The sequence below is a fragment of the Hibiscus syriacus genome, unplaced genomic scaffold (assembly GCF_006381635.1).
Source record: "Hibiscus syriacus cultivar Baekdansim isolate YM2019G1 unplaced genomic scaffold, ASM638163v2 tig00110683_pilon, whole genome shotgun sequence".
Classification (NCBI taxonomy): Eukaryota; Viridiplantae; Streptophyta; class Magnoliopsida; order Malvales; family Malvaceae; genus Hibiscus; species Hibiscus syriacus.
In genome coordinates, this window is record NW_024062823.1 from 3,118,236 (window position 1) to 3,190,324 (window position 72,089).

The window sequence follows — 72,089 nt, forward strand, 5'->3', positions numbered from 1 at the left end:
ATAAATGGTGTAGTTTACCCAAATAAAAAATCACAACATTTTAAATTTACTTTGCTCTTCTAACTCATTAGAATGATATCACATTAATTATTTGTGATAACATGAAACTCTTCACAGAATTTGAATTCATTCACATGATCATATTTATTAATATAATTTAAATTTAGTAATATTTAAAAAAAAATAAAGATAAAACGAAATTTTAAAAGAATTAATATTTTGGATGTTATGAGTGTGATATAACAATCCTCTGGTGCAAATAATTTTTAAATATGTTTATTTTATTTAGTTTTAAACGCATGTATTCGGAATTATCTTTTTCAAATATTGTTAATGATATGCATTTGATTTCGAATATAAAATATGTTGATCCAATTTTTTTTAAGAAGACAATATTAAATTTTGCCGCTGCCACAAAGAGAAAAATAACATGTCTCTTTATTGTTAATAGGATGCAACAGGATACAATATCAAAACACCATTCAACCAATTTATCACTCTAGATAAGTCAGCATATTCTCTTGGATTACAATTCAAACAATCAAACCTAAAGCTTAAAGGAATTCAAAATAACGTACCACACCATACAACACAATCTTACAATCTATTAATCTCACCCCGATTATTAAACAAATGACAGCACAATTTACCATATAATGCCTTCTTTCCCTGTAGAAGAAGAAGAAAATATCAAAAGGAACAAAAGTCAATTTTTTTAAAATATTCAATTGTAAACAAAACATTAAAGATTTAGAATAAAAAATATACAGATTTGTTTTGGAAAGGAAAAACTCAAATATTAAGAAGAAAAATTGAAGTTGCAGCAGCTATGAATCATGTTTAGTTAAGACAACATGTGGGAAAACAGATGATTACCTTTTGCATGGATCAAATCCAAAAACATAACCCGTCTCCTCCCTGAAAAGTTTTTAAAAAAGAAAGAGGAAATAAAGAAACCAAACTCAGATTCTTGATTTCAGACTTACAAAATTGAGTGATCTTAAGATTTATGTGCAATGCATTTATCTAGAATGAGAATTTGTCTAAGCTCATAGGACCTTGCCGGAATAATTATGTGCTTCAAATTAGGATCTAATCTAAATGTGCAAAGCATATAGCTGTGAATTAATATAAAAGGATTGAGCATTTCGTATAACATAGATTTAGATATTACCTCTGAGCTAGTGGTATATCGCCGTTTGTATATCCTGGAATAAAACGAAATATTTTGGACTTTATCGGAATCTTGTCCTCCTTGCACCACTTTATCATGGAATTCCTTTGGCATATTTATAGTCTCCACTTCTTGGAGGGTTGTGTTGCGTAAGACGGCTATCGGATAGAGTAAAATCGCAACTGATAATTTGAGAAATAATAATGAAGATAAAGAAGACACAAAATTTACGTGGAAAATATAGGGTAAAAACCACGGGCAACGGTAGAAGAATTTCACTATGAGAAAATAGGAATTACAACTTCTCTCGATCTAACAAGGAGAAAACAATGGAAATTCTCTCTTGATAAAAAAAGGAGAAAACAACTCTCAATAAAACTCTCTAAATTCTCTAGTATTGGGAGAAAGCTAGAATGATTTGTGATGATTTTGAAGCTAAATGAGTTAGGGTATTTATAGTTGAAGCTTAAGGACTAATCTTATAAATACCCTAAAGTTCAGTGACTAATTGCATAGTTTTACCATCCACATTTTCAACATATTTGGTGGATTTGTTTTCAATCCTACTTTCGGTTGATTATTTTAATTCCACCTTTCGGTGGATTTAATTTTCAACAATCTCTCACTTGAAGATTTGATTGGAGCAATCATATCTTCACACCATTCTTTCTACCTTGTACCATCATGTTGCTTACGTTTCTGACAGGCCACAAGAGGATCGATACCAAGTAAATTTATCAACATCGATCACCTTCGTCATGAAATCTGCTATGTTGTCTTTGGTATGGATCTTCTGCATATCTACCGTCCATTCTTCTACCTTTTCACGAATGAAATGGTACTGAACTTGTATATGTTTTGTCCTTGAATGAAATGTTGGATTCCTTGCTAGATGCAAGGCGCTTTGACTGTCACAAAACAGAAAGACATACTCTTGATTATGCCCAAGCTCCTCCAATAACATCTTCAACCAAATTGCTTCTTTATTGGCTTGTGTAGCTGCTACATATTCTGCCTCTGTTGTGGATGTAGCCACAACTGACAGCAATTTTAAAACCCAGCTTACAGCTCCACCAGCAATTTTGAACACATATCCTGTAGTAGATTTGCTTTTATCCAAATCCCCTGCATAGTCAGAATCAACATACCCATTGATAAGTAAATTTGATCCTTCGTAACATAATGCAACATTTGAGGCCCCTTTGATGTATCTCAATATCCTCTTTACTGTATTCCAATGCTCTTTGAATGGATTCTCCATGTACCGACTAATCACTCCCACTGCTTGTGCAATGTCTGGTCTTGTACATATCATAGCGAACATTAAACTTTCCACTACCGATGCATACGGTACTCGAGACATCTCCATTCTCTCTTCTTCACTGCTAGGACTCATATTGGAGGATAATTTGAAGTTAATAGGAAGAGGGATAAAAATTGGCTTACAATCTTGCATGTTGAATTGTGACAAGATCTTCTTCAAGTAATTCTTTTGTGAAAGCCAAATCTTCCTATTACTTCTGTCTCGGTGAATTTGCATCCCTAGAATATTGTTTGCTGATCCCAAGTCTTTCATTTCAAATTCCCTAGCCAGTTGTGCCTTCAATTCTTCAATATGACTTTGTTGGGTCCTACAACCAACATGTCATCCACATACAACAACAATATAACAAAATCGTTATCACTAGACATCTTGAAATAAGCACAAGGGTCTGCATTAAGTCTGTTGTATCCAAGACACATAATGAAGGAATCAAATCTCTTATATCAATACATCGGCGCCTGCTTTAGACTGTACTGAGATTTGTTCAACCTGCAAACCAAGTTCTTCTTTTCGTTTTCTTCAAAATCTTCAGGCTGAAGCATGTAAATCTCTTCTTCAAGATTTCCATGAAGAAAAGCTATTTTAACATCTAGATGCTCTAGATGTAAGTTCAATGTAGCACACATTGCCAAGACTACTCGAACTGTTGTTAGTCGAACCACATGAGAAAAGATTTCATTGAAATCAATACCTTCTTTTTTAGCATATCCTTTGACCACCAGTATTGCACGATATCTCTCCACTTGATCGTCACCATTTCGCTTGATTTTGAAGACCCATTTGTTACCAATTGGCTTCCTTCCTTGTGGTATTGGCACAAGGTCCCATGTATTATTTTTATGAAGGGCTTCAATTTCTTCTTGCGTCGCCATCATCCACAGTGAAGCATCTGAGCTGTTTATTACCTCCTAGTATGTTGATGGCTCACTATCCTCTGTTAAAATGCAGTATGCAATATTACCTTCTATAATATAATTTGATTTCCAATTGTGACGTCTTCTCACACGATCTAATTGACGAGTTGTTGGAGCTTCAGAACTCTCTGGTTCTTGTTCATCATGTGTTGGTTCTGCTTCAGAAGAATCTCCTTGTTCAACCTTCTTTTCCACATGTATTTGTGTAGTCTCTGACTTTTTAGTGCTATCATCATCTTCTTTTCTTTATAGCTTATCTTCTACAAAGATAACATCTCTGCTGATGATCACTTTACGGACAGTGGGATCCCACAAGCGATACCCCTTTACACTATCAGCATACCTCAAGAATTTGCATTTCCTAGATTTTGGATCCAGCTTTGAAATTTCTTGGGAGTTGTACATCACGTACACAATACTTCCAAATACATGGAGGTTTGAATAATCAGCTGGTTTACCAGTCCACATCTCCATTGGTGTCTTCAGCTCTATTGCAGTTGATGGAGCTTGATTCACCAAATAACAGGCGGTATTGACTACTTCTGCCCATAATGATTTTTCTAGACCTGCATCCCTCAACATTTCTCTTGTTATTTCTAACAAGGTTCTGTTAATCCGCTCTACCACTCCATTTTGTTGAGGAGTGTTCGCCACTGTGAACTGTCTTTTGATACATTTTTCCTGCAAAAGTCATCAAATTCTTCATTTGTGTATTCTCCACCATTATCTATTCTGAAACACTTGATCTTATTTCCAGAATCAAGTTCCACCCGCGCTTTGAAGTTTTTGAAAGTTGAAAACACATCTGACTTCTTCTTAATAGGGTACACCCAACATCTCCTAGAGTAGTCATCAATAAATGAGACAAAATATTTTGCTCCACCTAGGGATGTAACTGGTGCTTGCCATACGTCAGAGTGAACCAATTCTAGAACACTTTTGCCTCTAGAATTTGATGTGTTGAATTTCAACCGGTGCTGCTTACTTGTTATACAATGCTCACACAAAGTAAGTGATACATTTGTTAAGCCTAGAAGTAGCTTTTGCTCTATAAAGACTTTCATTCATTGTTCTGACATGTGTGCAAGTTTCTGATGTCTTAGCATTGCATAATCTGAACTACATGAGGCAACAAAGGCTTCTGCTTCTTGCAAAGTCTCTTTCTTTAGCATGTACAAGTTTGATGCTATCTTTTCGCCTTTCATTACGACAAGCGCTCCATGGAACATCTTCATGATTCCTTTTCGTGTTTCAATCTTGCTTGCATTATTATCCAACAATCCGTAGGATAATAAAATTTTCTTCAGGCCTTTCACGTGATGCACATCTTGAACAACTTTAATTGTTCCATCATACATCTTCAATTTGATAGTTCCCACACCAATGATCTCTAAGGCATGATCATTGCAACTATACACAGATCCTCCTAAGACAGGTTCATAATGATGGAACCATTCTCTTCTTGAGGTCATGTGATATGTTGCTGCCAAATCAATGAGCCATATATCTGTAAATCTTTTTCTACCTTCCACGGTGGTTGACGCTTCACAGCATAGAACATCTCCATCATCTGAAGTGTTTACGGTATTGCCTTGTGGATTGGATTTTTTATTTAGACTCCAACAATCCTTCTTCAAGTTACCCTTCTTTCCACAGTTGTAACACTTTAAATTCTTCTTGCTTCTCGACTTCGATCTACCATGATTGTGATTGCAGCTTTGGCCATGTTCTGTTGATCTCCCTCTCATCGTTGTCAATGTTTCTGCTTGTTGCAGATTTACTTGTCTGTCTTCCTTGTTCTTGCACCAATTTTCTTCTTGTAGAACAGCAGCTGCAACATCATCGTAGACTAGACTGGTGACATTATTGTTTGTCAAGTTGATGATGAGTTGATCATACGAATCAAGTAGACTTTGAAGTAGAAGTTCAACACGCTATTGTTCTCCTATTATATATCTTAAGGATGTAAGCTGAGAAAATAACGTGTTCAGTGTGTTTAAGTGTTCCGTCACTGAAGTAGATTCTGACATACAGAGAGTGTACAATTTCCTCTTAAGGAAAATTTTATTGTGCAACGATGTGGCCTCGTACAATTTGGTGAGATGATCCCATATCTCATTAGTTGCCTTCTTCTCCTTGATGCTTGACAATAATTTATCTGCTAATGCTAGATGAAAGTTTTCCATAACATTCTCGTCCATTTCGATCCATTTGTTGTCATCTGTGAAATCTACCGGCCTTTCACTGATAGGTGTTAGACAACCGTTTTTCCTCAGGATAGCCTTTATCTTTAATTTCCACAATGAGAAATTTCTCCCATTGAATTTTTCAATATCAAATTTCGTTGTCATAGCTTCTATTGCGGATAGCTCCCACTATTTCACTATCGTGAATGGTTCTCTGGAACCTTCAAAGAATGGGTAATATCTTCTTACTTTCTTATATTGGAGGATCCACCTTTTGGTGGCAACCACAAAGACAATAAGCATATATTACACACTCAAATCCGGCTCGGATACCAATTGTTGCAGAGGACGACTATCGGATAGAGCAAAATCGCAACTGATAATTTGAGAAAATAATAATGAAGATAAAGAAGACACAAAATTTACATGGAAACCCCCTAAATAATATAGGGTAAAAACCATGGGTAACGGTAGAAGAATTTCACTATGAGAAAATAGGAATTACAACTTCTCTCGATCTAACAAGGAGAAAACAATGACAATTCTCTCTTGATAAAAAAAGAGAAAACAACTCTCAAGAAAACTCTCTAAATTCTCTAGTATTGGGAGAAAGCTAGAATGATTTGGGATAATTTTGAAGCTAAATGGGTTAGGGTATTTATAGTTGAAGCTTAAGGATTAATCTTGTAAATACCCTAAAGTCCAATGACTAATTGCATAGTTTTACCATCCACACTTTCAACATATTTGGTGGATTTGTTTTCAATCCTACTTTCGGTGGATTTATATTCAACAGGTTGTAATGAACTTCAATTCATCAAGAAGCATCTCTAACGTTTGACAGTATTCAATCTCCAATCATTGAAGACAAGGCATGGCTCCTTTATCAACCTTCCACTGCTCCAGCTTCGGAAGACCATAAAGCCTCAAAGACTCCAGTTTAGGAAAACCTTGTGCATAGCAACATTTGCTTTCCAATGAAAGAATTAGAAGTGAACTCAAGAAACCTTAAGTTAGGCAGCTTCTCTAGTGTTGGCATTGGATCTCTCTGAAGCTTGCAACTTGCCAAGTATATGTAAGCGAGATTTGAAGACAAGTGCTCTGGCAACCTACTTATCTTCGCATCTATTATCAACTTACAAATGCTACCGCAGCTTGAGAGGAGGTGTGTCAAATGCCTTGGATCTATTCTCCTACTAAAAATTGTCAAGGTGTGAAGATATTTACTTCGGATTATGGGTGGATTCTTGTCCAACTCCTCCTCGTTAAAATCTTCAATCTTGAAAGGCCCTTGAATCACAAACTGTCTAAGCTTTGTCATGTTGCTAAGATCCTTCAGATAACAATTCTTGGTGTTGAAGTTCACTAATGTGAGGAGCTTTCTCAAAGTATCAAACTTCAACTTTGTTTTGTCATCACATTCTTCGGGGGAGATATAGATGTCTCAGTTCCTTCATCCTCCGTATCACGTCAGGTACGTGGATAATATCATCTTCATTCATTTGTAAATCCAAGGTTTGCAAGCGTCTTAAGTTCCCCAGAGATGATGGCAATTTTGTACTTGTAAATTCTAGCCCTTGTAGACTCAGAAATCTTAAATGAATGAGATTCTCAATATCACCGATTAACTTGCATTCCGCAGATGCCCGCTCTCCTTTCATAGTTTAGAACACTGAGCAATTTCAAATTGATGAAGATATGTACCCAAAATCCCCTAGCTTTTAGAAAACGAATATATGTAGCCAAAATATCCCAACAATGCAGCCAGCCGAATGGACCTTTTATACAGGCTGAAGGTGTTTCTACCTCAAATAACTCTTTTAGATGCCTTGTATTAAAGAAGGAAAGTGATCGAAGATTTGGACATCTTATGTAATGTGTCCCAAAAAACTGGTGCATAGAAACTCTACGTACCTTTCGAATCGTGGATAACGAGCATGCATTTGACTCATCTACAATGAAGATGAAGTTCTCTTCTTTTGCCTTTGACAAGCAAAGATTTCTCATTTCATCGTGTAACTGAAAAGTAATGATCTTTAAGGTTGCAGGGTCTATTTCTCGTGGTTCTATCATGTATCTTTCTGCAAGCTCTATTAAATAACTTTCGGCCACATTTTCTTCTATTTCTGCTTCTTGCTTTAGTGGAACAATTCCTTCAGCAACCAATAACTGAATCAATCTCTGTGCGTTTATCTCATAATCCTCTGGAAAATGGCTTAAGTACAAGAAACATGATTTTGAATGAGGATTCAAATCATCATAACTTAATGCCAATACATCCTCCAGTCTTATCTCTTTGTCGTCCCTCAAGAATGCTTTCACGTTTGCTGATACCTCTTTCCATCCAATTAATGCATTCTTACTTTTAGTCAAAATTCCTCCCAACGCAATGATGGCTAACGGTAGCTTTGGGCAATATTGAACCATCTCCTTCCCTAAATCATCGTATTGATCTGTAAAGAGAACGAGAATATTGAGATATTATGTATACGTCTGCGTATGTTTTCATCACATGAAAAATTTTAATTAATTGAATATCGCCGCGTCCGCCTAATCAATTAAAAACACAAATTAGCTAACCTTTATTCTCATATGTAATGGGGTAAGGGGAGGTAGGATAATAGGCTGCCCCCAACACCAGGCTGAGAGCAGCTTCCGTGGGAGACCCCCAAATTATGAATTGCCCACCGTGGGACTCAATCCCACGACCTCAAAGTTAAGAACCTTGTGCTCTACCAACTGAGCTGGATAGGCAATCATATGTGATAAAAACACAAATTGAAATTAATTGGATCTAGATGGACTAAATAATCTTAATTTTTTTAAAAACTTAAGCACATTTTTCTTTAATTTTGAACCTAATTATTTTTTTAATAATAATCTAGCTGTTTAATGTTCTAAGTATATATATATATATAATTTAATAGTCTACGGTTATTAAAAGATAATATTTGTTTATAATCTTTTTTAGGCATGGGCAACATACACTACAGACGCTTTACAGATGTAGCTGGTTGTACATGAGACTTCTAAGGAGAACAACACTCATTTTTACCATTAAAATTGCTAAATGAATTCTAACTACATTTATTCAAATATAAATTATATAATATTATATATATTTTGAGTATTTATGTTTTTTATATCGATATATTTTTTTACTTTTTAGTATAAAAGTTGAAATGAATAGATTTGATAATTATATAACTACTAATAAGCAAATATAAAAAAAATAATGTAGAGATATACTTATGATTAAAAAAATAACATACAATTTTTAAATGAAATTTCAAAGCAGAGGAATCATATTGCCAAATTTGATAAACCTATATGCTTATTATAATATTATCCCATCCTAATTGTGGGAACATGTCATTAGGTTGAATATTCCCTGGTCTGAGGCATATTTAATACAAATAAATTGAAGGTTGTGCTATATGTATGTGTCTCATCTGGCCGTTACTCATTCAAAGGTTGTGTGTTTTACTTTTTTTTTCCTATGTCAAAGTTAGGGACTGAAATGAAAACTTTGAAGGTTTGGTGACCAAAGAAAAATCCTTAAATAATTGACTTAATTGACAAATAAATATTTAAACTATATTTCTTATTTGCTTTGTACTTAAAGTTACTTTTTTGTCAAAGTAGACACCTAAAGCTTATTCGGTTATGTTTTGTCAAAGTAGACACCTAAAGCTTATTCGGTTATGTTTTGTCAAAGTAGACACCTAAAGCTTATTCGGTTATTTTTTTGTCAAAGTAGTACTTAAAACTTATTCAGTTACTATTTAAGGTTTATAAAGGTTTATAAAGTTTCATTTTGTTATCATTTTAAAATCATTTTCGTTAAAAAAATTGTCAATCGATGATTGTTTGACATGTAATATTAATTTTTTTATTAATATTAATTTTCTATAAATAAGACAATGAACATTAGTTTAAGCAACTCAATTTGGTTCAGACAACAGTGTAATCTCACCGAAGGTAACGAACAAGTGATGAATGGGTAAAAATCAGACGAGGAGCAGTAGTTCAAGCAACTCAATTTGGTTTAGACAACAGTGTATTCTCACCGAAGGCAACGAACAAGCGATGATTGGGTAAAACATAATCTCGTGTGACGGGATTAGAAGCTAAGTGTTGTGATTATTGTGTTTCAAGCAGCAATGTGCAATGACAAGGAGACGATCGACAGCAAGTGTCCCGGCCCGTAACCACCTGATACTCGTAAAATCGGGTATCGAGTACACGGTTATCATTTTTTATTTTTAAATTTATTTTTTTTAAAAAAAATTAATCACATAAAAACACATAAAATTTAAAAAATCATAATACATATTCCATTAAAAAAATTTAATTTAAGGTTAGTTTTATGGATAAATATTTAGCTATATATATATATATATAGTAAAATTTGTATAAAAAATTATAAATATTAAAATTGAAAGTGAGTTTTTCCTTGGAAACTCATATTAATAAAAATATTTTTGAAAAAAATTAAAATTTAAAAACAGATAATACAAATCTAGAAAGAATTTAAGGATTTAAATTTAGTTTTAAGGTAAAAATATTAAAGAATCCAAAATAGAAATATAATTTAAAATCAATATATATTAAAATTATAGGGTCAAGTCGAGTATCCGGTTATAAAAAATATATTGGCTCAGACCCTGCCCAGCTATTCGAGAAAAATCATGGGTCGGGTACCAAGCCAGGCCGAGTAATTTTTTTTAAAAAATATTACCCAATTTTTTAATGTCTGGTTTGGCAAGTCAGCAGGTTGGGTCAGTCGGATCGGGTAATTTCGAACACCCCTAGTAAAATCTGACAACAAATGGGGTGATTGGTTATTGTTGATTCGATAGTAGGATATAAGATTTAGATGTTTAGGGTTTGAGGAAATAAAAAATTTGAGTAATTTAGCGATTTTGGGTTAGAAAATTAATGATATTTATTTTGTTCTTTTGACAAATTCTAAATCTAATTCTAATCCTACTTAGATGGGAAGGGAAGGGGAGCTCTAGGGAGTGGAGGGGTAGTGCTTCCTAGTAAAATCTGACAACAAAAGGGGTGATTGGTGGTGGGTGTTTCGATAGTAGGATATGAGATTTAGATATTTAGAATTTGAGGATTTAGAAATTTTGATTAATTTAGGGATTTTGGGTTAGAAAATTAATGATATTTGTTTTGGTTTTTTGACAAATTCTAAATCTAATTATAATCCTACCTAGATGGGAGGGGAAGGGGGGAGACTTTAGAGAAAGGAAGGGGAGTGCTTCTAGGGGTCTAAACCCCATAATCTAAGAAAATATGATGAAACAAAGATAATTAGCTTAGATAACCGACCTATAAGATAACGACATGCATAATGATCGTCCAATAAAATACCATGGGCAGAAGAGGAGAAAATTCTCTAATGTCAAGAGAAGAAGAATATAAGAAGTGTCCTTAAAAATCTACTCAAAACAGATTTTCTATATAAAATGAAAAAAATAAAGTTTCTACTTTAAATCAAACTAGTTTTTTTTATTTTTCCTAATTAATTTAATTAATTATATCATTTTGAATTCTAGTCAAACTCTAGCAATACCAAATGTGTTTGCTCTGATATTTGTTTTTTCTGAAATAAAACTAAAATAAATTAAAACATGTTATGTGTCATTGCATAGGTAATGAATTTGTTTTATTTATTGTTAACGGTCAGACACCTTAAATGATAACAGAATAAACGTTAGACATATACTTGACAAAAAAAAATTAAACAACCAAAGACAACATTAGAATAATTTAAACATTTATTTTTCAGTTAAACCTAACTAATTAGATAACTATCGGTAGAATTTATTCAATTAAAAGCACAGTTAAAATTTTCTTGTTTCAGAAAACGAAGATTAGAAAGTTGATGTATAGTTAATAATTTTGTTGTTGCTAATTTGATTTAAAATATTACCTTGAAAGTCTGTGGGAGGAAATGTAATATTTCGAAATAATGTCAAGCTTTCATCATATGTTAGACGCGGCAACTCGTAGAGGTAACTTCTTCCATCTGCATCTGAAACAATGTTTTTATTTCTGGAGGTGAGCAATATTTTACTCTTGCTATTCCTTTGAACTGAAAATGCAGGTTTTAGACTGTTCCAATCTTCGGCATTCCAGATGTCATCAAGTATCACCAAACATCTGATTTGCTCCAAGAACTTGAACAGCTTCTCCGCTAATTCGTCATTACTCTTCCTCTTTCTTCGATGGAAGTAAGTTTGGATAAAATCTCTTCCCAAACTTCTCTTTTTTTGCACACTTGAGAAACATACAAAAACGCCAAGTGTTCGAAAAGACCAGTGACCTCCTTGTGCTTTTTTATTTTCTTGGCAAGAGTTGTCTTCCCCAGACCACCCGTTCCACATATGCAAACAACCCTGCTGCATTCACTTCCCTCGTCCACAAGAATTGCAACCAATTTCTCGACATCATCAAGTCCGACAGTGTTTTTATCCTTAATTTGAGGATAAGGCCGCCTTTTCTCCTGCTTTTCGGACGAAGAACTTTGTCCTTCTCCTCTTCCCCCTGATACCTTTGGTCGATATGCATTCAATCGTCGTACCAAGTCATTTCTTTTTGCTATGATTTTATCTATCTCCGACCTGGTTTGGTGGAGCATCCATAACTCCTGCAAGATGCAGGCAGATCTTTTGATACAATTAGTAAAACCGGGTTTCCTTTTGGACCCAATCTCGAGAACAAAAGTCTCCACAACATCCTCAGCGTCATCAGCTAGATCTCTGATTTCAGCTGCTTGAAGAGGATTCGACCCATCTTCATTGGTTAAGAAATTCTGCATCCATGTGAGGTCAGCTAGCAAACGATCAACTTTCTCCTCCACGCTCCGTAGGTAGTCTGCTTCTTCGGCTAGCAGCTTGCCGAATGTTGTCACTGCAGACACCACAGCTGACCAAGCCATAAAAGTGATCTCTTTTCCTGTGCTCAGAAATTTCTGTAAAATGTTTCTGGGAAAGTATATTGCGTCGGGTGTGAAAAGAAGGAAGACAAACAACCAGTCTTATATAATTGAGAGAAAAAAAAGACTTCGAGAGAGGATTTTAAATATCACTTTTTAGAAAATAAAACGCCTTTTCCAAAAGTCTTCATCACCGCTCTTATTTAATTGAAAACTAGGCGAAGACCAAACAATTATTTTTGTCAGAAGAATTAATAGGTAATAAAGGCCAGACTTTTATTTTAATTTAATTAAAAATTAGTATATGATTGTATTTGTATTATTAGACCAATTAATTGTTGGTAATAAAATTCATGTTTTAATTAAGGGGAAAGAAAGATTAACAAAAACACGATGCGGTGAACAAGCATAGTTAGATTACTTAAGAGTGTTAATTGAGTTCAGCAGTTCGCGAGTATCTTAAGTTCTACTAGCTAAAATTTTAATAAATATTTAATTTAAATTGGTTTAAATAAAGTTTAAATTTATTTGATAAGTTTGTGAACAGTTAGTTTTTTAAGATTAATTATATATTATCAATTTTTTTCAAAAATAATTGATATATTTTATGGATTATTATTTTGGTTATAATATGTTTTTAATTAATCACTAGTATTTGATCTATTGATCGACTAATTCATATCAAGTATTATAGAGATGAGGGCGACCCTCCCAACCCAATTTGCTCCATTCGCAAACGCAAAGATTCGAACCCCTAACATTGCTTAAGGAATCTAGTGTCTCATCGTATTAGACTGAGTGTTGGTTTATTTAATTTGATATAATTGTTAATTATTATTTTGGAGTTTAGACTTTAAAATTATTTGAGACACTATTTTTTATTTTTTATTAAATTTATTTATTTATGCTTATGTCACCCTTTATATAGTATTATTAAATTTTAGAAAATAGTATTGAAAAATAAGATAAAATTCTACCGAGATGAATGAGTTACGAGTTTTTTTTAATGAGCACCAGACAAATAAAACTCAGTTGAGTTTAATAAACAATGAGTTAAATCAAACATAAATAGAATAATTTTTGTGTTAAAATAAATATTATTTAATTTATGATTTATTTACTCGATAAACATCCTACAATTTTCTTTTTTAAAATGATTATTAAAATTTTAGTCGTCCATATTTTTTTGTTTATATATTATATAATTTTGAAACTATATATGATATATAGTTTTTAAAATATTTTTGAAAACATATATATATTATATAGTTTTTAAAACATTTTGAATATATATATAATATATAGTTTTTAAAACATTTTGAAAACATTTATATATTATATAGTTTTTAAAATGTTTTTGAAAATAAATGTAATATATAGTTTTTGAAAAAACATTTTGAAAATATATATAATATATAATTTTTAAAACATTTTTGAAAATTATATAATTTTTAAAAAACATTTTTGAAAATTATATAGTTTTTTAAAAATATTTTTGAATTTATATGTAATATATAGTTTTTAAAAGAAACAGTTTTAAAAATGTATATTATATAGTTTTTATATTTATTTATTATTATTATTATTATTATTATTTATTACTATTATTTTTTTATTATTACTTTTTTTTAGGTCCAAATGGGTCAACTGTCTAATAGTCCAAATCTGGTCCAGCTTTGGGCATGATTCAGCCCGTTGGAGTTTAGGGTTTGGAAACCCTAAAACATGCTCAATTATCTCGCAACAAGGGAGTCAAAGGGTCATTGGCGAAACGGCCGGCCGAAATCCTGAACTGACCTATCCCGGGATGGTCGATCAACCACGAACAAGAACATGATATCCAGGATTGACCCCCAAAATGGCCGGAAACAGCCCTCATCGGGGCTATATAAATACACTGCCAACGTCAAGCAAAGGGAGGGTCACCGACCATCAACAGTAAACCAAGAACACTGCCAGAAAAACACACGGCCACACCAAACAGAACCCACAGGCACGACCAAAATAAAATACCCACAAGTAAACCGAGAACAATCGGACAAAACCCAAAGGGCCAACAAACCAACAACCAATTATCAACGAGAGCCATGGCAAACACACAAAACAGTCGAAATACACAACATCCACACAGAAACACAAAGCAAAAAACCATAACAAAAAAATAGAAGGCAACCAAGAGGAGCGAAGCCTCAAAACCAGAGGACCATCGGGAGACGAAGAGCCGTCGAAGAAGGTAAAAAAACCGAAAGGTTTTTTCTTAAGATCTACAGCGGTAGAGGTGGAGTTTGAGTTTTTTGGCCTCGGATCGGAGTTCACAAGGGAGAGAGAGGGCGGCGGAACGGCGGCGAGGCCACCGGACGGTAACCGGATTTCAGTCGAGGCATGAGAGGTTGAGAGAGTTCTCAACTCTCTCTCTCTCTCTTCAGATTTCGAAATGAAGGAAATGAAAATGGGTAGGCCACTTTGGCCTTTGAGGTATATATTTATATTAACTACAAAATGGCGTCGTTTTAATGGGGATTTTGTGGGCATTTTTTCACGTGGTTAAATTACGTACTGGGGGTTTCCGTGTTTTATATGTTCATGCTTTGGTTACCTACTGTGTTTTAATTACATTGTACTTCACGCATCGCATTTATTAATTTTACGTTTTGGTCCTTATTTCTCATTTTTAGCTAATTCTTAAATTTAGCATGTATGTTTATTCTGTTTTATTTTGGTCCTTTAATCTTTTATTTTTACTATTTGGATCCTTTGCACTTTTAATTATCCATTTATTTATTTTATGTATATATTTTTTATTTTCTCTTAATTTTAATTTTTTTCTTTCCACATTTTATATATTTTTATTTTTTTTTTATTTTCTTTTGGGCTGAATATATTTTTTCTCCTTTTTAACATTTTTTTATTTTCTTAATTATTTATTTATTTATTACTTTTTTTAATCTAACCACATTCTTGATTTTTTTTTCTTTTCGAATGTGAGTAATTCAAATAATCTTTTTTAAAATTTCAATTTAAATTTTTAATTTTCGCGATTAGGAAAACTGAAAAATTAATTGGTGTCAAAAGGGTAATACAAGGGTGCTAATCCTTCATTGATTGTAACCGACTCCCGAACCCGACACGTTTCTGGTACAACGCAGATCAGGTAAGATGTTGTCTGACCCACCTAAATTCGTTTTAAAATGGTCGATGGCAACTCTAACCCAATCAATTTAAGTCGAAGCCCAATTTTAGACCCAACCCAAAATCAAATCCGACCGAAATAATAGATAAATAAATTATAATATTAGAAAACGACTCCCCGGTGGATGGAAGGACACCGTATAACTTCTGAAAACATTTAATATATTGCTTCGGGTGTGAAAGCTAGGAAGACGAATAGGCAACCTTATTTAATTGAGAAGGGGAAGACTTTTGGCGATGAAATTTTATATAATAAAACAGATGATTTTTTAATAGAATTTTTTAATTAATTGATGGTGTGAAAAATATTTTATAGATACAATTATTAGGATTTAAAATCTTTTAGGTTAATAATATTTTTTATTACTAAGGTCATTTAATGAGTCTTATATAATAGATATTATATATATATTTTTATCCTCTAAAATTTTACAAATTTATCTTTTTTTCAAAATTTTATAAATTCATCTCCCAATATAAATTTTTATATGAATCCCTAATTACAACCAAGGGTCGGCTTTAATCAACGAGAGGAAAATAAGTAATTAATTTGAGGTCAGACTTTAATTGAGAAGAAATTTCTTTTAACAACCAAGGACTGGCTCTTTTCATTTGCGCTTATTTAATAAAGAATCCGTGTCGTTTATATTACGAGGAATGTAACTGAGAAAAGTTTTCTATTTTCATTCTTTTAACATTAAGTTTTTAAAATTTTCTATTTTAAATTAAAAATAATGTTTTTATTATTAAAAAATAAAAAAATATAATAGTGGGCACCTAAAAGTATAACTGAGAAAATGTTATGATAAATTTTTAACGAAAAATTTTTTATGCACTAAATCATTTTTTGAGGTAAGGTTTAGATATTTATTTTTGTATTAAGATTTTTTATTATTATAGTTTGTGAATAGGTACACATTACAAAATCCAAATCAAGTCCAATGCCCAAAACCCAACAGTCAAGGCCCAAACATGGAAGATCCCACGTGATACAATGATGGAGAAACCCTAAAACCTAAGTTCCAAAGCCGTCCAGCGTCATCCATTAGATTTGATACAAATTCCATATGTAATATCCAAAATTTTGGTTAGTGACCAAAACTCAAAATTTTAAAGTTTAGTAGATAAAGTATAAATTTGAGAAAAGTTTAGGGACCAAAGTGGTCATTTTCCCAAAAATATTTATTCCAAAAATAAATAGTTCACCTTAAAGAATGACTTTTAAGTGAGAATTAGATTCTTAATTCAGAATTTGTGTTAAAAGCTATAAAGTGTTAAAGGTTGGTAAAATTTCGGTTAATCTGATCGAACAAGAATTTTGATAAATTTTGAAGGATGATAAATTAAGCTTAGATATATTATTTTTCACATTTTAAAATGATGAAAAATAATATAGATCATTGGATTTGAGAATTAATTTCCAAGTTCATTATGGACCGTTGGATGAAAATGGCTAGATCAGAATTTTTGAAAATGTGCATGGGTAAAGTTGTAAAGGGCAAAATAATTTGTTCATATTTTACTTTGAGAATATGATAATTAATATGTGGCAAGTTATGGTTTTAATTATCAAGATTCATTAAGGGTGAAATTGTCATCTCCTATTAAATGAATTTTAAATTCATTTAAGCATAATAAATGACAAATTAACATGAAATTAACTAGAAATTTCATGAAAACTTGGTCTTCTTCATCCTTTGTAGTCGTGAGCCATAAACCATAGGTAAGCAGAATTTTGTTTTTCATTTTTGAGCAATTTCCTTTGGTTTTTGGATTAAAACATGAAATAGAAACTTGATCTATTCGAAGAGCTCTATCATTTGGTACCAATTATGCATGTTAATCTTGCTTGAATGCTTAGTTCCCGAATTTGTTATATGAAGAAGATGTTAGGGTTTTATGAATTAATGATGGATTTTGAGGCTATTGATGTTGAAGAATCATTTTCAATCTTGTTTGATGATTAAAACACCTAGAAATGCTTCTATTGAATTTGGCCTAACCCTAGGGGTTTGAAGAAATTATGATTTCGTTAAATTATGTTAGGAGTTTGATTTTAAAAGCCTTGAAATATTGTTTAGAGGTGGAATTCATGCTTGAATCAAGTGAAAATTATCAAACCTTAAGCCCTATAACTTATGACCCTAAGGAATTATTGGGGAAAAATTGTGAAAAATTTCCCTATGCATAAAAATGATGTTTGGAAGGTTCTACAAGCCTTAGAAATTTTTTGGGACCGTAATATAATTTTATGAAAGTTAAGGGCCCTATTCGATAATTATGGAAAGTGATGAAATTAATGTGTAATTGTTTAATAGTTGTTGTATCGTACTGGAATTTAATGTTAGAGTGTTGAATTCCATGTTAGAATGTGAAATTGGACTATTTTGGAAAGTTGGCAAAATTTGAGCACCAAATTACAAATATAGGAAAGTTAATGACTTAAGTGGAATTGATGTAATTGTTGAGGTATTGGGCTGAAAACTAAATGCTGGAAATTTAATTAAGTTGAGTGAGATTTGAATTGAAGAAAAAAAAAGCAAGGGACCATTTTAATATAAAAGAAATGTTAAGATGAATTCTAAAAGAATATATAAATAGTAGTAGTACTTTGGTATTATTATGAGCATACAATGTTAGTAAGAATACTAACATGTATTTTATATTTGTATGTGTTGTATATTGATGCTTGTGTAGATTGTGATCAAACTCGTGATGTAAGCAAATCTAAAAGCAATGAAAAAGTACAAGAGTAAGCAGATATCGATAGTAAGGTTTAATAGTGAGGCATACCATGTGAGTACATTGTTTTTATTATAAATGTATATAATGTGAGGAAGACTTGCGATGAGTCAACCTCGAGTGATTTTGAAAAGATATGTTTTGAATCGTATTATGGTATATTTTCATAAAGTTTTATGAAAATGGTTTTATGAATAGTTTTAGGTTATGAACTGCCCTAAAACAAATGTATGTGTTTTACAATATTTTAACATATGTTGATGTTCCTGGATAAATGTTTAATATGTAATTTGGATATAAAAGCCTGTTATATGTACATTGAGAGTCATAGGTATACTTGACATACCTTGAGTAGAGTGGTTATAGATAGATCTTGTTTAGTGCATTATTGTATTCCTGTATTAGTACATTTGTGTACTCTTGGAACTATGTGTATGAAGTCATGGTGTTCATAATGTTTAGACGTTGTGAATCGCCATCCTGGTTTATCAGTATAGTGTTGTTTTGTACTACAATACCTATACTCCTGCTGAGCACTTAAGTGCATGTTATATACACTCATTGTGGTTTACGTATCATGCATTCTCAATCGTCATACATTGGAATGTTAATGGATTTTTAGTATTCAGATTGACTATTATACTCTTTTGATTTTATTAAGTTGATTAATATTTTATCTCACCTTGTTTTGTTATAATGCCTCACTAAGTGAATATTTAGCGTGTGATTGTTTCACACGTAGGTCATAGCACATTAAGAGTGAGGAGTGCAACTGATATCATCTGTAAAGGGTCGTCTCATCAGTAACAATATGACATCTCTAAATGTTCTTTTGATATTACTAGTTGGCATGTACTTATTTATGTTAGGATGCTATAGTCTATAGTATTATGTATATATGTGAACTTAAACTACTATATGATAGGCATAAATTGTATTTTATATGTTAGTAGTTAAATTATGTTTTATATATTTTTTATTATATCATATTATTTAAAGAAACAAAATTTTACTAGTTTTTCGATATGAAAAATGTTTTAAAAAGTATGTGACATCTCTTACTTGTGTTCGGGGTTGTATACGGGAAAGAGGTGTTACATTTACTAGTATCAGAGTTGCAGGTTAAACCAATTCCTTGCCTAAACTGAGTGTATTTTATATGGAAAGTGTATACATGCCACTAGGATTTGAATATTACTGATATGGTATCAATATGAGATGATTGATGTCACTCCTTACTAACATAAGTTGTTATGATTATGTATTGTGTTAGATGTCAGAATCTGAGAATTCGCAGAGAGCAACTAATCTAGAAGTCCAAGAAGGGACTGATAGTGGTTGCAATGAGATTAATAGCGAGCATCCCGCTCAGTTTGGACATAATAGCATGCCTGCACACCAGGGAGTTCTAGTACAAGACTATGGGGCATTTCTTCAAGATTTGGATGCGATTTTAGCTCAATATCAGCCTCCCCCTCATCCCCATACACCTCCGGCTCCCCGTGAGTCAATACCAAATGAGTTAAAAAGTTTAGGGGCGTCAGAGTTTAAGGGAGAAGAAGATGAGGGTCCTATAGTTGCATACCTATGGTTGAATGATATCAAAGTGATGATGGACAATATTTATTGTTTGGACTCTAAAAAGCTTGAAGAAGTTGTATCTTTATTCTGAGGATCAACCCAAGTGTTGTGGATGAACACCACGATGTATGTGTCTTCCGATCAAGTGACTTGGCAATTCTTTAAGGATGAATTCAAGAACAAGTACATTGGTGAGCAATTTATGCAAGCCATGTTGCTGAAATTTCTTAATCTAAAGTAAGGTGACCGGGAAATTTATGAATATGAGTCTGAGTTTAACAAGCTAAGTCATTTTACTGCTGAAGTGGTTCCCAATGACAAGGCTTGGTGTGATTGGTTCATCGAAGTTTAAGGCCTAAAATGAAAGAAATAATTTTGGCATTGAACTTACCTACATTACAGGAGGTGGTAAACTGAGTAAAAGCAATTCAAAGGGATCAAGATGAAATAATAGCAGAGGAGCATAACATGCAGACAATGAAAAGATCGGGAACATCCTCCACTTCTTATAAGGCAAAGAGAGGAAAGGGTTCAAGTTCTATATATAATAATAGATTAGATTAAGTTGCAGTTTCATAAAAGGATAGACAATCTCAATCAATTGATGCTATCTTGGGCAAAGACCCCAGGATCGATCTTCGCCATATCAGATGTGCGACAAGTTCTATGGTGGATTACGTAGAGCCATCAGTGGAGCCTGTTTAAAATGTAGTGATACTAGCCATTTTGTTCGAGATTGTCATATGAGGTCTGATGACAGATCAATGCAGTCTGAGAAATCAACAACAGTGTTATAAAGAGGTAGAGGGAAAGCTAGAACGAAAAGGCCATCTGAGTCGACTCCATGACCATAGACGCGTACAGTGGCTAGAGTTTACAATATCAATACTAATAAAGATCGAGATCACCTAGAGATTATAACAAGTACTTTCTATCTCCTTGATGAACATGTGTTTGTTTTTGTTGATCCTGGTTTTACGCATTAATATATCAGTACAAAGCTTATTATAGATAGAGGTATTCAATTAGAACCAATCTTGATTGACATGATAGCGAAGAACCCATTGGTCCATAGTGCAAGAGGGAGTCGAATATGTAGAAATTGCACGATAAAGATTCAAGAGGTTCTGTTCCTGGTGAAGCTTATGAAATTACTGTTGATGAATTCAAGATCATTCTGGGCATAGATTGGTTATCTCCGCATTATGGATGTGTAGATTGTCGCAAGAAGCGATTATTCCTGAAATATACGGATGGTTCAAAAGTTATAGTAATTGGAGAAAAAGAGAAATCATTGCTCAATGTGATCTCAACAGTGACTGTTAAGAGACTAATATCAAAATGTTGCACAACTTTCCTGGCTAATGTGATAGACATTCAATTATCTGAAGTTAGATTGGATGATAGTCCAACAATTCAGGAATTTCCAGATGAATTAACCATATTACCTCCTGATCAAGAGGTGGAATTCAAGATTGATGTTTTTTTGGGTATTGAGCTTGTTTCTATGGCTCAATATCGGATGGCTCTCACCGAGTGAAGAGATCTAAAGGCCCAGTCACAAGAGTTATTTGATCAATGTTTTATTAGGCCCAGTGTTTCTCTTTGAGGAGCACATGTAGTGTTCATGAAAAATAAAGATGGATCGAATATACATAGATTACCGTCAGTTGAATAAAGTAACAGTAAAGAACAAGTATCCTTTTCTGAGGATTGATGATATTTTCGATCAATTAAAAGGTGTACAGTGCTTTTTAAGATTGATCTTCGATATGGATACCACCAATTAAAGATTAAAAAAGATGATATTCTGACGATAGCCTTTCGGACTCGATATGGACACTATGAGTTAGTGGTAATGCCGTTCGGTTTGACTAATGCTCAGACAATATTCATGGATTTGATGAACGGAGTATTCTAGCCTTACTTGGATCAATTTTTGGTGGTGTTTATTGATGACATTTTGGTGTACTCGTGGACAAAGGAGGAGCATGATGCAGATCTTAACATAGTCTTTCAGACCCTTCAAGAGAAAAGGTTATATGTCAAGCTGTCAAAATGTGAATTCTGGTTGTCAAAGGTTGCTCTCTTAAGCCATGTTGTTTCTGCAAATGGCATAAGAGTAGGTTCCAAGAAATTTTAGGCTATAGTGGAGTGAAAACCACCAATGAACATCTCTAAGGTTTGAAGTTTCTTGGGACTTGCTAGTTACTATCGAAGGCTCGTAAACAACGTTTCGATGATAGCTTCATCATTAACCAAGATTTTAAGAAAAGATATGCCTTTTGACTGGATAGAAAAGTGCCATGAAATCTTTGAAATGATAAAGAAGGTTTTAACAATAGCACCAGTGCTAGTACAACCAGAATCAGACAAAGATTATATGGTATTTAGTTATGCATCTCATAAATGTTTGGGATTGGTGCTTATGCAAAAGGGTAAGGTTGTGGCCAACTCATCAAGACAGTATATTGAAACTCCAGAAAACATGTTTACCAAATAACATAACTAAAATGGATATATCTTGAGTTCCCGATACCATATATTGAGGCGATTCAAGAATCATTGGAAATCTAAGAGATAGACTATTGTAACTCCAGAAAACATGTTGACCAAATAACATCAGGATCCCATTCAAAAAGTAGTCGCAAGTCTTATTCTCTATTGTTCTTTTTTTCCAATGCTATGTCATGTGGATCACTTAGAAGATTTAGACCATCTTCATTTGATGTGAGCCTTGGGATACATGTATCATCCTCCATCTCTTCAAAAAGATTCAACCTCAAATTTGAAATATCAAAGGAAGAAACATTAAAGCATTTTAAGAATTCACTCACATTATACGTACCAAGTAGATATGCTTTGATTTTTCTATACTTTGTTCTTCTAATAAGTTTAAGTAGAACCAATAGTTCAAACAAGCATGAGTTGTCATCATTATAGACTTTGGTACATATAGCATTCCCCCTCTCATCAAAAGGTTTCGTCTACAAATCTGGAAATTCAAGGGAAATAAAATTAGATATGTGGGTAGGACAACTTATGAAATACTTACCTGGATTAATTTGACGTGTCGCTGTGCACATTAGTAGAGGTTTATTCCTTGTTGGAATTAAATTCTTATTGTCTTGAAATTTGGCGTTTATGTTGAAATTAAACATGGCGCCGACCACTGTTGATTTTCTTTTTGATTGCCTCATATGTTTTTTTCCATGTTTTTACTCTTGTGTGGTGAGAAAGAGTGTTTAAAAAAAGCGGTTCATGAAAGTAATCCATGGAGTCTCATAAGTGTGGTTCAAGAGTTGAGAATTCTTGTAAGGAGCTTTATGGACTGTATAACATGTTTAGTTGAAATGAAACCCATCTACAAAATTGAACTCATTAAAAGAACATTTAAACGAATGGGTGAGAAGTGCTACATCTACACAGATAATAAAATTCTAAATTATCTATCGACTCAAAAAGAGATGAACTTGACACAGATCATCGTAATTTTGACATTTGTTTGTTGCAAGTTTTAAAGTTAGTACCTTTTGGCCTCTAAGACACCAAATAAGACTTTACAAATGTTTGCTAGTCTTAGGGGAGTGAAATGGTAAGGTTTTGGTATGATTTCGTGCTCAAAACAGGGCATTTTAGTTCGTCGGTATATGTACTAGAAGAATAGTACAAATATTATCCTACATGAAAGGCAAAAACTAATCATGTTATAAGGGCAATATTTATACCCCTTCAAGAAGTATTGATACTCGGGGGTACAATATCGATACTCAGAAGGTTGGTAACGATACTAAAGCATTTTCGAAAACATCGAAGCCAAATTTGGTATCGATACTCCTCATGAGAGTATCGATACCCATGGTAGAGTATAGATACTCCCCATAAGAGTATCGATACCAAGGAATTTTCGAAAACATCGAAGCTATTTCTGGTATCAATATTTAGGATGAGTATCGATACCCAAGAGATTGGCCAATTTAATTCGTTTGGTTTGGAGGTTCGGGCTTAGGTCTTTTGAGTTTGTATAAACTACAAGTATCCAATGCAAGTGAAAACAAACAAGTTAACTCAATTCTCACTTAGAAATCAAGCAAGATAGAATGAAATAAGATTTACCTTTGTATGATGCTCGAAAAATGGCTAGGACACCCAAGTTACTCTAGCATTATGACAATTGTCCTTTGTTTGAGAATATCCAAATATTCTCTATTTGGTATGCATCCGATGCACGTAAAATATGGGTCGTACTAGTATAAATTTTGATCCACGTAAATTCTGGAATCGTACTTTATGCTCAACTAGGTACAGAGTGTGAGCTTTCGATACACGTAAATTCTGGACATTACCTCAACCTCTTGAGGATCTGAAGTAAACTAAGCACCATAGTTTCAATGCACGTAAATTTTGGTTCTTACCCCGAAGCTATCACGTTCTAAATAGGCTAGTGTGTTGTCTGAGATATAGGTAAATTTCTCCGACCACATTACTTGGTCTATCTCATGTTTCTTATATACTTCTGCATGTTTATGACTTTGTACATCGACATGTTCATGAAATAAATGCATGTAGTATTGCATAGTTATTCTCGTGGCACTGAGATTGTGAGCTTAGCGTATTAAATGTGTTTTAGTGTGCATATTACTAGAAGGATTATTGATGAGCCTATCATATCAGTATATTCTGGACCGGATGATTTGCAAAGTATATTCTATATGGACGTTGTATTAATCGAGTCATAAATATGTTTTTATTTTGATTTAAACCTTATAGTAGTATTATACGTATTTTGGGGGACTCACACACTTTGTAAACTTTGATTTAAATTCCACTGTTATAATGGGTGAATGATTTTTATATTTATCAATGTTTTGAAAATAAATTTTTGGGTTGACCATTTTGGTGGTTTCGTGTGGTATCATAATCCATGGATCTTCAGGTCAGACTAGGTTAGGGTGTTATATTTAGTGGTATAAAAGCATCTAGGTTTAGATGTTCTTAGGACGCATGGGTTAGAGTCAGTAAGCGTCTGTGTGAGTGTATGCCCCAAGATTGTAAAAAATACTTAATATTCTGGAATAGCGATAATGAGCTCTCATTCATTTCTAATTTCAGGATTCGATTATGGATGATGATACGATTTCGAGTCATGAGGGCCAAGAGGAGAGTCGTGCCTCCTTGGTCGAAGATTTCAGAGATGAGTATGCCCCCGATTATGAGCATGATATGATTGTGGATGCAAGAGCAGACGATGAAACTTTCTTTCATGATCTAACCTCAACTCTTAGCCAGATAGTCCACATTATTCTGAATATGTCTGCTATGCCACCTCTCCCATTTGTACCCCCAGTTTAACCTACAGTGGTGCCTCAGGAGTTCCCTATCGAGATGCTCCGTAGGTGTAGGATCACCGATTTCTATGGATATGGGGACGATGATCCCATCTCTGTAGACTAATGGCTCTAAGAGACACTTTGTACGTTACATCAGTTGAACTTCACCCTTGAGGGAAAATTGGATTGTGAGGCCTTCTTGGACCATGTTATGGATACGCGACTTTTTGTTCCGATGATTGTGGAAATTTCTACCATTCAAGAGTTCTCCAACGTATTCTTGGAATATTTTCCAGGGTTATCACCTGACCTTGAGGTCGAATTCAGCATACTAGTCTTGCCAGGTTTAGCTCCAGTGTCCATTGTACCCTATCGCATGATACAAACGGAGTTGAAAGAGTTAAAGAACTAGATTCAAGAGTTACTTCAAAGGGGTTTCATTTGACCGAGCGTTTCACCTTAGGAAGCGTCAGTTATCTTTGTCAAGAAAAAATGATGGGTTGATGAGGTTGTGCATCGACTACCAGTAACTGAATAAATTTATCATTAAGAACTGCTACCCTCTCCTTCGAATTGATGATTTGTTTGACCAACTTAAGGGCACATGTGTGTTCTCCAAAATAGATTTTAAGTCAATGTATTATCAATTAAAAGTCAAGGATGAAGACATTGCCAAAACCACTTTCAGGACAAGGTACGACCATTATGAGTTTCTCATGATGTCGTTCGGGCTCACCAATGCCCCAACAGTATTCATGAATTTAATGAATTGTGTTTTCCATCCCTACTTGAATAAGTTTATGGTTGTCATTATCAACGACATACTGATGTATTCTCTTTCTGAGGATGAGCACGATCAGAACCTCCGCATCATTTTGTAGACGCTTGGAGAGCATCAATTGTTTGCTAAATTTAATTCTGGTTAACCAAAGTGGTATTTATGGGTCATGTGGTAGCATCTGATGGCATCCGAGTGGATCCCTAGAAGATTAAGGTAGTGTTAGAGTGGGAATCGTGTAAGAATGTCACCGAGGTGAGTAGTTTCTTAGACCTTGTAGTATATTATCGTCATTTTGTTAAGGGTTTCTCTATGATTGCAACATCGTTGACCAAGTTGCTTCAGAAATGAGTTCTTACTGTATGGAATGAGAAGTGCCAAGAGAGTTTTGATCAATTGAAAGAAATCCTTACGTGAGCCCCTATTTTGACACAACCGAAATTAGGTAAAGACTTCACCATATTTAGTGATGAGTCATTAAATGGTTTGGGAGGTATTTTGATGCAAGAAGGAAAAGTTATAGCCTATGTGTCTCGTCAACTCAAGCCTCATGAATGAAACTGCTCTACTCATGATTTGGAGCTGGCAGTAGTGGTTTTTGCTTTAAATATTTGGATGCACTACTTGTTTGAGGAGAAGTGTCACGTCTTTATGGATCACAAGAGCCTTAAGTATTCGCTTACTCAGAAAGAGCTAAACTTGAGGCAGCGTAGATGGGTAGAGCTTTTGAAGGACTACGATTGTGTGATCAATTATCATCCTAGAAAAGGGAACGTTATTCTAGATGCTTTAAGCAAAAAGACCATAGTGGAGCTGTGAGCTTTGCTAGCACATTTAAGTTTGACTTATTCGAATTGTCTTTTGGCTGAGTTGAGAGTTGAAATCGAGTTAGTGAGTAAAGTTAAGAGATTTCAAGGTTCAGATGACTGATTGAAGGCTCAAGTAGACCAAGTCCTCTTAGTTGAGGCCCCAAGTTTTAAACTACACGATAGGAGTGTACTTTAATTACGAGGATGTTTATGTGGCTGACATACAACTTCGTGACAAGATTCTCCGTGAAACACATTGTAGTCCCTTATCCACTCATCCATGTAGCAACAAGATGTACCAAGATCTCTGACCATTGTATTCATGGCCGAGCATGAAGAAAGAAGTGTTCGAGTTTGTGGCTAAGTGCTTTGTGTGACAACAAGTCAAGGCAGAACATCAGGTTCCTTTAGGATTACTGCATTCGTTTCAGATTCCACAGCGAAAATGGGAGAGAGTGACGATGAACTTTGTGATCGGTCTACCGATGACAAGACTTCAATACAATGTCGTGTGGGTTGTAGTAGATCGATTAACCAAATCTGCTTATTTATTTCCAGTTTGTATGGACTTAAACGTTAGAGAGATTGATACAGCTATACATCTACAAGATTGTGAGATTATATAGAATCCTTATCTCGATCATTTTCGATAGAGATCTGTGGTCCGCTTCTTGGTTTTGTAAAGTACTACATAAAGCACCACTGTAATATCCCAAATCAGGGTCAGTGACTAAATTACAAATTTTGAAAATTTTGTACTCGATTTCGAAATAAGTTAAAAGTTAAAGGACTTAAATAGGAATATTTTAGTATTGGATTAAATGGTAATTATGAAAGGATTAAAAAGATTGTATGGTAATTTAGCTTAAAGGATATTTTTATCTTCCTATTTAGGGTGGGAATGAGGAAATTCTCCAGAAAACTCTTCTATCATTTCTCTTCACAGTGGAACCCAAAGGCAAAGGTAAGTTTCCATGTTTATTGATTAATTGTTAAAATTAAGATGGGCTTATGATCCTTAGATGACACTTAAGCTTAAGAAAAACTTAAGTTGTTTTAAACCTATAAGATGAAGGAGTTTGAAGAGAATAAAGATTAGGAGTTTTTAAATGAAAGAAAAGAGTCGATAAATAAAATTTGAAGTTAAATTTGACTTGTCAATAGTTGAATTAAGAGATTTAGAGTGATAGAATTGGATTTAGAACATATAAAAAAATTTGGTATGATTCTTGAATTTCATATGGAAGATAAGATTTTGAGGTTAAAGAGGTGATAAATGAGTTTAAGCATGAGTATGGAAATTAAGAATATGATAGGGGATGAAACATGAAGTGTTTAAGTGGATTTGAGGTGATTTTCATGCTTAAAATTGATTTATGGGCTAGTGTGTATATGTATACATTCAATAGGTACCGATACATCAAGAGTAAAATCTGGGAAAACGTTTAAAGTGTACCGATACATTAAGGAGTGTATCGATACTCCCTTAAATAGGAAAACTTTCGAATGTAATTTGTGTATCGATACATAGGTAGTGTATCGATACACACGTTAAGGAATGTACTAGTACACTATAGTGTGTATCGATACACTTATAAAGGAAAATGAAAATAATCTTTCTTTTAGTTTAAGAAATGAAAGATTTGAGTACGCCAAGCGAAATACTTATATGCATAATGTATGACTATATAGATATCAATTGAAAGCAAGTCCAGATTAGTCGACAAGTATTGGGTATTGAAGAAAAGATAAGAGAACGATATTGACTAGTGAGGCCAGGTCAGAACATATTAGATAATATATGATGTTTAATGGAAATAAGACTTGCGACAAGTCTGTTTCCTATAGTATTATGCATGAATTCATGAACATGAGCATGTGTTTAATATGAGTGTATGTATACTTGATTATATGAATTGAACTGTTCAGGTACGTACTGTGTGATTCATGTAAAAACACTATTAAGTGATAATAGGAAAATATAAAATAAGTTAAGAAATTGTATGAGTATAAAAGATAAGTTATGTGATAAGATCTATGGGATATATGGAAATGAAATATAAGACTACGTGAATACATGATATGAGATAAATTAGATAATAATATGAGAATATGATAAAAGTGAGTTTATGAGAAATGATATGAGCCAAGTAAGCAAATGTAAAGGTCATATAAACAATAGAAACGTGAGTTGGGAAAATACATAGTGGTATGATTATTTATGTGGAGTAGTAAAATAGAATTATATGATTAAATGAGAAGTGAAATACGCTAAATAATATTGACCTATAGAATGATATGAGAATAATATATTAACTAGGAGACTCGAACATAAGTAATATATATATATATATATATATATATTGATATGAAATATGTTACATGATCTAGATGAATATAAGAGAATGAAGCATAAACTATATGATATGATATCAGTTATTATATACATATATGAAATATGATATTAAGCAATGGGACAATTAATATGAAATGACTTGGAAGGATTATATAAGTTATATGAAACGATGATTCAAAGTTATTTGATTTCATGATCACAAAAGATAAGCTATGCGATGTGAATGATATGATAAAAGCTATGAGCATATGAGATATGACTATGTGAAACGATATAAAAGAGAATGTCCATGTAAGTGTCAGGAGAGCTAGAGGTATAGTTGGCATGCCAAGAGTCGAGGGTTACCTATGTCTTTCGAGACATATGGATAACTTACTTATGTCCTTAGAGACATATGGACAGTTACCTATGTTCTTCGGAACATATGGATAGTGGTCCTTCGGGACATATTTCACATGCCACTCAGTGGAACTTATACGAGCTGTGGTGACAGCATATATGCACAACCTCAATGTACTCGCATATGTTTAGTTCTCACGAGTATACTGGGCTAATAAAAGAGATAACATAAATATTTCTTGTGTGATGTTATTTGTGCTCTTGCAAAATATGTTATATAATATGCATAAATGATAAGTTTATTGATAATGATAAGTATAATATATGTGTATGTCTGCAATTTGTTATATGTAATATTATATGAGTGGTATGACATGAGCATATACAATGTTTTGTATTGTAAGTGATTAAGTTTACAGTATATGTTTTATTATGCCTCACTAAGTCATAGACTTAGCGTGTGAGTGTTTAACATGTAGGTTCTGGAAAGCGAGAAGAGAATTGAAGAGGAGCAGGACATGTTAGCATCTTCCTTACAAATTTCAGATCAGAAAGTTAAAGAGATGATTAGTTGTATTTTGTTTATTGGAATATAGTTGGCATGTACTACTTAATTGAGTTGAATATGCTCTGATATGTTTTGTAAACCAATTTATTTATTAATGTAAAGTACTCATTTTCTTAAATGATGAATTTAATATTTTGTGAATTTATAAAGAACAGAGTTTGAAAAGTCAATGTGACATCTCAGACTCGTATCTGGGTCGGGTACGGGTTGGGGGTGTTACAACCGCCTTTCATCCTTATAAAAATAGGCAATCCAAGCAATTTATTCATATTATAGAGGATATGCTTAGATTCACTATATGGGATCTTGAGGGTAGTTGGGAGGATCATTTACCCTTGGTAGAGTTCGTGTACAACAGCAGTTTCAAAACAAGCATTCAGATGGATCCATATAAAGCCTTGTATGGACGGAAGTGTAGAACTCCATTGTGCTGGATAGAGCTCACTAAGGGAAAGATAGTAGGCCCCGACTTGATTTGAAAAACAGAAAAAAAGTTCAATTGATTCAGAATCATCTGAAGGAGGCTTTTGATAGAAATATAATGTATATTAATCTAAAGTGAAAGGATATTGAGTTCACTATGAGAGACAAGGTATTCTCAAGGTTTCCCCTTGGAAAAGGTACTTCAGTTTGGATGCAAGGGTAAGTTGACCTTGCGATTCATCAGGCCATATAAGGTTTTGGAGAGAGGTAGGCCAGTGGCTTATCGATTAGCTTTGCCTCCAGATTTAGAGCACATTTACAATGTGTTTCACGTTTCTACGCTTCGAAGATATCGATATGATCCATCCTACATTATTCCCCTTGAGAAAGTGGAGGTGAGGCAAGACCCGAATTATGAGGAAGAACCTATTTGAATCCTTGCCAGAGACGTCAAGAAATTAAGAAACAAGAGGATATCGTTGGTGAAGGTTTTATGGAGAAACCATGGCATAGAGGAGGCGACATAAGAACCCAAAAAGGACATGCAAGTTCAGTATCCGCACCTATTCTATTCAGGTAAAATTCAAGGATGAAATTTCTTTTTAGGAAGGAAGATTTATAACGCCCCGAAATACGGGTTAGGGATCTTTAGACCTAAACAAATATGACTTGGGCTTGTGATGAGCCCAATAAGATAAAGAAATGATGTTTGTAATCATGAAGCAAATGAGGAGGGACTATGTGAATAATTTACCCATTTATTTGAATTAAAGTTGATTCCCATTAATTTAGGATGATCTTACATTTGAAATATATCTTCTATTTGTCCCCAAAAGCTTGTCTTCTTCCTCTTCAAGAACCAAGTTAAAGTAGGAAACTTTAAGAGTTCCAAAAATCCATTTGAGCCTCCAATGTAAGAACTACAACCATCATTCCCTAAGCTTTCATTCAAATCCACTTTTGTAAGTTTTAGCCAAGTTTCACAAAAACGAGTTTTAGTGGGGGTTTATGAAAATCTAAGTTTGGGTTCGTTTTAGGGTATTTAAGTTGTAAGGAAACATTTTTTGCTTCTTCCTAAGTTTTAAAATGACCTAACAACTCATTAAGATTAGTGCAAGAGCAAGAGGAGAGCTCAAAAGCTAAAGGCAAAGAAAAGTTAATCCTTGGGTGATTTGAGAAAATTTTCCAGTTATTTAGCTTCAAGGTAACATGATTCTAACTTAACCATATTGTATGTAGATCATTGTATGTGCATTTTGGTACGTTTTGTCCATGAAATCATTCTAGAGTAATTTCATGGTAATTTCCATATTTGTTGGTTGCAAGTATGAAAGTTAGTACATTCTAAGACACCAAATAAGACTTTAAAACATTTTTTAGTCTTAAGAGAGTGAAATGGTGAGGTTTGGGGTAAGATTTTGTGCTCAAAACAAGACATTCTAGTCCGTTGGTATCGGTACTAGAAGAAGAGTAACGATATTTTTCTTTGTGAAAGACAAAAACTAAGCATGTTATAAGGGCAATATAACACCCTCGGATCGATGGGGGTGACCCGATCAAATCCGAGGTGTCACATTAGGGTCACCGGATCGGACCCAACCCACAGTAAAAATCCAGAGAAAATTTAAAAATAATGTTAAAACGCATAAAATCATAAAACAATTTATAATTAAAATACAAGTTTAGAAAACCATTCATATATATATTAAAAGTAGAATTATACAACATACAGTAATAAATCAGGTGAGAGGTGACACTTATGTTGGTACCAGCAGTGGCCCTCAATGGTGAGTGGTGACTGAGATTAGAGTTAAAGGATTCGAATGATCTCTCCCTAGTTTACTCTCAACGATAGTGAGATTTGGTTCTTGGTGGCCTATGTTGGGTCGTGAGACGGTGGCAGTACACCTGATAGGGAAGCGGTGGCGGATTGATGAACGTTGCTCTTGTTGAAGAATCAAACCTAGAAAAGCTCTAGACTCGATGAAGAACAATAAGGAATGAATGAGGAAGGTGGCGGTAAAAGCTAGGATTCTTTAGGGTTTCTTTTAGTACTAGAAACAAGAAAAGAAACAAGATTAAAATAAGATAAACAAAAGATAAAGGAATTAAGAATACAGAAAATAACCAAGAAATCAAAGATCTCCCTTATGAAAGTGAACGGTAAAGATGATTGATGGCGTGGATGGATGTGGAAAATCGATGGATAATGTCCTATCGAGCCCTCCTAGTCGCAATGAAAAGGCAAACACGATAATATGGCTCTAACCAACCCTCCTAGTCGCGATGAAAAGGCAAATTGGAGTGTGAAGATTAATCTCCCTCACAAGAACTTGAAAGAACTCCAGGAGAAGAAGCTTCGAAGGCACAAGGCAATCAGCACTTGCAAAAACAAACTCTTGTTGTATTATTGATCAAAGAAATCTGATTTACAAAGTTGAATGAAGCCTCCTTTATATAGGGGATGAATTCTAAAGGTCCTAAATAACTAAAGAATAAAATATTAATAAACTAAACATGTTTTAACTCTAATTCCTAATAAAATAATAATAACTAAAAATATTGTTTTAACCCAACCTTAATTCCTAATAAAATAATAAATCTGATCCTAAAAGATAATTAATCATCCTATATTAAATTATATTACAAATAATCAATATAAATATTGAAAATTCGTAATATTTACAAAATAACGTATTAATCCCGTATAGGATTTCCTGCATGCACTGTCTTCAGTAAAATGACCATATCCTGAGTTCCCGATATCGGATTGATGCGATTCAAGAACTGTTGGAAATATAAGAGACAGACGGTTGTATCTCCAGAAGACATGTCGACCGGATAACAACTGGATCCCCTTCAAAAAGTCGTTGCAAATATGATGCTATTAGACCCTTCCGGATGAATGCTTGAACTGCGATTTGAAGCTTGTCTTTAAGAAGTTTGGTCCGGCCTCGTGTGATAGGGCCAAGTGGTATAGTAAATTCATCATCCTTAGCTTTAGGGCATGTGGTGCATGTATCATCTCCCCCTTCCTTAAAAGGATTCGTCCTCGAATCTGAAATATCAAAAGGAGATAAGTCAGAAACATTAAAGGATACACTCACGTTATACTCACCGGGAAGATCAATGCGGTAGGCGTTGTCATTGATTCGTTCAAGAACTTGGAATGGGCCATCGCCTCGTGGGTCTAGCTTGGATTTCCTTTGTGTCGGGAACCTTTCTTTTCTCATGTGAACCCATACCCAATCTCCTGGTTCAAAGGTGACATGTCGTCGGCTCTTGTTAACTCAGTTTGCGATTGCCTCATAGGTTTTCTCCATCTTGAGTTTGGCTTTGGTGTGAATGTCTTTGACAAGGGCAGCCTTATTTTCACCATCTAAACTGGCAACCTGATCTAAAGGTAAGGGAATAAGATCCAAAGTAGTTAGTGGGTTAAAACCATAAACTATTTCGAATGGAGAATAACCTGTTGTGGAGTGAATGGATCGATTATAAGAAAACTCAAAAAAAGGTAAACATTCTTCCCAATTACGGGTATTCTTACCTACCACAGTTCTTAGCAAAGATCCTAGAATCCGATTTATTACTTCGGTTTGTCCATCGGTTTGAGGATGACAAGAAGTGGAATAGAGAAGTTTTGTGCCAATCTTACCCCATAATACCTTCCAAAAGTGGCTTATGAACTTAGTGTCACGATCGGACACAATGGTGCGAGGAATGCCAAGAAGGCGGACTATTTCTCGAAAGAATAAATTAACAATATGTGTGGCATCGTCCGTTTTATGGCAAGGAATGAAGTGTGCCATCTTTGAGAATCTGTCCACAACCATAAAAATACTATCTCGTCCTTTCTTAGTGCGGGGTAAGCCAAGTATAAAATCCATCGATAAATCGATCCAAGGAGAAGAAGAAATTGGTAAAGGCGTATACAAACCATTAGGATTTACCTTTGACTTTGCTTGTTTGCACGTGATGCATGATGCACAAATCTTTTCCATTGTTTTACGCATGTGCGGCCAAAAGAAGTGTTCCATGACCATATCAAGTGTTTTGTGAATACCGAAGTGTCCCATAAGTCCTCCGGCATGTGACTCGTGAACCAAGAATTCTCGCAAAGAGCTTTGTGGTATACACAACCTGTTCATGCGAAAAAGAAAGTCATCTACAAGATAAAACTTGTTAAAAGAACCTTTTACACATTGTTTATAAATCTCAGAAAAATCTGGATCGTTAGGATAAAGTTCTTTGATATGTGCAAAACCCAGAACAGTAGCATGCATTCGAGTGATAAGTGTGTATCGTCGGGATAATGCATCAGCTACGATGTTATCTTTCCCTTGTTTGTATTTGATGATGTAAGGAAAAGATTCAATGAACTCAACCCATCGAGCATGTCGTTTGTTTAACTTACCTTGTCCATTTAACCATTTGAGTTATTCATGGTCCGTGTGAATGACAAACTCTTTAGGGAGAAGATAGTGTTGCCACACTTCGAGTGCTCGGACGAGTGCAAGAAGTTCCTTGTCGTAGGTAGAGTAGTTCAATTGTGCACCTTTTAACTTCTCACTAAAGTAAGCGATAGGTTGTCTTTCTTGCATGAGGACGACACCAATGCCTATGCCTGAAGCATCACATTCTAGCTCAAAGGTGTTAGAAAAATTAGGAAGACGAAAAATAGGGGCAGAACATAGCTTGTCTTTAAGAAGTTCAAAAGCTTTTTGTTGTAGTGGTCCCCATTTGAATTCAACTGACTTTTTGATGATCTCGATTAATGGTGCAGCAATGGTTGAGAAATCTTTGACAAAGCGATGGTAGAAACTTGCCAAACCATGAAAAGATCTTACCTCGCTGATGGAAGTAGGCGTGGGCCATTCTTGAATTGCCTTGACCTTCTCTTTATCTACATGAATACCCTGTACACTAACTATAAAGCCTAAAAACATAAGCTTATCACTGCAAAACACACACTTATCCATGTTAGCATATAAATGTTCTCGTCGAAGAACTTCGAGAACCATTCGAACGTGAATGACATGAGAATCAAAAGAAGATGAGTATATAAGAATGTCATCAAAGTAAACGAACACAAATTTACCTATAAACTCCTTAAGAATGTGATTCATTAATCTCATGAAGGTGCTTGGAGCGTTTGTGAGTCCAAAGGGCATAACAAGCCATTCATACAAGCCGAACTTTGTCTTGAATGTTGTTTTCCATTCGTCACCTTCTTTCATTCGAATTTGATGGTAACCACTCTTCAAGTCAATTTTGGTGAAGATACTTGCACCATGTAGTTCATCCAACATATCATCTAGGCGTGGAATATGATGCCTATACTTGATTGTTATCCGATTGATAGGTCGACAATCTACACACATTCGGAATGTGCCATCTTTCTTTGGAACTAGAATGACGGGAACTGCACAAGGACTAAGACTCTCACGGATGTGTCCTTTTTGTAATAATGAATCTATTTGTCGTTCCAATTCTTTCGTTTCCTCAGGATTGCATCGGTAAGCGGGGCGGTTTGGTATGCTTGATCCAGGGATGAATTCGATTTGATGTTCAATTCCTCTTGTAGGTGGTAAACCATCCGGTGGGTTGCTTAAGACATCTTGAAACTCCTGTAATAGAGAAGAAAACACACTAGGCAAATCTGTGATGTTAGTGATAGTTGATAAAATGGAGTCCTTGAAACGGACTAGAATGCACGGCCTATTTTGAAAAAGGGTATCTCTCATGTCTTTTGCACTCGCATAAATGTTTTGAGACACTCTTTTATTTTCACATTGAGGTTCACTCACCACCCGTGGGTCATTTGTTTAGCTTTTATCGGTTGTGACCTCTTTTGCCTTTTGTTTCAAATTCCCTGTTTCCTTGAGAATTCGTTGTTGATCTATGAGAATCTCTTTGGGGGGTAGGGGGTTAAGTCGGAACGGTTTACCTTTTATTGGAATTGTGTAAATGTTCTTTCGACCATAATATGTGACGTCATTGTCGTATTGCCAAGGTCGCCCTAAGAGAATTTGGGATGCTTGCATCGGAATTACATCACACCATACGTCGTCACAATACTTTCCCATCTTGATATTAATGAGGCATTGTTTAACCACCTTCATCTCGGCATTCTCATTAAGCCATTGTAAGCAATAAGGTTTCGGATGTCGTTGGCAAGGAAGTTTGAGTGATTCAACAACATTGGAGCTAATGACGTTGACACAACTACCATTATCAATGATGATGGAGAATGGTTGTTCCTTGATTAGGCAGCATGTGTGGAAGATGTTGGAACGTTGTATGTCAGACTCGTCGGATGATTGGATGTTCAATGTATGACGGATCACCAAGATTGTGCCATTGTACTCATCGCTTCCATAGTCATCACTGTCTTCTTTGGCTTCGGCATGTGCTGGAATGTCAGCGAGGTCGTCATCAGAGTCAGAATTGTAAGATCCATCACCTAGTATGATTAAGGTCCTCGTGTTTGGACAATTGCGGCTGATATGGCCTCTTCCTAAGCATTTAAAACACTTGATGTCTCTTGCTCGGGTGTTGTCTTTAGGGGCTGGAAGTGTCTCATTCTTCGCTGGTCGTTATTTTTCTTTGTCGAGTTTGTCATCTCTCGACTTTTTTTGAGAAGATGAGGAAGGATTTGAAGTAATACCTTGGTAAGAGAATGAAGTACCTTGGTAATGTTCTCTGAATCGGAATCTCCTTTGTATTTGTGCTTCGATTGTTATTGCTTTCTTTAGTGTATCTTCGAGGTTTTCGTACCCATGGAGATCAAGAAGATCAGTGATGTTTGAGTTTAAGCCAACGACGAATCTTGACATGGTGTCCTCTTCTTCTTCAGTTATGTTAGCCCTATTGAGTAAGGACTGCATCTCCTTGTAGTAATCTTCAACTGAACTTCTACCTTGTCGAAGTCGGTGTAGTCGTTGTTTAACTTCTCGTGTATAATGTGTCGGTAGAAATCGGTTCCTCTTGGCATGTTTGAGTTCGGTCCAAGACGTGATTGGTTGAATTTGGTAGTTGTCGATCTTTTTCCTTGTTTGCATCCACCAAGTGTGAGCATATCCTTCGAATTCCAAGGTGATGAGGGGAACTTGTTCAGCTTGGGGGCAGTTATGGTATGCGAACAAGAGATCAACTTTTTCTTCCCAATCGATGTACTTGTCTGGGTCGTAGTCTCCTTTAAAAGACGGGATCGTGAACTTTGGTTTTGCAAAGAGTTCGGGTGTTTGAAAACGTGGTTGTGCTCGCCTGGGGGCCAAAAGTTCAGCATTGTTTGGCCTTGGATTCTGGTTTGGTTGATCCAGTTGTAGTTCTTTCCGTTCTCTCAAGGCATTGTTAAGTTGATCAAATTGAGTTGTGAGTCGTTCAAGTGCGGCTAAGATAGCCGTAAGTGTCTCATTGTTATTGTCGCCCATCCTGCAATTATAACACTCAAAAGAAGATTTTAAAGTAGAATAAAATAAAATAAATTCAACAAAGCAAGAAACCTCATAAGTCACTCCAAGAAAGTAACACAACGAGAGGCAAGTAAGCCGATCTTGTACTCTTTAAAACTCACTTTACCAAGTAGTCTTTCACAGTTCGTATCGGAGTTTGATTACTAGCAAAGGCGATAAGAAAAACCTAAAAGCTCTAAGAGGCCAAACAAAGGTTAGACTCCAAGAGAACGAGAATGCAAAGAAGGAAGAAGTATGCAAACTCTTTAGTCCTACTAACACAAAGAAGATAATGTGTTAGATAATGCAAAAGAACAATAACAAGGAAAAACAAAAGAACCTAAAGCACTAAGAGTCAAAGAAAAAGGGACCAAACCAGAAAACCTAGAAAACGCTGGATCAACTTGAGCAACGTTTTTGAGGGGGTTACCGGTGTCCAAAAATTCTGAAAAATTTCTTGAATGTCTTTCGATGCGTCAAGAAACCACCTGTAAAATTTCAGAACCAAATACCTTCAGTAGTATCCAGTAGACTCTGTTGAACTGTGAGTCCTCAAACAATCTGTTTTTCTTGATCACTTTTTTTGAAGTTGTTCTTGATCTAAAAAAATTCTGATATTTTTTGTGAATGATCTCCAATATATGAAGTTTCAATCTGGAAATTTTCATCACGAAATTACTCCTGTAAAATTTTCAAGAAATTCGACAAGATTCTAAACCGAATCTGCCGATGAAACTTGAATGATGTATTTGAAGGCTCCAATGAACTCCGATTGGGGTAAAATTTGGACTGGGGATTACTCTTAGAATGAATATAATATATGGATAAAATAAGCCCTAAATACCTTCGTTTACAATTTTTTGAAATTTTGGCTTTTTTGGCTTTTTTTTGTTTTTTTGCCTTTTTTCTTTGCCTTTTTTTTGTTTTTTTGAAAAAAAATAGCAAACTAACAAGAAGGATTTAAATCTAAATTAAAATTAAATATAAAGAACCTGAAACGCTGAATCGTTTGTGAACTAGCTCCGTTGGGGTACCTTGACGGTTTTGTGTGCAAGAACAAGCAAGATTGCTTGTTTCTCTCCAAGAATCGACCCAAATCTGATACCAATTGATAGGGAAGCGGTGGCGGATTGATGAACGTTGCTCTTGTTGAAGAATCAAACCTAGAAAAGCTCTAGACTCGATGAAGAACAATAAGGAATGAATGAGGAAGGTGGCGGCAATAGCTAGGATTCTTTAGGGTTTCTTTTAGTACTAGAAACAAGAAAAGAAATAAGATTAAAATAAGATAAACAAAAGATAAAGGAATTAAGAATAGAGAAAATAACCAAGAAATCAAAGATCTCCCTTATGAAAGTGAACGGTAAAGATGATTGATGGCGTGGATGGATGTGGAAAATCGATGGATAATGTCCTATCGAGCCCTCCTAGTCGCAATGAAAAGGAAAACACGATAATATGGCTCTAACCAACCCTCCTAGTCACGATGAAAAGGCAAATTGGAGTGTGAAGATTAATCTCCCTCACAAGAACTTGAAAGAACTCCAGGAGAAGAAGCTTCGAAGGCACAAGGCAATCAGCACTTGCAAAAACAAACTCTTGTTGTATTATTGATCAAAGAAATCTGATTTACAAAGTTGAATGAAGCCTCCTTTATATAGGGGCTGAATTATAAATGTCCTAAATAACTAAAGAATAAAATATTAATAAACTAAACATGTTTTAACTCTAATTCCTAATAAAATAATAATAACTAAAAATATTGTTTTTAACCCAACCTTAATTCCTAATAAAATAATAAATCTGATCCTAAAAGATAATTAATCATCCTATATTAAATTATATTACAAATAATCAATATAAATATTGAAAATTCGTAATATTTACAAAATAACGTATTAATCCCGTATAGGATTTCCTGCATGCACCGTCTTCAGTAAAATGACCATATCTTGAGTTCCGGATATCGGATTGATGCGATTCAAGAACCGTTGGAAAGATAAGAGACAGACGGTTGTATCTCCAGAAGATATGTTGACCGGATAACAACTGGATCCCCTTCAAAAAGTTGTTGTAAATCTGCTGCTATTAGACCCTTACGGATGAATGCTTGAACTGCGATTTGAAGCTTGTCTTTAAGAAGTTTGGTCCGGCCTCGTGTGATAGGGCCAAGTGGTATAGTAAATTCATCATCCTTAGCTTTAGGGCATGTGGTGCATGTATCAACACCCCTCCACTGGCTAAACAACGGTGGCCGGCGAGGGGAATAATGCTGAAACATGATGATTTCCAGACACGGTTTTGAACTCCCAACTGGGAAGAAAATGATTGAGGTGATATCATCTGATCCATATCTAATAAAACTGAATTTTAAATTTTTAATGACAAGAGATGGATAATTTCATGGTTAGGTCTCTCAACTATCGTTAAGCTTACAAAAAAACCATCATATATCAAAATCAATCCACTAAATTTTAGTCCTCAACTTTTCCCTTGTTACTACTTTAATTCAACACTTTACGTTAATAAAATATAGCCCCTAAATTAGGGTGTGACAGGCAGTATCGATACCCCTTCAAGGAGTATCGATACCCAGGGTCCAGTATCGATACTCAGAGGGTTGGTATCGATACCTAGGATAGAGTATCAACATTTTCCAAAACATCGAAGCTATTTTTGGTATCGATACTCAAGGTGAGTATCAGTACCTACAGTGATTTTTTGCCAATTTAATTCGTTTGGTTTGTAGGTTCAGACTTGGGTGTTTTGAGTTCGTATAAACTAAAAGTATCTAATGCAAGTTAAAACAAACAAGTTAACTCAATTCTCACTTAGAAATCAAGCAAGATAGAATAAATTAAGATTTGCCTTCGTATGATGCTCGAGAAACGACTAGGACACCCGAGTTACTCTAGCATTATGACGATTGTCCTTTGTGAATATCTGGATATTATCTGTTTGGTACGTATCCGATGGACGTAAATTTTGGTTCGTACTAGTATGAATTTTGATGCACATAAATTCTGGAATCGTACCTTATGCTCGACTAGGTATGAAGTGTGAGCTTTTGATGCACAAAAATTTCGGACCTCACCCTTACCTCTCGAGGATCCGAGATAGACTAAGGGCTTTAATATCCGATGCACGTAAATTTCGTTTCTTACCCCAAAGCTATCACGTTCTAGATAGGCTAGTGTGTTGTCCAAGATGCACGTAAATTCCTCCGACCACACTACTTGGCCTATCTCATGTTTGTTATGTACTTCTGCATGTTTATGACTTTGCACACCGGCATGTTCATGAAATGAATGCATGTAGTATTGCATAGTTATTCTTGTGGCACTGAGCTCGTGAGCTCAGCGTATGGAATGTGTTTCAGTGCGTAGGTTACTAGAAGGATCATTGAGAAGCCTATCGCATCAGTACATTCCATACCGGACGATTTGCAGAGTATGTCTTGAGTTTATTTTAGTGGGCATGTATTCTATATGGACCATGTATTATTTGATTCATAACCCTATTTCAATTTTGATTTAAACATTATGGTCGTATTGTACGTATTTTGGGAGATTCCCACACATTGTAAACTTTGATTGAAATTTCACTTCTATAATGGATGAATGATTTTGATATTTATCAATGTTTTGAAAAGAAATTTTTGAGTTAACCATTTTGGTCGTTCCGTGTGGCATAATAACCCATGGATCTTTGGGTCGGATTGGATTAGGATGTTACATCCTCCTCTCATTTTCCCTACTTGTGGGGTCTGGTTCGATCCTATGACTGAAATTTTTTTACTATTAAGCATGGAAATTATTTGTTCAGGGAATCGAAATGATTTCCAAATTATAAATTAGCAATTGAAAGTGATTCGGCAGTTGTATTCAGTTGGTTTGAAGATTCATCCAAGGCTCCGGGTTGTTTAATAAAAGAGGTGCTTGCCATTGTCGTCTTTGTTTCCATGGGATGGCTTGTGGTTCGGCACATCCTGAGGACCATTAATATCGAAGCTGATGTGTTGGCAAAAGCTAATGTGGGTAGATGGATTAGGTTGAAGCTTGTTTTGTTTTCTGATTTTTTCTCTTGGTTCATTGCTTAGTGAAGGTTCTAGTTTCAATTTCGGCATTTAAGTATTAGTGAAAACGAACTAGTGCAGTTTTTCCTGCATATTTTATGTATTGTCTTTGATATTTAATATATTTATTGGACACTCTTTCTCCTCTTTCATTTTTCGATATAATCTTTGATTAAATATCGATTACAAAAGAGGTTTTCAACGAGACTCCACTTTATTTCAATTTTTTTAATTAAACGTAAATCATTTTATGTCTTTTAAAAGATTTTTTCTTAATTTTCTTTAAAAAAATAAATATTTAAGTATTTGATATACTTAACGTAAAGATCGATGGCGACTCGAAAACAATTTATTTTTTCTAAACTTGAACTTATCCCCACTCAAATTTTAAAAATTAAGTCGAATTCCTCACACACAATCACAAGGCTTAAGGACTGTTCCGACAATGTGACACTATCATATTAATAAAAATGTTATTTTTATTTATTACATTAAGTTTATTTAATTTTTTAAAATAATTTTTATCTAATTAAATGATGACACGTATCGTAATCGTAAGAAGAAAATAGAAAACTAAAAATTACTAACGGTGAAAACTTAAACCTGAGATTTAACAATGAAAAACCCAATACTTTACAACCAAACCAAATTATTAACATATAATATTTTTAACAATTATATTTTTATGTTATCATATTTATAACATAAATATTCTTTTCTATTAGAAACCCTAGCAAGTAGCGACGCTCTCTAGGTTTCCTTTGCCACTCTGTTTCTTCCTTTGGATATCAAATTATTTTTTCTTTATTTAGTCAATAACATTATTGATTTTGATATTAATTATTGAACGTTTGTTTTTTTTAATTTTTAATAAAAAATTTCTTTCTTTGTGAAACGTTTTTCTCTATATTTTTTGTACATTTTTTTGTCTTCTTTCTCGATTGTTTGACCGTTCTTTTTATTTCATATTTTTTAGGTTGAATTTGACAACACAATGACTGATTAATATGATGTTTATTTGTAATTCTACTGATATTCTCTATTTTTAATCCTCGGATAGTGTTTGGATATGCAATTTTACGATCGTGAATAGTTTCTCATGACGATCGAATTTGATTTATGATTTTTGCTCTTTCAATAAGCTTAATTATCTTTTGTTGTTTGTTTATACATACAATCATATTTGTTCGTATCTATTTATCATTCAAGTCTTTTAATTACATTTTTAACCTTTTCTATGATCCTTGTTTGATATAAAATGACTAGTTTCTTGTTTCAATATTATAAAAAGTTTTTGAATTATATGTTTAGTTTGTAATATTAATTATAAACTTTTATTGAAATTTTAGATATTTTCATATTTTAATAAGATTAGTTGTTTCTACTAAAAAAAATATTTTTGTCTATTATAATATAATACTTATGAGTAATAAAAAATGAAATTTGAATGGATAATTTCAGTAATGGGCCTGGACCTTCAGGCAGCCTACGGCGTATATGCCTTTGAAACTAAGTTTTACACTTAAAAAGAAGGGATGGACGTTCAATCGAGTCGAGTCAAAAATTTTTGAGTTATTCGAGTTGATGAGTGTTATTTTATAACGCGAAATTGATTTTGAATTTTTTTAGTCGAGTCGAGTAGATTTTTCGAGTTTCTTTTTAAATTTAATTGTAAATATTTGTAATATTATAATATTATTTTATTCCAATTTAACTGACTTTCTATAATTATATATATAATACAAATATATTTCTTCATATTGTTTTTCATATTTAATATACATATATCATACAAAATCCAAGTACTCGACTCAAACTTGAAAATATCCACTAATTACTAAAAATTTCGAGTTATTTGAGTTGTACTTTATAACTCAATTTGAACTTGAAACTTTTTCGAGTTGAGTTTATGAAAATACAACTCGAAATCAATTCGGATCGAGTTTTTTTAATCAAATAGAGTAAAAAAATTCGATTTTTTTATGTAAAGTCGAGTTTTACTCAACCTACTTTAAAAAAAAAACCCGGGAGGTGTCCCTTGTTTCTCAAGTCAGGCCTATGCATCGAGTTGATGTCTTGTAATTTTATCATCTTTAATTGACGATATGGTTTGATTATCCATTTACTGTTTCCATATTCAGTCCCAAAGCAACAGCAGTAATGATATTGTATCCACTATGAAACCTTTAAAACAGTCATTCTGCTTTCCTGTGTCCGTAATTATGGGGCTTTAAACTGGATTTTATCATTTAAAACAAGGAACAAGATTTATTTGTGTCCGAGATAAGGCAAGCAAACGGTGGCAAGAAACAGTAAAAATACTAAAAAAACTAAGTGTATGGCAGTTGGCGCAAATTACGTGCCTCCACCGCTCGCATTCCATCCCACCACACTTGTTTTCTGTTCTTCTTTTGCCGCATTTATGTCTCTTCCTTCATTCATTCGTCACCTCAAGCACTGTTCCATTCCTCCGCTGTTACAGCTAATATCAATGGCAATTACTCCCTTTCTCTGCACCCCTACACCCACGAGATGAGATCCCATACAATGAAATTCACATGCTTTCTTTTAATATCGACTTACCCGCCATTAATGTCTCTCTACATTTAATATTTTTGCCTTTCTTTTTTATGTAGCATGGGCCGTTCCTAGGCACTCGTTATCTCCTTCAACGCTAAATCTGGGATTTTCAACTTCTTTTCTTTCCCTTTTTAATCTATTTTGGTGGGAAAAATATGCTCTTGGGCTGAGTCGCTGCATATGTAAGAAATTTTGAACATTTGACATAATGAAGGTTCCTGGGATTTGGGTTTTCTTCTTTGTGCTCGGAACAGATTTGCTTGTCTTTACCTTCTCCAACAGCTCCTACATTCCCAGTAAATCTCTTATCCTTTTCCCTTTTACGTCGATTTATTAATGCAATAGATAATTCTTTGTCCTTTAAAGGGTAATTGCTGCATTGGAGGATGGTGTGCTATTGCATGTTAGCTTTAGTTGAAGCATATACTATTTTGACTTGGATTTGCAATTTGTATTTAAGAGTATTTCCAAGATGAGTCGAGTTTTGATTTTTGAGAAATAAAGTTCGTAAGTTATGAAAAATCCTAAGCAATTTGTTGTGATCTTTCTGCCACAGCCAAACATGGCTTGTTTCAATTTACAGAAAGTGACTGAACGACATCCCTTTAGGCCTCTCTTTCCATATTGTTGTATTTCAATAATTTTGATCAACTGTCTCAAAATCTTGATATTGAATCTTTCAACATATTGTGATAGTAATGTGTAGCGGTTTCAATCAATCTGCCGACAAAAAAATTGTCTTCTTGCTTCCTTTATTAGGTTGTTGGCTATAGGGATAGGGTGCTTAATTATTGAATGGCCTATTTCCTACTATTTGATCAGCTTATAGGCTTTGGTTAGTTCATCTAAAATCATTGCCAGTAATTCCGTAATCTTAAATTGCAGCCTGCATGTCAACGCAAATTCATGATAAACTGGTTAAAAAATGGCTCACCTTTGTATAGGTGAAGAATAATTATTCTTAAAATTATTGCAGTACATTGGTAAATCTAGTAAAAGAGCAGCAACCATATGCATATCATTGTAGGATTCGATAATTGTATATATGTTAAAAGCTACCAGCTTCTTGAATCTCATTTCAGATATGGAGTTTTCCAAGAATTGCGATGTTTGGAGTATAACAAGAACAAGTAGGAAGCTGAAGGTATACATTTTAGTACTTGACCAAAAACAAGTGTTGAACTCTTTCTTATTTTTTTGAGACAAATCTTCTTTTGAAATTGCAGGGGAATGGCTATAACCTGAGCACTGAAAAGAGGGGCAAAGTGGATCTAGAAGATTACCGCCATGGCATCGATCCAGTTCCGAGCTCAAAGGCATCTATAAAACATGGTCCTATTGAACATGGTACTCCTCTTATGCCATACATACCAAAACCCCCACCTCCAAGCCATCCCAAAAAATGATGGTTCCACTTAGTCATCACCTGAGAGTCATTTTTATTATCTAATGAATCTGTATCAGCATAAAGTCCAGACTTTTATTTCAATTTGCCTATGTATGCGGCAGCTTAAATTAGTGTGCTAATGTATTCTGTCAAGAAATAACAACCTTATTTGTGTGCTTTCTAAGTGTTATTTCCTTTCTCCGTAGATATAATTACTATATCTATTTGCATGAGATTATTACCATCAAACTAACAACAAGAAAACACTGGTTAACAGTGTAATACCCAAAAATTTTAGATAATGACCAAAATGAATATTTTGAAAGTTTGACGGTCGAAGTAGAAAATTGGGAAAAAGTTTAGGGAATTAAGTGATAATTTCCTAAAAAGAATTTTATTCCATAAATAGATGATTTACTCTTGAGAGTGAAGTTTTATAGAAATTATATTATAGGATTTGGAAATTTAGTAAAGAAAAATTAGAAAGGCTTAAAGTCGGTAAGGAAATCGGTATTTCAGATCGAATTGAAATTTTACAAAAATTGGAAGGATGTTATAAATTGTTTGGAAATATTATTTTAATATTTTATATCAGAGAAATTTGGTTTGAAAATGTGCAACTTTTTAGATTTAATCGAAATAGTGGAATTTAGTGATTAAAATTTAATTTTTGAAAATTCAAGGGGAATTTCGTAAATAAAAGTCAAATTAATTCATATTTGACTTTGTAATATGATATGGATCAGGTGGCTTGATTTTATGGTGAATAGGAAGATTCATTAAGGGCAAAAATGGAAATTCTTATGGAATAGAATAAAAAATTCCATTATGATATTATATTAAGCATGTGCTAGATCTAATTAACATTAGAATAACAATAATAGGGAACATTTCAGCTTCTTCTTCCTCCAAGGGCCGACACTTTCAAGCAAGAAAGGTAAACATTTTTAGTTTCAATTTTGAAGCTATTTCTTGAGAATTAGACTCGGTGTGGTTAGGAAAAATATTCTACGTTCAATTCTCTATATTTTGACATGAATATTACTAGGGTTCATGTTCAAGTTCATCTTGAGTTGATGAAGGAGATGTTGATTCTTGTGTTTTATGGGTTTTTAAGAGTTAATTGATTTTAAAGAATTGGTTATATGATTTGATGAAGAACCTAAGGATGATGTTTAAGAAAACAGTTTAGATTTTGAGATTTACAGTGGGTTTGAAAATTCACCAAAATTTATATAAAAATAATTTGGAGGTTTTTTTATATATTGTGTTCAGATATCGATCTAGTTTTGTTAAAAACAAACGGGGATCAATTTCAAGGTGTATACAAAGAGATATGAATTTTTAACCAAGGAAAGGTCAGAAAAATCGGACAGCAGATTCTGTTGGTCAACTTTGAAAATTCACCATAAATTATATATAATGAATTAGAAATAGTTGTTTATATGGATAGATTCATATTTGAGTCTAGTTTTCAACGGAAGAAAAGAAATTAAATTCTAGTGTGTATATCAATACAGAATATTGATTCTTTAAAGGTAGTGCAAGTTGTCAGAATATGGAAATTTTAGAAAGTTTGATGATTGTAATACAAATTTCGAATTTGTTGGGAGTGTTTATTGTAATTATGCCTTTGTATGGGCACTTGGTTTATAATCCTTTCAATACTGGAATTTTTGGTATTAATAATCTAAGTGATAAAATGGTGAATGACCATTTTGAGTAAATTGGAAAAGTGGGTTCCAATGTTAAAAGGAATTAATAAGTATTGAAGTATTTTGATAGAGAATGAGTTTTAAATATATTATGGAGTTATTTTGGGATATGTTTATGTTAGTACAATACTAACATATGTATTATTATGAATTTGTGATTTATACAAATCATGGTTGATTTGCAATTGTAGCAAGTCAAGTATAAAAAGGGTATATTGTGGACAATAATGAGGCACAAATATTTTGAAAGATTTAAATGTCAAGGTGAGTGCAATAAATGCATGAAATTATACATGGATGTTTTATACATCATCAGGAAGACTTGCGATAAGTCGACCTTGTTTATAGCAACATGATATTATGTCATTTATCATATATTTGACATATTCTAAATATGTCAAAGGTTAAATATAAAATGCATTGATCACTGATTTTTTCATATGTTGTTATCATGAACATATATGATTTTTATCATGAATGATATTTCGGGTATGAACTGCCCAATGTTAAATGGTATTGATATACTTTGCCATAGATGGATCGAATAAAATTGACTATATGCCCAAGTATGTTATTGAGGTTAAGTGGTATTAATGGCATGTCATAGCTAGCAGCTGCATATTAGGTAGCACTAGAGTGTCTAGAGAAGGTACATAGTGCAGGCCTTAGTGTCTAGTGAAGACACGGTACAAACACTACGGTGTACTAGGTGGGTAAATCCCGACCTCAACACTTCGGTGCAATATTTGACTCCTATACCGGGTTCCTCATACACTTATACTATGGGCTATGGATAATGGTTTATTGCTTAATAAATGGTAAGTATGAAAATAAGCTTACGAGCTTATGGAATAATGGCTAGTATGTTGGTAAAATAAGCTTACGAGCTTATGGAATAAATGGTAAATATGATGGTAAAATAACCTTACGATCTTATGGAATAAATGGTAAGTATGTTGGTAAAATAAGTTTACAAGCTTATGGAATAAATGGTAAGATGTTGGTAAAATAAGCTTACAAGCTTATGGGATTAAATTGTAAATACTTTGATAAGAAATTTTAAATTAATTTGATCATGGTAAAATATTGAATATGCAAGTGAAATGATTTATGACATTTTGATTTGGTCATTGAAATTCATGCATGAATTGTATTGCACTATATATTATTTTAATTGCCTCACTAAGTTTATACTTAGCGTGTGATGATTTTTCACACGTAGGTAAAAAGTAAAGAATAAGAATAAAGAGTTCAGAACGACATCAAGCATCGAGAGGTATATTTCAACATCAGTAAGACATCCTATGATGGGATTTGATTTTGATAGTGGCATGTAATTTGATAATGTTAAATTTATTTTGTTGAATAAATTTTGGAAATTTTTATAGTGATGAAAGGTTAATTTTTATGATATTTATATGAAATTTTCGAAAGTTACTGTAGTAGTTACTGTAGCATGAACAGTAACAATGAACAGTAATCACATTTTAAGCAAATTTTTTCAGTATGTAAAAGGGGTATCAATACTCTGCTACAGATATCGATACCATCACTGTCCACTGTTACTGTTCACGGGTCATGTTCACTATTCATAAAAACAAATATTTTGAATTAAATTTTGTTACAACGAAACATGATTTATATGATTTGATATTTTTATAATATCAGTTATCATTCTAAAGAAAATAAATTCTTAAATCGATTTTGGATTGCAAATGGTTTTTAAAAATTCGGATAACATCCATAATCTGCATAGGTATAATTATATGGGTTATGGGTGTTACAAACAGCTACTAACTGATCCCAACTTGATACATGGTCAAAGAAAACTTGAGATCAAGTGTGATCTCTGATAAATTAGTTGTAGTTTTCATTGCTCACAAATTGCCACCTGTGCTATTTGTCGGCCTCATGAATCGGCCAGCTTGATTTGGTGTGATCTCTTGCTCTTGTGTTGTTACTTTTCACCGTATCTTTGAAAATGAAATATCGTCTCCTCGCTGTAACAAGAACCCCATTTATGGCAAATGCACCTATGTCCTCATTGAAGGCCCCCCACAGGCTATTCCATGTCCATTTTAGTTTGGTTTCTTAATAACAGTGCCAAATTGCACTTCAACTACACTTTTACCATCATAGTTTTTACTTATATACTGTCTGAGGACAAAGTCTGCTCTTTTGCTTCATAAATTTGTGTATGCATTTGTCTTTAGTTTGTATTCAGCATTATTGACAGAAAGAGTAGTGTGAGGACTCTATTTGTACTGAATCCAAACCATAACATGAAGAAACTATTATATTTCAATGTAATCATTGCATAAAATCATGAACCCCTTGTAAGTATATTGTATTTCTTGATGTCACTTTCTTCATTATGTAGATCATATTTTCTTATAGTACTGTCGTTTTCTTTCTTCCATGGCCTTCAATTCCATGAACTCGAGGGTCTTGAATTATAATGGACAAGGTAAAGAAAGATGATAACTAGTTCAAATGGTAAAATTTTGTGGTAATATAGCAACAAAACATAAAATTTCTTCTCGACTTAGCTCTTACTATACTTTCTAAGATACAGTTACAAGAATTGACAAAAACACACACACACACACACCATTCTAAGATACAGTTGGAAGAAGTGAAAGAAAAAATACCATGTATCATGAAAACTTACCAAAACATGTGTTTTATTTACTCTTCCAAGTCCTATTTAAGCTGCTTTCAAATTTCGGAGACACAGACTGCAAACACCGAAACAATCTCATAATTAGTTTAACCGATTAAGTATTTAGTTGACTTAAATTTTTTTATTATATATATTATTTAGACTATTTAAATTTCTTCATATTCATAAATTAAACTATATTAAATATTTAAACATGATTGATTTTGTATCTTTTATATCCAATAAAATATCAGTGTTTATATACAGTTACACAATGATTTCATTGAAAAACTTGTAATAAACTAATAATAAATATAAATAATTAAAAAAGGTTTAATTATCAATTGTTCACTATTGCTTCATTAAAAATCTTGTATTAATTACTACAAATAATTTTAAAAAGTTAATTATCAATTGTTCACTACGTCTTCATTAAAAATCTTGTAGTAATAAACATAAATAATTTAAAGGCAAAAGGTTATTTAGAGCCCTGTTTTCCTAAAAACTTAATGTGACCTTAAATTCTTTTTGTACTCAATATAGCCATCAACTTATAAAAATTGTATTTCTTTCTATGGGAATGGGAGGGTGGATCCTAGCATATTCGAAGCTGTTTGCAATTGAATGTAGTGATTAGAATATTCTTTTTCTATTATGTGTTGGAACCTATGGAATATGTGAAATAGGAGACTCCTCATTTCGTTGAACTGAAGGATGTTATCGACCAAAATGTTAGCTGAAAAAACTCAATTCTTAATGGGAGGCGACATGAGAACTCGTTGGTAAAGTGACAGAGACCACTGTAGGGCTGGGTGAAAGTAAATGCGGATGGTACAGTAACCAAGGGCAAGCAATATTCCGGCCACCGTGGAGGATTGCTTAGAGTTCTACAAAATTTTATGTTAGGGATCAAATTTTTAAATTTTCAAGAGAGAATGGATTTATAACATTCTATGGGACAAAAATGGATTTTCATTCGAAAATACATAAAAAAATATAGCTTAATTACACGGGATTTATGGCTGGTGGGTGGGGTAATAATGGAAGGTGCGCCCCCTGAAACGTGCCTTTCCGCCATGTTAGAATTTCCCCACGAAGACGCGCCCCTTGTAACGTGCCTTCCGTAAGACACGTTTCCTACAACGCGTTTTATTATTATTATGTCAGAAAAAGTGTTAGATCGATAAAATTTAGATAATCGGTGTCTGATCGGTAATATTTAATTTATAAGGTATTTTTCAGTAAAAACACCCAAATTCACAACCAAAACTCCAATTGTTGAAGAAAAGAAAAGAACACATTCCTTCTTGTTCAAGTTAATTTCATCACCATTACTATCTTTTTTATGATAAAGAGTTTGAAAAAAGGTGACTGTTGTCATTCTCTTATCCCCACTCTTTTCTTTCCCCTGGGTTTATGCACTCCGCAGAGCGGAAAGAAGACATCATAATCACCAAAGCAATGGGGACCAAACCAAAATCATGTTCAGCTACGCCTACCACATGTTGGGGTTTTAAACACTGATTAAAATAAAGGTTTACTTACTTTAACTCCAATTATTAAATGAAGTATTGCTCATGGGCATGGCACGACGTTTTAAAGTTCCCGTCTTTTATACTTACTTTCATTTCTGGTTGGCTAATATTTTTGGCAGATGTCAGTTTACACCACAGAGATCAACTCTAACCCAATTGATGTCTTAGTCAATCGCTTTCTATATTGCTTAGTCATATTGATAAAACTTACTATTAAATGGAAAGGACCATTGTTTCTGAATCTTTGGATAGAACAACCAGTGGAGTAAACTTTAATTATGGTTTCATTCCAATAGGATTTCTGTTAACACAAATATTTTCGGCTTCCATTACAAGCAAAGAGACTAAATAGTCTTGTTTTTGTATGAAGATGAGCTTTGAAAATTGTCATTTTTTCGTCGATTAAGATTTTCGAAAATATCTTTTTTGCTTATCAAAACCTCCAATAAGTTTAGATCTTTCGAACTAGTTATAGTGCAAAGACAATATCTTTAATAGATCCACGAGATTTATTAAAACGAAATCCAAAATTTGATAATTATTTAATCTATTGATCTACAAGTAGTTATAATAATCTTATAACTAACAATGTCTGTTAAGATCATTGCCCACTTCTTTTTCCTTTACATTTATATCGATCAGTGGTTAAATTCTCATGAATCGTAGTTTTTTTTAATTAAACAAATCATCAACGATTGATGAGATAAACTTACGCTTAACAACGTTCTTAATACTCTCTCATTAAACTTGGCCAAAAAGCGGAAGAACTCTACCATGTTCATCAATGTACCACAAAAGCTTCAAACACTTGGCCCTAAAAGCAAGAGGAGGAACTGGACATGGTGTTGACTAAAGCACCGAAAGGTGCATACAATTAATGCACCGAAAGGTGCACAGTGGGTTTTGTTGAAATTTAGAAAATGGTAAAATCATATCTAGTCATTGTAATTTAGGGTATTTACAAATTAGTCCTTAAGCTTCAACTATAAATACCCTAGTTCATTTAGCTTCAAAACCATCCCAAAGCATTCTAGTTTTCTTCCAATACTAGAGAATTTAGAGAGTTTCTTGAGAGTTGTTTTCTCCTTTTTATCAAGAGAGAATTATCATTGTTTTCTCCTTGGTAGATAGAGAGAAGTTGTAATTCATATTTTCTCATAGTGAAATTCTTCTATCGTTTCCCGTGGTTTTTACCCTATAATATTTAGGGGTTTTCCACGTAAATTTTGTGTCTATTTTATCTTCATATTTTATTTTATCAAATTATTAGTTGCGATTTTGATCTATTCGACAGTCGTCTTCCGCAACACATGGAGCATCCTAGAAAAAGAATGATGCTTTTGGCTAAATCATAATAACCTATGCAGTGTATTTGCTTCTCTTTGTGATGTGAAATGGGGGCAATTGGCAGGGTATTTGATTACATTTCCAAGGAAGGACATGTAATTTGGCTTAATTATTATATGATTAACCATCTTCTCTTATTGGACATGAGCAATGTTTGATAAAGAAATTTCTTCTTCATCATATTTCATAATTATTCCCCAACCCCCCATTGCTTTAATCAATTATTCCTTTCAAGCGACTAATTAATACTTGATCCTTGTATTACCAATATATTAGTATCAGAGCCAGATTAGAGTGTGTAATATGTGCTTATTGTCTTTGTGGTTACCACCAAAAGGTGGATCATCCAACATAAGAAAGTAAGAAGTTATTACTCATTCTTTGAAGGTTCCAGACAACTATTCACGATAGTGAAATAGTGCGAGCTATCCGTAAAAGAAGTTATGCCAACGAAATTTGATATTGAAAAATTCAATGGAGAAATTTCTCATTTTGGAAATTGAAGATGAATGCCATCCTGAGGAAAGAAGGTTGTCTAGCAGCTATCAGTGAAAGTGTTGAAAACATTTTGATATTTCGATATAACAAATTAAGTTAAATGAATTTTAAGATTTTCTAAATATATTCGATTTAATTATTCGAATATCAAAATATTACTCCAAATCTTTCAAATGTCGTTTTTAATCCTTACTCAAGTATAAAATTAAGTTTTAATCTTAAAATAATTTTAAAACAATTTTACAAAGTATTTCGAACCATTTTAAAGCAAAATATTACAGATTGTCCAGAGGGAACCGATTCCCCCCCAAGGGGGTACCGATTCCCCCTGAATGGTTTGGCTCCGAGAAAAACAGAATGCACGGAGGGAACCGATTCCCCCCAAGGGGGTACCGATTCCCCCTGTTTAACGGTCGAAATATTTGAATTTTACACTTAGGGAACCGATTCCCCATGACGGGGTACCGATTCCCCCCACGCTCAAGCTATTTTATTAATTGATTTCACACTAAAACAACTCTATTGACTCCACTAATCATCCCCAACGTTCAGAATCATTTGAAGGTGTATTTAAACAGGCTTAGAAGCCATTGATCAAAAACAAGAAACAACAAGCAACTAGAATCAAGAGAGAATCAAAGAGAAAGCATCAAACCTCAAGTTTGAGCATTTCAAGCCTATTTTTCATTCAGTATTTATTTTGCTTTCAAGAACACTACTTGTACTCAATTGTATTCATTTTTTGAGTGTTCTTTTCTTTGATCTAGAATTGTACAAACAATCTACCTTGTGAGGATTTCCTTGTAAGTTTGTAAATTTGTAATATTCTCTTTGAGAAAGAGTGTTATCAAGAATTGGGGTATATTCTTGAGGGAGTTGTAAGGTTATCTCTTTAGCCTCAAAAGAAAGAACAAATTAGTGAATTTGTTGGAAAATCCTTAGTGTGGATAGCTAAGGTAGTGGACATAGACTTTGGTTGAGAAAGTCGAACCACTCTAAATCGCTGTGCAATTTCTTTCAATTTTCTGCAAAAGCTTCCACCAAAATTTTAATTGCCAATTTACCCCCCTTTTGGCCGATTCCATCGATCGATTAACTCAACAATTGGTATTATAACCTTACTCATTTGAAGGTTTAATCGCCTCTTGAGTTGATTCGGGAAGAGTTACATCGATTATCAAGTCATCAATGGCCTCCACTTCAAACTTCGACTCCGGTCTCGATTCGATGCCCGTCAACAAACCTCCTTTCTTCAATGGTGCTAACTATGCCTATCGGAAGAATAGGATGATGTATTTCATTCAAGCAAGTGACATGGGAGCATGGAATATTGTAGAGGATATATATATCAAGCCTCTCACTCATCCAAGATTGTGGAACGAAGGAGAGACGAAAATGTTCCAGCTCAACTCCAAAGCCATCCATATTATATTTTGTGCTCTTGGACCAGATGAATATGGAAGAGTTTCATCTTGTACAACCGCCAAAGAAATATGTGATAAACTACAAGTCACTTATGAAGGCACCGACGAGGTAAAAGAATCTAAAATTAGTCTTATAACACATAGCTATGAAAATTTCAGGATGAAACCAAATGAAGATATCAAAGATATGATGGATAGATTCTCAACGATTGTCAATGGTACTAAATCATTTGGAGAGATCATTTCAAATGAAAAGCTTATGAGGAAGCTAGTTTACTCACTTCCAAAATTGTGGCAATCCAAGAAGACGACAATCATCGAGGCTAAGAACTTAAAATCCTTAACTCTTGAAGAGCTAATCAGTTCTCTCGTCACTCATGAAATGATGCTTGAAGATGAGGTGGACCTCGATAAAATTGATGAGACACCAAAGGAGAAAGAGAAGAAGAAAAACATTGGAGTTTCTCTTAAATCCACAAAAGATGAGAGTGATTTGGATGACGATGACGATGACGTGGAAATGGCATTGTTTGCCAAACGGTTCAGAAAAATGATGAGACCTTACCGAGGAAGAAAATTCAAAAGAAATGAAGGTTTCAAAAATGAACCAAAAGAGAAGGACCCGGTCATTTGCTATGAATGCAAAAAGCCGGGGCATGTCAAATATGATTGTCCATAATTAAAGAGAATGGTCAATCAAAGAATAAGCACAAGGCTCATGTGGCTACATGGAGCGATGAAGAAGGTTCCGATGAAGAGAAACAAGAAGTAGTAAACTTGTGCTAATGGCATTCATGGAAGATTCTAAGGTAACCTCTAACTCATCTGATTTTGATGATTTATCTTATGATGAGCTATTAGAGGAATATAATGGGTTGGCTTCAGATTATGAGAAATTGTTTTTAAAATATAAAAATGATATTTCAAAATTGAAAAATGAAAATAAACTCATATCCAAAACCAACAATGATCTTGAAATTAAAATCAAAGATTTGCAAATCAAACTAGAAGAGTTTGAAAAGAAAAATTCGGATTTGCAAAATTTACTTTCAAAAGTCAATGACGATCATCAAAAGAAAATTGATGATCTTAAAGCTTCTTTTGATAAAGTTGGAACAAAACGTTTTGAAAAAGGAAAAAATTCAAAATTCAACTTTGTTAGAAAAGGTTTTAAAAACTACAATCATAGAGGTCCCCGAATAACCTCTAATGGAAAAATCGTTAGAAGTATATGGGTTCCTAAAGAGCTCATTACTACTAAAGATAAGGATATCCTACACAAACGGATACCTAAGGGGACTAAGATTTTTCAAACTAATGAATATGGACCCAAAAGAATTTGGGTACCAAAAATTAGAAATTAATCTATGTTTGTAGGAAAAGGAGCATTGCTACAAGGCACGGGAAACAAATTCAAACTCATGGTACCTTGATAGTGGATGCTCGAGACATATGACCGGGAAGAAAAGCCGATTCATTGAGCTTAACGCCAAAATTAGAGGAGAAGTGACTTTTGGTGATAACTCAAAAGGTCACATTGAAGGTATATGCACTATAGCTAATACCTCTTCCATACAAATTAAGAATGTTTTATATGTGAATGGATTAAAGCATAATCTTTTGAGCATTAGTCAATTTTGTGATAAAGGATTCAATGTCATGTTTGAGACTAATGGTTGTAAAGTTATTGACATTGCATCTAATCGGATTATGCTTGTTGGTCATAGAATAGGAAACATATATATGGTGCATCTAGATTCCATAGATATGACTAATTTATTAGTTACTAAGGATGAACATGATAGTTGGTTATGGCATAGGAGACTAGGACATGCTAGTATGAGTGTTTTGCAACAGTTAATTCAAGGAGACTTAGTAAGAGGGCTGCCAAAACTGAAATTTGATAATGATAAAATCTGTGATGCTTGTGCTAAAGGAAAACAAAAGCGAGTTTCTTTTAAATCCATTAATGACGTATCAACTAGTAGAGTATTACAATTGATCCATATGGATCTTTTTGGGCCAACTAGGACTACTAGCTTGGGTGGAAAACAATATGCATTTGTCTTGGTAGATGACTATTCTAGATATACTTGGGTTCTATTTTTAAGTACTAAAGATGAAGAATTAGAACATTTCATCAAATTTTCAAAAATAATCCAAAACGAAAAAGGTTACTCTATAACTAGTGTTAGGAGTGATCATGGCACTGAATTTGAAAATCTTGGATTTACTGAATTTTGTAATTCTAATGGTATTAGCCATAATTTTTCAGCACCTAGAACCCCTCAACAAAATGGAATTGTTGAGAGGAAAAATCGATCTTTAGAAGAAATGGCTAGAACCATGCTTTGTGAAAATAATTTGCCAAAATATTTTTGGGCGGAAGCCACAAATACCGCTTGTTATGTTGTAAATCGAGTAATGATTAGGCCAATTTTAAAGAAAACTCCATATGAAATTATCAAAAATAAAAAGCCTAACATTAGCTATTTTCATCATTTTAGATGCAAATGTTTTGTTTTAAACAACGGTAAAGAAAACCTTGGCAAATTTGATGCTAAAAGTGATGAAGGAATTTTTCTAGGTTATTCCTTAAATTCTAAAGCTTATCGAGTATTTAATAAAAGAACATTAGTTGTTGAAGAATCTATACATGTTGTTTTCGATGATAATCTCCTTCCGAGGAAGGATTCTTGTTTAAATGATGATGTAGGTATTATAAATACAAATGACGTTAGACGTGACGTTGGAGAACCACCATCAAAGAAAGAAATGAAAGATGAGGAAACTCATGATCCTCTCGAGAATCCAACCATTGAAGAAAGAGAAGTATCTTACCCAAGAGAGTACAGCTATGTCAAGGATGGTGAAATTATAGGTGATCCATCCAAAGGGGTAACAACTCGATCTTTTCTTAGAAATATTTGTAATTATGTTACATTTATCTTATGCATAGAGCCTAAGAATATTAAAGAAGCATTAAATGATGAACATTGGATTATAACTATGCAAGAAGAGTTAAATCAATTTGAGAGAAGTAAAGTATGAACATTAGTTGAAAGGCCTAGTAATAAATCTACTGTAGGTACTAGATGGGTATTTAGGAATAAGCTTGATGAGAGTGGTAATATAGTGAGAAACAAGGCTAGACTTGTTGCTCAAGGGTATACTCAAGAAGAGGGCATAGACTATGATGAAACATACGCTCCCGTAGCTAGGATGGAAGCAATTAGAATGTTATTAGCATTTGCATGTTTTCATGAATTTAAATTATATCAACTGGATGTTAAAAGTGCATTTTAAATGGTTTTATAAAGGAAGAAGTGTATGTGGAACAACCTCCAGGTTTTGAAGATTTAAAATTTCCAAATCATGTTCTTAAATTGACAAAAGCACTTTATGGTTTAAAACAAGCTCCTAGAGCTTGGTATGAAAGATTGTCAAACTTTTTAATTGAAAAAGGTTTTTCAAAAGGGAAGGTTGACACTACATTGTTTTTAAAGCATAAAGGTAAATATTTATTAGTAGTTCAAATTTATGTTGATGATATAATATTTGGTTCTACTAATGATGTTCTTTGCCAAGAATTTTCTAAGCTAATGCAAAGTGAATTCGAGATGAGCATGATGGGAGAGCTCTCATTTTTCTTGGGACTCAAAATCAAGCAAAGAAAAGCTGACATCTTCATCAATCAAGCTAAGTACGTCATAGATATGCTCAAGAAGTTTGGACTGGAAAATGGGAAGCCACATAACACTCCAATGAGCTCATCAACAAAGCTTGACATAGATGAAGGAGGTAAATGTGTGGATGTTAAATTATATATGTCAAAGATTGGTTCTTTGCTTTATCTAACTGCAAGTAGACCGAACATTATGTTTAGTGTTTGCTTATGTGCTAGATTTCAATCATGCCCTAAGGAATCACATTTACTAGCTATTAAGAGGATCTTTAGATACCTTAAGAACACTCATAGTTTAGGACTTTGGTACTCTAGCTTTAGCTTGCATGCCTTCTCTGATGCGGATTATGGAGGATGCAAATTAGATAGGAAAAACACCTCCGGTACTTGCTAATTCCTTGGAAATATGCTGATTTCTTGGTTTTCAAAGAAACAAAATTGTGTTGCATTATCTATCACTGAAGCGGAATATATTTCAGCCGGTAGTTGTTGTGCACAAGTTTTATGGATGAAACAACAACTTTTTGATTATGGAATTGAAGTAGGTACCATTCCTATCAAGTGTGACAATACTAGTGCTATTTGTCTCACTAAAAATCCCATCCAACACTCTAGAACTAAGCATATTGAAATTAGACATCACTTCATTAGAGGCCATGTCGCTAAGGAAGATGTAGTTCTAGAATTTGTTGATACTTTGCACCAATTAGCGGATATCTTTACAAAGCCTTTAGACAAGGAACATTTTTGGACACTTAGGAGAGAATTAGGTTTAACTAACCTATCTTCACTTAGTGCTTAAAATAATTTTAACACTTTTAAGAATAAATAAAAAATACTTATAATATTAATTTTTGATTGCATTCGTTACTTTTAGTTAGGGGGAGTTTATGATTCTTGGTGAAAATTAACTTTATGTTCAAATGTAATTTAAAGATTAATTTGATGGATTGAACATGATTAATTTTCAACATATGAGTTGCCAATACCACTAGATAAAATTAATTTAGCATTTTGAGTGCTTAAAATCAGATTTTATCAGTTTTGGTACAGAGGGAATCGATACCCCCTTAAAGGGGGACCGATTCCCATTTGAAGGGGAACTGATTCCCCTTGTAGGGGAATCGATACCCCCTGGAGGTTCTGTTTTTAACACGGGCATAACCCCTGTTTGCTCAAACCCTCTCTTCTTCTCTCTTAGTCATTTTTCCTCTCTACTCTCACCCTATCTCAATACTTTATCAAAAACAAAATTTTTAATCGGAATTCTCTTCAAATATCATCTCCTAAACCTGTTGGAATCATAAAAAACGTGCAAACTTCATCTAATATCACTCAAATCTGAAATTCTTCAAGGTATTTTTCTAAAACTTCCATTTCATCAATCTTTGAACATAGAACTAGTTTTAATTAGTTCTAGGTTGAACTTTAGATCGGGCATTGATTGTTTAGTGATTAGAAACTAGATTCTACAACCAATTTTATCAAAAACACAAGAATTTTCAAAATTTTTGAAATAAAAAAAAATTGTGTTTTGATTTAATTATGTTGTTATTATGAAAACTATGTGTATATTGATTTTCAATCCCTTATTTTTCAATAGTTTTCAAAAAATTTGCCCATTAGATTTGGTTTAGAGAACCTTGAAATATTGAGGGCTCAATTGAGTTTTGGGATTGATTATATTGCATACATGTGTTCTTAAAATTGCAGGTTATTTATTCCATTCCGATTACCTTAAATCATGTCTCATAAACGTTCTAGACCTTTCTCTAGTCGTTCTAGCCAACCTCCAAACTCACCTCCAAATCCTCCACATATCCAACAAATTCCTAATCCTAATCCCGATGATCCAAACATGACCATTCGTAATTCTTGCTTCAATGAACCCGGTCGTAGACAAAATCTCTACTTTAGGTTTTGTCAATACTTTGAGTCCTACAAAATCCGGGAAGAACGAATCCCATCTCTTCAAGCCATGTTAGACATCAATTTTCGACATCTTCATACTCTTCAAGAGTGGAAATTTGATAAATTCTTCGAGCTTGAACCAATAGTCTACCATCAACTCATTCGTATCTTCTACTATAATACCGTTTGCATTCAAAACCGAGATAAAACCTTAACCATAGGAATCCAATCCTATCTTCTAGGATGATTCCTTCATCTTGACTCGGAATTTATAGGCAAAGCATTAGGATTAGACAATGAAAAACTGACGGTAGGATCTCAGTATAAACGAAGGGATAATGCAAGTGTTTTAGATCTTCACGACTGTTTTCTTCACTTTATGATCTCTTGGTGGTTTCGACCATCCGGAGGCTGTTACTCTAATCTTCGAGCCATAGATTTATTTTGGCTACATTGTTTCCAAAATAATCTCAAAATCAACCTTCCACAGATTAACTTTTCTGAACTTGTCGAAACCGTAAATCTTGTTCCCAATAAAAAATTATGTTCTTCTTTAGTTTACGGTTGTATTCTTAGTAATCTGTTTAAAAAGGTTAGGCTTAGAGTTGGTCTTGATGCTTTCTTTCCCCTCAAAAACCAAATCAACCTCTTCTCTTTAACCAAATCGGGATGAAAGATCAATGAATATACTAGTCTTTGGGTTCATATTCATGAACAACCTCCGGAAGCCGATGACTCCGACGAAGAGCAAGAACCGCACGAGGAACAAGCATGACCAAAAGATCAAATGCCTCCATACTTTTAATCCTTTATGAAGATATTTGATTTCCGGTATGCATCCATGGATTCTCACTTCACTTCCATAGAGTCTCATTTATCCACAATGGGAGCTCAACAATTGGAGATTCTTTGGGAGATGCGCGCGAACAACGCTTCCATGAATGAACACATTAATGCACTCTCGCATGAGATGGCCGCTATGCGAGCTCATTTACCTCCTCCCGATCCTTCTACGGATGCTTGAGTATTTGTCATGCTTTAGTACTTTGAAATAGAACATGGAGTTTATTATTTCAACATTTTGAATGACTTTGGATTGTTTTTAATTTTGATGTTTGAATTTGGTTGATGTTTTATGGATGTTTGAACTTATATTTCTATATATTTGGTTTGGTTAAATTTTATTCATTGTTGCATCATTTACATCATATTAGATATATGACCAATTTCACCATATCACATTGTTTATGAATATTGATTATGAAACTAATGGCTAACGTTTCTCTTGATTGTGATCTTAGTAGCTTACACTATATTAATTTATAATCAATTGGCTAAATGTTTTTCAAAAACCTGTTTAAAATCTTTTAAAGGTCTTTTTGATTTAACAAAAAGGGGGAGAAATGTTAAAGTGTTTTAAAGGGGAGAAGTGTTAGAGTAAGGGGGAGTAATTTCAAGCTAATTTCAAACTTGATTTCAAAATCTTAAAATTAATAAAATGTTTTGTTATATCAAAAAGGGGGAGATTGTTGAAAATATTTTGATATTTCGATATAACAAATTAAGTTAAATGAATTTTAAGATTTTCCAAAAGATTTTCTAAGTATATTCGATTTAATTATTCGAATATCAAAATATTACTCCAAATCTTTCAAATGTCATTTTTAATCCTTACTCAAGTGTAAAATTAAGTTTTAATCTTAAAATAATTTCAAAACAATTTTACAAAGTATTTCGAACCATTTCAAAGCCAAAAATTCCAGATTGTTCAGAGGGAACCGATTCCCCCTGAATGGTTTGGCTCCGAGAAAAAAAGAATGCTCGGAGGGAACCGATTCCCCCATGTTTAACGATCGAAATATTTGAATTTTACACTTAGGGAACCGATTCCCCATGAGGGGGTACTGATTCCCCCCACGCTCCAAGCTGTTTTATTAATTGATTTCACACTAAAAAGGCTCTATTGACTCCACTAATCATCCCAACGTTCAGAATCATTTGAAGGTGTATTTAAACAAGCTTAGAAGCCATTGAACAAAAACAAGAAACAACAAGCAACTAGAATCAAGAGAGAATCAAAGAGAAAGCATCAAACCTCAAGTTTGAGCATTTCAAGCCTATTTTTCATTCAATATTCATTTTGCTTTCAAGAACACTACTTGTACTCAATTGTATTCATTTTTTTAGTGTTATTTTCTTTGTTCTAGAATTGTGCAAACAATCTATCTTGTGAGGATTTCCTTGTAAGTTTACAAATTTGTAATCTTCTCTTTGAGAAAGAGTGTTCTCAAGAATTGGAGTATATTCTTGAGGGAGTTGTAAGGTTATCTCTTTGGCCTCAAAAGAAAGAACAAATTAGTGAATTTGTTGGAAAATCCTTAGTGTGGATAGCTAAGGTATTGGACGTAGACTTTGGTTGAGAAAGTCGAACCACTCTAAATCGCTGTGCAATTTCTTTCAATTTTCTGCAAAAGCTTCCACCAAAATTTTAATTGTCAATTCACCCCCTCTTGGCCGATTCCATCGATCGATTAACTCAACAGAAAGGCCGGTGGATTTCACAGATGACAACAAATGGATCGAAATGGACGGGAATGCTATGGCAAACTTTCATCTAGCATTAGAAGATGAAGTATTATCAAGCATCGAGGATAAGAAGACATCTAAGGAGATATGAGATCATCTCACCAAATTGTACGAGGCCACATAGTTGCACAATAAAATTTTCCTTAAGAGAAAATTATACACTCTCCGTATGCCAGAATCTACTTCAGTGACAGAGCACTTAAATACACTAAACACTTTATTTTCTCAGCTTACATCCTTAAGCTGTAAAATAGGAGAACAAGAATATGCTGAACTTCTACTTCAAAGTCTACCAGATTTGTATGATCAATTCATCATCAACTTGACAAACAATAATGTCACCAGTCTAGTCTTTGATGATGTTGCAGCTGCTGTTCTACAAGAAGTAAATCGGCGCAAGAACAAGGAAGACAGACAAGTAAATCTGCAACAAGCAGAAGCATTGACAACGACGAGAGGGAGATCAACAGAACGTGGCCAAAGCAGCAATCACAAACATGGTAGATCGAAGTCGAGGAACAAGAAGAATTTAAAGTGCTACAACTGTGGAAAGAAGGGTCACTTGAAGAATGATTGTTGGAGTCTAAATAAAAACTCCAATCCACAAGGCAATACCGCAAACACTTCAGATGATGGAGATGCTCTATGCTGTAAAGCGTCAACCACCGTGGAAGGTAGAAAACGATTTCCAGATATATGGCTCATTGATTCAGGAACAACATATCACTTGACCTCAAGAAGAGAATGGTTTTATCATTATGAACCTATCTCAGGAGGATCTGTGTATAGTTGCAATGATCATGCCTTAGAGATCATTGGTGTGGGAACCATCAAATTGAAGATGTATGATAGAACAATTAAAGTTGTTCAAGATGTGCGGCACGTGAAACGCCTGAAGAAAAATTTATTATCCTACGGATTGTTGGATAATAATGCAAGCAAGATTGAAACACGAAAAGGAATCATGAAGGTGTTCCATGTTGTGGTGCTGAAAGGCAAAAAGATAGCTGCAAACTTGTACATGGTGAAGGGAGAGACTTTGCTAGAAGCAGAAGCCTCTGTTGCCTTATGTAGTTCAGATTCTGCAATGCTATGGCATCAGAAACTTGGACACATGTTAGAACAAGGAATGAAAGTCCTTGTGGAGAAAACGTTACTTCCAGGATTAACAAATGTATCACTTACTTTGTGTGAGCACTGTATAACAAGTAAGCAGCACCAGTTGAAATTCAACACGTCAAATTCTAGAGGCAAAAGTGTTCTAGAATTGGTTCTGATGTATGACAAGCACCAGTTACATCCCTAGGCAGAGTAAAATATTTTGTTTCATTTATTGATGACTACTCCAGGAGATGTTGGGTGTACCCTATTAAGAAGAAGTCAATGTGTTTTCCACTTTCAAAAACTTTAAAGCACGGGTGGAACTTGATTCTGGAAATAAGATCAAGTGTTTCAGAAGAGATAATGGAGGAGGATACACAAGTGAAGAATTTGATGACTTTTGCATTAAGGAATGCATCAAAAGGCAGTTCACAGTGGCGAACACTCCTCAATAAAATAGAGTGGAAGAGTGGATGAACAGAACCTTGTTAGAAAGAACAAGAGCAATGTTAAGGGATACAGGCCTAGAAAAATCATTCTAGGCAGAAGCAGTCAATACCACCTGTTATTTGGTGAATCGAGCACCATTAACTGCAATAGAGCTAAAGACACCAATGGAGATGTGGATTGATAAACCATCTGATTATTCAAACCTCCATGTATTTAGAAGTATTGTGTACGTGATGTATAACTCCCAAGAAATTTCAAAGTCGGATCCAAAATCCATGAAATACAAATTCTTGAGGTATGCTGATGGTGTAAAGGGGTATCGATTGTGGGATCTCACTGCCCGCAAAGTGATCATCAGCAGGGATGTTATCTTTATAGAAGATAAGCTACAAAGAAAAGAAGATGATGATAGCACTGAAAAGTCAGAGACTACACAGATACATGTGGAAAAAGAGTTTGAACAAGGAGATTCTTCTGAAGAAGAACCAACACATGATGAACAAGAACCAGAGAGTTCTGAAGTTCCAACAACTCGTCAATCAGATCGTGTGAGAAGACGTCCGAATTGGCACTCAGATTATGTTATAAAAGGTAATATTGCATACTATCTTTTAACAGATGAAGGTGAGCCATCAATATACCAGGAGGCAATAAACAACTCAGATACTTCACTTTGGATGATGGCGATGCAAGAATAAATTGAAGCCCTTCATAAAAATAATACATGGGACCTTGTACCACTACCACAAGGAAGGAAGCCAATTGGTAACAAATGGGTCTTCAAAATCAAGCGAAATGGTGACGATCAAGTTGAGAGGTATCGTGCAAAACTAGTGGTCAAAGGATATGCTCAAAAAGAAGGTATTGATTTCAATGAAATATTTTCTCCTGTGGTTCGACTAACAACAGTTCGAGTAGTTTAGGCAATGCGTGCAACATTGAACTTACATCTATAGCAACTAGATGTTAAAACAACTTTTCTTCATGGAAATCTTGAAGAAGATATTTATATGCTCAAGCCTGAAGGTTTTGAAGAAAAAGAAAAGAAGAACTTGGTTTACAGGTTGAACAAATCTCTATACGGTCTAAAGCAGGCACCAAGGTATTGGTACAAGAGATTTGATTCCTTCATTATGTGACTTGGATACTACAGACTTAATGCAGACCATTGTTCTTATTTCAAGAGGTCTGGTGATAATGATTTTGTTATAATGTTGTTGTATGTGGATGACATGTTGGTTGCAGGACCCAACAAAGATCATATTGACGAATTGAAGGCACAACTGGCTAGGGAATTTGAAATGAAGGACTTGGGATCAACAAATAAGATTCTAGGGATGCGAATTCACCGAGACAGAAGTAATAGAAAGATTTGGCTTTCACAAAAGAATTACTTGAAGAAGATTTTATCACGATTCAACATGCAAGGTTATAAGCCAATTTCTACCCATCTTCCTATTAACTTCAAATTATCCTCCAGTATAAGTCCTAGCAGTGAAGAAGAGAGGATGGAGATGTCTCGAGTACCGTATGCATCAGCAGTGGGAAGTTTAATGTTCGCTATGATATGCACAAGACCAGACATTGCACAAGCAGTGAGAGTGGTTAGTCGGTACATGGAGAATCCATGCAAAGAGAATTGAAATATAGTAAAGAGGATCCTGAGATACATCAAAGGGACCTCAAATATTGCATTATGTTACGGAGGATCAAACTTACTAATCAATGGGTATGTAGATTCTGACTATGCAGGGGATTTGGATAAAAGCAAATCTACTACAGGATATGTGTTCAAAGTTGCTGATGGAGCTATAAGCTGGGTTTCAAAATTGTAGTCAGTTGTGGCTACATCCACAACAGAGGCAAAATATGTAGCAGCTACACAAGCCAGTAAAGAAGCAATTTGGTTGAAGATATTATTGGAAGAGCTTGGGCATAATCAAGAGCATGTCTCTCTGTTTTGTGACAGTCAAAGCGCCTTGCATCTAGCAAGGAATCCAGCATTTCATTCAAGGACAAAGCACATACGAGTTCAGTACCATTTCATTCGTGAAAAGGTGGAAGAAGGGACGGTAGATATGCAGAAGATCCATACCATAGACAACATAGTAGATTTCATGACGAAGGCGATCAATGTTGATAAATTTACTTGGTGTCGATCCTACTGTGGCCTGTCAGAGACGTAAGCAACATGAAGGTACAAGGTAGAAAAAATGGTATGAAGATATGATTGTTTCAATCAAATCTTCAAGTGGGAGATTGTTGACTAAAGCACCGAAAGGTGCATACAATTAATGCACCGAAAGGTGCACAGTGGGTTTTGTGGAAATTTGGAAAATGGTAAAATCATTTTTAGTCATTGTAATTTAGGGTATTTACAAATTAATCCTTAAGCTTCAACTATAAATACCCTAGCTCATTTAGCTTCAAAACCATCCCAAAGCATTCTAGCTTTCTTCCAATACTAGAGAATTTAGAGAGTTTCTTGAGAGTTGTTTTCTCCCTTTTATCAAGAGAGAATTATTATTGTTTTCTCCTTGGTAGATAGAGAGAAGTTGTAATTCCTATTTTCTCATAGTGAAATTCTTCTACCGTTTCCCGTGGTTTTTACCCTATAATATTTAGGGGTTTTCCACGTAAAATTTGTGTCTCTTTTATCTTCATATTTTATTTTCTCAAATTATCAGTTGCGATTTTTCTCTATTCGATAGCCGTCTTCCGCAACACATGGAGCATCCTAGAAAAAGAAGTATGCTTTTGGCTAAATCATAATAACCTATGAGGTGTATTTGCTTCTCTTTGTGATGTGAAATGAGGGCAACTGGCAGGGTATTTGATTACATTTTGAAGGAAGGGCATGTAATTTGGCTTAATTATTATATGATTAACCATCTTCTCTTATTGGACATGAGCAATGTTTGATATAGAAATTTCTTCTTCATCATATTTCATAATTATTCCCCAACCCCCATTGCTTTAATCCATGGTTATCAAAACCGGACCGGACTGACCGGTTCAACCGGTTGAACCGTGAACTGGTGGCCTGTCTGGTCCGGTTACCTCACAAAACCGGGCTGACAATGAACCGATTGAAAACCGGTAGAACCGGCTGAAAACCGGCAAAATCGGTTTGAACTGCCAGTTCACTCTTTTTCTTTAAAAAAAAATTAAACCAAACGACGTCGTTTGTTCAACGAGCCAAGTCAAATTCAAGTATTGCTGAGCTCGACTCGAACTCGAAAACTTTAAAAGTAAGCTCAACTCGACTAAAAACTCACGAGCTAAAAATTATCAAGTTCAACTCGAACGCGAAATATAATATTAAAACTTGAACTCGAAAAGGCTCGAACTCAAAAAAATTTAGAAGTTCGATTGAAGCCTAAAATTTGAGCTCAATTGAAGCGAAAGAATAGTTCGTTCTGTGCTCACTAAAAGGCTCTATGATTTTGAATGTAAAATTACCTCTATTATTTATTAGAAGTAAGTTGGGATGCTCTTCTATGTTTCTTAGCCATGTGAGATTGTTTTGTTCTCATATTTTTACTCTTTAAACTTTTGGGATGCTCTTCTATGTTTCTTAGCCATGTGAGATTTTTTTATAAAAAAAATTAAACCAAATGACATCATTTGTTATGATTTTTTTAAGCCCCAATTTTTTTTGATTATAGTTATATAATTATATTTATTATTTAATATGTTTTACCTTAAATATTATGTTGTAGTTGATTTGAATCATTTTGTTTCACTTGATTTTATGGTTTTTAATTTATATATGTTATGACTTGTGATATTTTTATACCTTTTAATATTGTAAACTTAAAAAAAATGTTACATATATATTAATATTGCTTTGAATATTATGTAAAATTAAAAAAAAATTATTTTATATAAAATCTGGTTCAACCGCGGTTGAACCCGGTTGAACCAGTGAACCAGTACCTTCACCGGTTCAATGTCCAGTCCAGTTTTAAAAACATTGCTTTAATCAATTATTTCTTTCAAGGGACTAATTAGTACTTGATCCTTGTATTACCAGTATATTGCAAATTGATTATTTTTTGTGGGTTCAAAAGGGGGAAGTGTTGAGTGTCCCCGAAGGAAAGTTGGTATTGTTGTATTGGCGGTCCTTTGAGGGAATTTGTAGAAGCATGTGTGGGTGTCTCAAAAATGTCCTCCTCGTCTGTGGGGATTGTTTACTCTGTGTGTGTGGTTCATCGAATCATTTTTGGTTCTTTGAGTGATGCATTAAAAGGAAAAAAAAAAACGTTTAGGACCACAGGGGAAAAAGGCTTTTAATGCATTATGGAGCTGATTTGATCTCAAAACTTGATTGGATATTTATTTTTCCGGGTGAAAAACATGAAATTATATTTTAGAAGATCATATTGAGGTTTGATTATTATATGATGATGTAATAAGTATTTTGTAAATAAATACTAGTTTATGCTATGAAAATGATGTAATGCTGATATAAATATAAGAAAACATTCAAATATATATGAGACATATTATGTGAGTTAAGAGAAGAATAAAGTGATTGACCTCTTATTGTGGTTGACTCGAGAAATATCAATCATAGAGCTTTTCTTCTTCTTTCATTAGATATTTAATATTACATTAACAGAGTTGATTCAAATAATAAGTAATTTGATATCGTTTAAATAAGATCTCGAATTTAAATATTTGTTTATATAAAAAAATATTTGTTGGAAGATTCACCTATCAAAATCCGATATACGACACAAATCGATTTGAATTAATTATGGCAAAACCTTAAAACCGAAAGAATAACTAAAAAAATTATATTATATTTGTGTTTGTAAAGAAATTTAGATGATTTAATATAAAATTAGGGAAATAACAATAGTTTTAGCTTTCTCTCATTTTATTTATGTCACTCATCTTTATTTATTAGTCGACGACATCATTGCTTATAGCATGGGTTGTTGATCACCATTGTTTTTTTAAATGTTTTTAGATGGGTTTTTAATATTTTTTTTACATAAATGAATATAAACGATTGTCTAATTTTTTATATCAATGACTATAAAGGATGTCATAATTATATAATTGTTTAGTTTATGTTAGTTATAAACTTTTATTATAATTTTAGATATTTTTTTCTTTTTTATATAATAGATGCTTCTATTTGCATAAAAAAAAAGTTAAACTAACTACTACGTTGTATTAACTCGTGGAGAAATCGAAATATAATATTAACTTTAGAAATACTTTTCAACACAAAAACAAAATATTTTAACTTTTATATTCTGATTAAGAAGTGTTTTCGAAAACTATTCTTTTGAGTAATTTATTTAACAGTACTTATAATTACAAAAATATTTTTAACTCAAAAACATTTTTTAAGGATACAATGCTAAAGTCTCAAACTGGTTATTTACAAAATTTTGTATTTTTCTCACATTTAAATACTATTTTGTTACAGTTATAACATAGGCAAGAATACATGGGATATATTAGTTGCGATAACTTTAATATACGATTAAGGAAAGACGCTATTGAAAATGTTAAAACGTTACCTAAAACATTATTTTTATACCGAAAATATTAATATTGGACGCTACGTAAAATGTTATTTTTTCTAGCGGTTTTTAAATAATGAAATTAATATTTTAAATAAAAAATAATATTTTATGTAGCACTTTACCAAAAATATTAAAAAATTTATAATACTTCCTATAATTATTTTTTCTTAACCGTATACTACCGTATGACATAACTATCCCGACAGGATGTCTCAGAATAAGAATAAGATCTTGCGGGAGTTGTGGGTTTTTTCAAGTCTTGCTAAATTCGTGAAAATTTTTATAAAAGAGTAGGTGTGCTATATTCCTAAAGTTTGACAAGTACAGGAGTGTGTAGCATATTTTTACCTAAAAATTATCTATTTTTTATTTATATTATATATACCAAGTGGCAACATGGAAGCACAAAAATGGCTACTACGACCGTTATACCGCAGCACACTCCTCTTCTCACCTTTCGTCGGCTGCCCAACGGTCCTTACGCTCTTCTTTTGTTTTCTTTCCAAAATTCACATTTTAAGGTTGAAACAAGGAATTTCTGTTAATTTCTGGACACTACTTAATTAACTCCAAACTCTTTAATTACTTCTTGTTGTTGTTGTGAATTTTCGCGCCGGGGGTGTTTAATAGACACGGTTAGGTTTGGATGAGAATAGAAATAGAGAATCAGACTGTGAAATTGGATTTTGTGAGTGCTCGCCATGGTATTGGTAGCTGCAGCGTCCGCAACGGTAAACTCCAAACGGAACGGAGGGCCACGGCCTCTTTCATTGCCTTCCGACTCCGACAATGCTGTGGCTCCACGCCGTCTAAAACACCTCGAAATCACTTCCCGTTATTTGTCCTCGTTGCTATCATCTAATTCTCCTACGTCATCCTCATCTTCTTCCGAAGCTTCCACTAAACAGTGTCCCTCACCGTCGCCGTCGGTCTCGAGGTCTTATTCCCATTCGACGACCATTACAACACCGGAGCACGCGACTCCGTTGACTGTCAAACGGTCGCAATCAGTGGAACGGAGACGGGCCGTGACGCCGCGGCGTTATAATTCTACGGATTTGAACAGTAACATTTACAGCAACAAAAGGGGCGGCGAATCATCAGCTGCTCAGAAGTTGCTGTTCACTTCGACGAGAAGCTTATCCGTTTCATTTCAGGGTGAGTCGTTTTCCTATCAGTTTAGCAAAGTTAAGCCATTTCCATCTCCAAGCCCCGCAAGAAAAGGCACGCCGGAGAGGCGGAAGCCAACGGTGGCAACGACGCCGGTAGGAGGAACAGATCAAATGGATAATTCAAAAACGGAGCGGTGGCCGGCGAGGATAAGGCAAACGGATCCCATGACTAGAAGCGTGGATTACACCAACGAGAGGAAAAGATTAGACGGATCTATTAACAGCAATGTAGTTTGGGCTCTACAAAATTCCACGATTGATCACAGGGATTTAACAGCTGTTGGATCTGAAGTTCA

General features: G+C 34.0%; 2 protein-coding genes and 1 pseudogene across 2 annotated transcripts in view; 2 read left to right on the forward strand and 1 right to left on the reverse strand.

Annotated features, from left to right (window-relative positions):
- Positions 1–597: 597 nt before the first annotated feature.
- Positions 598–12,553, reverse strand: LOC120138299 (annotated as a pseudogene).
- A 32,319-nt stretch (positions 12,554–44,872) lies between these two features.
- LOC120138314 lies at positions 44,873–46,337 on the forward strand. Its single transcript, XM_039153820.1, has 3 exons — positions 44,873–45,070; positions 45,857–45,918; positions 46,001–46,337. The coding sequence occupies exons 1-3, from the start codon at positions 44,983–44,985 to the stop codon at positions 46,178–46,180; spliced, it is 330 nt and encodes a 109-aa protein (XP_039009751.1). The 5' UTR covers positions 44,873–44,982; the 3' UTR covers positions 46,181–46,337.
- Positions 46,338–71,322: 24,985 nt separating this feature from the next.
- Positions 71,323–72,089, forward strand: part of LOC120138300 (QWRF motif-containing protein 2-like) — a 4,863-nt gene continuing 4,096 nt past the window's right edge. The window contains exon 1 of the mRNA XM_039153810.1: positions 71,323–72,089. This exon is cut by the window's right edge and continues 578 nt beyond it. Within this exon, the coding sequence (XP_039009741.1) occupies positions 71,323–72,089 (767 nt within the window).

Excerpts from the sequence above, each read along its gene's own strand:
- LOC120138314 (XM_039153820.1), top strand. The coding sequence starts at position 44,983 with ATGAAGGTTCCTGGGATTTGGGTTTTCTTCTTTGTGCTCGGAACAGAT. Across the intron at positions 45,071-45,856 it reads CAACAGCTCCTACATTCCCA|ATATGGAGTTTTCCAAGAAT; the intron begins GTAAATCTCTTA and ends ATCTCATTTCAG. Across the intron at positions 45,919-46,000 it reads GAACAAGTAGGAAGCTGAAG|GGGAATGGCTATAACCTGAG; the intron begins GTATACATTTTA and ends TTGAAATTGCAG.